Source organism: Cyrtonyx montezumae, unplaced genomic scaffold (assembly GCF_038088225.1).
Source record: "Cyrtonyx montezumae isolate F1298 unplaced genomic scaffold, pur_monq_1.0 scaffold_2, whole genome shotgun sequence".
In the NCBI taxonomy this organism is placed as follows: domain Eukaryota; kingdom Metazoa; phylum Chordata; class Aves; order Galliformes; family Odontophoridae; genus Cyrtonyx; species Cyrtonyx montezumae.
In genome coordinates, this window is record NW_027071936.1 from 51,611,669 (window position 1) to 51,683,757 (window position 72,089).

At 39.8% G+C, this 72,089-nt stretch overlaps 1 protein-coding gene across 1 annotated transcript; it reads left to right on the forward strand.

The window, feature by feature from the left end:
- The first annotated feature begins 4,261 nt into the window (after nt 1-4,261).
- Nucleotides 4,262-43,929, forward strand: DHX15 (DEAH-box helicase 15). Its single transcript, XM_065735723.1, has 14 exons — nt 4,262-4,449; nt 8,412-8,754; nt 12,628-12,821; nt 13,616-13,775; nt 14,174-14,392; nt 22,222-22,389; nt 26,634-26,720; nt 28,110-28,259; nt 28,408-28,516; nt 29,592-29,783; nt 32,696-32,818; nt 35,881-36,071; nt 42,195-42,364; nt 43,363-43,929. The coding sequence occupies exons 1-14, from the start codon at nt 4,385-4,387 to the stop codon at nt 43,478-43,480; spliced, it is 2,289 nt and encodes a 762-aa protein (XP_065591795.1). The 5' UTR covers nt 4,262-4,384; the 3' UTR covers nt 43,481-43,929.
- Nucleotides 43,930-72,089: the final 28,160 nt, after the last annotated feature.

Genomic DNA, 72,089 nt, shown 5'->3' on the forward strand with positions numbered 1-72,089 from the left:
CTGTGATAAGCATTTGCATTTAAGGCTCCAGGGTAATTTGATAAGAACATTATTCATTTATATATATTTTCTTAAAGTAGACTTTTATCATAAATACTTTTTTATTATTTTTATTAAATTAGTTTGCAGGAAATCCTTTAATATTATGTACTGTAGTTTAAAAAAAAAATTGTTAGACTGAAAGAGCTGGGGCTGCTCAGGCTGGAGAAGAGCAGGCACCAAGGTGACCTGATAGCAGACTTTCAAAGTCTGAAGGAGAGCTACAGGAAAGAAGGGTGTTCAGCAGGGTCTGTGGTGACAGGACAAGGGGAAGTGGTTTCAAATGAGAAGAGGGTAAATTTAGGTTAGATATAAGGAAAAGGGTATTTACAGTGAGTGTGGTGAGGCACTGGAACAGGTTGCCTAGAGATGTGGTCGATGCCCTGTCCCTGGAGACTTCCAAGGCAAGGCTGGATCAGGCCCTGGGCAACCTGACCTAGCTGTGGATATCCCTGCTTGTTGCAGGAGAGTTGCACTAGATGACCTTTAATGGTCCCTTCCAACTCTAAGGATTCTGTCATTCTATGATTCTGTGATTTTTAAAAAGCAAACTATAAATAATGGCAAAGTAAGTACGGCCATAGCATTGCAAAGATATAACTAAACACCCTGTTTTAGCTTGAACCATTGAAGAAGGTGTGTTACATCTAAGATGCCAGGCTGGATATATGTCATTTTTCTGCACTTTACAGGCTTGGTAATCTCCAGCTGGGGGGTGGTGGTGAAACAATTAGTTGCACGCAGTAATAAATTGTGACACTGGACTTTTCTGTCAGAATCCTCATTTGTTCCAGGGCATATATTTGAATTGCATCTTGTCCAAGACCCATGCTTAATCTTTTGGGGAAAAGGCAACACAAAATCAGAAAAAAAAGGAAAAAAAAATATAAAAAAATGGAATGTTTCATAGATGTTATTCTTCTCAGCCACTGTTTCAGTTTTAAATGTTAATGCTCCTTTTAACCCAAATAACAGAGGGTATTATGTGTGTATCAAAAACAAAGAATTATTCAATAGAAATTGTCTAAGAGGATTTTGATACCAATGAGCATACTTTTAAAAATTTGGGTAAGAATTTGAGAGAGAGACTCCTACCTCAGTGATCTAAGATTTTCATTTGAATAGATGGTCATAAAAGACTTGGGGGGAACCAAACTCTTATTTAACAAATGTATTTGAAAAGGCAGAAAATATGCTTAAATATGCCCTATCTTGCACATTCCTTTCATCCCTTAGGCTTTTGACATAATACTTACCACTTGGTCATTATGTCAATTTGTGCTTCTCAATCTTTCTTTCTCGTCTTAATTCATATTTGGGTTAGGATCCTGTGAATACTGACCTACACGCTTAATTTTGCTACTTGTAGTAATCTCTTTGAAGTTAAAAGGATTAATTGCATTAGTAAGATAAAGCATGTGTGTGCTTGCAGGATGAAGGCCTTAGATTGACAGTTCTTCAGGATGATGGGACAAAATTGTTCATTATGTAGCCAATAGCTCAAAACACAATTGGGTGGAGGATGCGTTCAGCAGTTTGCACTCTTAATAGCGGGAACTAGAGTGTGGGATATCAGTCTGGGACACAGCACTACAACTCACCCCAAATGACACAGTATTCTTTTTTGCCTTGGCTGGAGAGGTATAGCCACTTTTAAGATCTCCTACCTGCTGAGGTATCTTTTCTTTTTTCTTTTCTTTTCTTTTCTTCTTTTCTTTTCTTTTCTTTTCTTTTCTTTTCTTTTCTTTTCTTTTCTTTTCTTTTCTTTTCTTTTCTTTTCTTTTCTTTTCTTTTTTCTTTTCTTTTCTTTTCTTTTCTTTTCTTTTCTTTTCTTTTCTTTTCTTTTCTTTTCTTTTCTTTTCTTTTCTTTTCTTTTCTTTTCTTTTCTTTTCTTTTCTTTTCTTTTCTTTTCTTTTCTTTTTTTTCCCTCCTCCTAAACCAGGAACTTTTGTGGTGTTGGCCATGTGGTAATCTGGATTAAGAACTCAAGTGTCTTTAAGCTGCTGTGCATAGGGAGGAGCAATCAAGAACTGGAACATACAGCTGCAGAGCCCTCCATGCACCTATTGTTGAACAGCCTCTGTCTTCTGAGAATCACAAAGCAGTAGTTACTCTTTAAAGCTAATGCATGTAACGCTTTTGCATTCTTCCCATTTTCCCACTTTCCAGGGAGATCCAGACTCTCTCTCTATATATAGATAGACAGATATATGGCTCCGCTCTTTGATAAGCTCCATGTCTTCTCTATTTCCATTAATATTTGCTTTTGCTTAATACAGTCATCATTTAAAAAGCCACTTAGGGAGATGCATTGAAAGTTTTCTGTAGCTACCCTCTGGGAATGCAGCTCTCTGTACTCTGCCACTGCCTCGGTGAAAATAAGCTTGATACTTGGCACATAGAGAGAAACCTGTAACGCAACCTCTGGCAAACTCTGACATAGATATTACAGTTTTTTTGTAATATAGCTTGGAAAATTACTTCTAGATTTGAATGAAAAACTCGAAGTCCAGTATTCCTCAAGTATTTATTTCAGTTGATCACTTTAAGCAGAAAAATGGTATTTTTTACTGCAGTAGTGCCTAGAACTTCAGTTGAGCTTAGGGTGCAATTTTGTTGTACTATCTAAAATGAGTGCCAGAAATGCTCTTTACTAAATATACACTGAGGACTGGTCTTCGTGGAATGCTTTAGCAGTTATACTGATGTAACTCCAGAAGAACATGAGGCTGTGGGGCAAACACTGGCTGAGCTGACTGTGCTTGTGGAACAGGTCAGTGTTGCTAGATGATCTTTTCTGTCCATTTTCAGATTTGCTAGCTGAGCTATTTCTGTGAATACTCTGTTGCCCTCAGAGTTACATGAGTTAACACAAAATTCTTATTCAGAACATCTGAACTAACCTAACTGCTTTGACTGAGGAGTGACCACCTAGCAAGTAGCTAGGTGAAGGTTGTGGTAATCTCTGGCAGAAAGGCAGTGAAAAGGGGCATGAAAGATGACTTGGAAAACATGTATTTTTCATCAGGTGTACTTAGATGAAGAGTAGGCTAATATTATGGCAGTACTTCTCATTCCTATCGTACCTGAGATAAACACTACTGCAGCACTGAAAGCATGAAAAAGACTGGGAAAGCAGGGAGGAATGAAGAAAAGAATATCCAACAGTAGATAAGTATCAAGAAATGTCCTTCTTGCCCTTCTAGAAGTTCTCAGAGATCAATTTTTATGAGCTACACTGAATTACCAAGTGACTTTTGGAAAGTAAAGCAGCTGCTAAGACTTAGTGCCAGGCAAGAGAAGAAATGTCTGAAGGAACTAGTTGTGAGAGCACAGGGTATCTGCCTCGGAATAAGGGTGCTCCTAACAGCAGTGAAGCAGTCCACTTTTTATTTATGGCATCTCATTTAGGGACATCTCATTTGCCTGACTTTATTGCCTCCTGCTCAGTCATGAGAATGCCTACAGTTAGAGGACAAACACAGCTTGCATGGATGGTTAACCCAGTTCCTGGAAGGAGCTAGGGGAGGCTGGAGATGAGGAACACAGGTTGGGACCTAGAAACCACCCCAAGGACGGGTCTTCAGGAGCAGGCCTGAGCCATAGGTTTCAGCTGGCAGCTATGCTGGCTGAAGTGTGAAAATGGTGCATTGGCATACAAGCAAAAGCTGCTAACTGTACTGAGGGAACAGCACTTTCTGTGTCTCGTTGCACTTCAGGAATTGTGTTACTAGATGCCAGCATGCATTCACACCTAGAGAACTTCGACGTAATGGTAGCAGGCACATCTGTTGGTGTTAGGATCACCTTCAGCTTCCCTTGTCCTTGCAATCCTTCACAGCCGTGGAAGACAGAGGGGAAAAAATGGTGTTTCTGGGTCTTTGAGAGACGCTGCCTTGAGTACCTCCACTTACATTTGTATAAACAAAGCCTGCACGTGCGTTTAGAGCTTGTAGTTGGTTTTCTCGTTTCTGCTGCTTCAGACCACTTGCGAAACATTGCATTTTTCTACACCCAAGGCTAACGTGCCCATGGACGCCTGCAACGGCGCACCATAACTACGCGCCAGCACCGCGGAAACCCCCGCCCGCCCCGCGGGCCGCAGCCGTTGGGACGCGCGGGGCGGGGCCAAGCGGTGGCCGCGCGCCGACCGACGGCTCCGCCGAGCTCGCTCTCGTGCGCGCGCGCGCGCGCGGCCCCGGCGCTTCCTTCCGGCCGCCATTTTAGTGGCTGCGCCTGGCCTCGCGGCGCCGCTGCCGTTGCTGCTGCTCGACGAGCGGAGAGCGCGTCCCGGCGGAGCCGGCTCCGGTTTACCTAGCGGCACTCCGCCACTCCGGCCGCCGCCATGTCCAAGCGCCACCGCTTAGATCTCGGAGACGACTACAGTTCCAGCAAGAAGCGCTCCGACGGGTGAGGGGCGGCGCGGCATGGGGATCGGCCCAGGCTGGGCCCGGGCTGCTGCTTGCGGGACGGGGCCTCCGCCGGGCGGGGCGGTGGGAAGGGATGGGAGCGGCGAGGCCGGGCGCGACCTAGCGCGGGGCCTAGGCCCGACCTCGGCCTTGCGGAGCGGAGGAGGCGGATGGCGGCAGTGGGGAGGGGAAGGAGGAGCCGCGGGCCGGGCCGGACCGGGTTGGGTTGGGGGTGGTGGGGCGGAGGCGCGCGCTCGCGGGGCTTTGTGTGCGGCACGCCGGCATCTCCCTCTCCTCGCCTCCTTTACGGGGCATTTGTTCCGTTTTCTGTCTTTGGAAACGTGATCCCGGGGGTTAGCGCGAGGTACTGCGTGCTTAGTGCCTGAGCCGGTAGAAACGCTGTTCCTTTGTTAGCTGCCTGCGCTGGGTGCCTGGCGGGGATGGGTCTCCTGTGAGGAAGCAATCCTTGGTGCGGTTGGGGTGGGATGTCACGGAAAGCATAGGTTTCTTTGTTTTGTACAAGTTAGTTTGAAGGTTCGATGCTCCAGCTTTAGCGGACTTTCATCGAGGTTGGTGAAATGATGGGAATGCAGACAACGTTCCGTTCTGTTTTAGTGTGGTCTCTATGTAATAAATGTTTTCCCCCTTGGTTTGGGAGCAGAGGGATTTTGAAGTACTCTGATGGAGTACTGCCTTTATGTGGCCTGCCCATCTTGGGAAGCACAGAACTTGTCCTGAAACAACTCCTTCCTGAAGCTCAGTAGCAATGTTTAAGCAAGAGCATTGACCTGAAAAGAGTGCTTATTGCTGCTCTCAAAACTTTTAAGAGTCTGCCATAACAGTTGGTGTTCATTGACAAACAGACTTGAAGCAAAACTTGCCTTTTTTTCTAAAGATGAGTTTGTGCAACTCCAGTTTATGGCTGCTAGTGTGTTGTGTTTTTTGCTGTTAAACAGAAAAGAAAGCTTTTTAATGACCAGCTGTCCCCTGCATCACCATAATCTTCTTTTATTAAATGAATTGAGCTGTTCATTTCCTTGAATGCGTTTTCCCCTGATTTACTAGAATTTGACATAACTCACAAATACAGAAAAGTGTGTACACTTTGTAATGCGTAGATTTTTGTGTAATTTTGATAATGGCGAAATGGTGCATTATTTGACTTACAACTGATATTTTTTTGTTGTATGAATAAAGAAAGGTCTATTGGAGGCTGATGGGTTTTGTATTTCTGGAAGAGTTTTACTATTTGACATTATTTTTACTGCTGTTCTGAACTCCTACTCTTCCTGTTTTATAAAATTGCACTCAGTGTCCAGCAGTAGTACAACATTTTTATGTAGAGGTCTTTGAACTTCATTGCACCTAAAACCTTCACAGGTGCAGGATTTGTATCCCTTTGTCCTTCCCTCACCTGCCATTAGAAGCTTGAAATGGAGTAGCACCATGAATGAGTTGCTGTGGACTGGTTGAATATTATTTATTTCTAATATTCCTTGAGCTCTTGGTTCACCCAGCACAAGGCATGCTGCTCATCTTACATTGTCCTGGCTTATTTAAGGATTGGTAGGTTTGAGAGCACATGGAGGGCTGAGATGCACAGATTCACGTTACCAACATGTATGTTCTTGTTACGGTCTGCACAGTGTGATTTTATGCAATTTAGTTTATTTTGGAACTGGATTAAGCTGAATTCCCTTTTTGAATAGGGACCACGTTACTTGGAGAACAGCAGTGTACCTTTCCTCCAAGCTGGATCACTGAGCTACAGTGTAAAGTTAAACTGAGTTGTTGTTATGTATTCTTTTTTGACTGAGGCCTGTATCAGAGTGTGTATCCCTACATGGCAGTGATGCCATAGGTTTGCAGCTGTTCTTGCAGCCTTAGTAGCTTGATACCACATCTGTTAACTTCTTGTCTTGAAGTATCCTCTGTAAAGGAAAAAGGTTTTTGGAAAGATGTGAATTGTTTGAGAGGTGTTCTGTTACAGCGCTGCCGTGTAGATTGCATATACACGATTTAAAACCTGACAGACTTTTTTCTACGCATATTTACCTTCATTTGGTGTTGTGTAACATCACAGTTGCTTGTCTTTGTGTTATGTATCATTTTGACTGATTTTATTTTCTTACATAAAGAGCAGAAATGCCAATTTAACTGCTTTTGTTTGCATCAACTGCAGACAGCTCTTGTCATGTCTCTTTAGTAGTGGCAAAAATGTGGGCATCTTTAATGTTAGATTTGTTTAGACTTCTGTTGTGATGAACGGTGGGTTAACTTTATAATTTCCGTTTTCAGTTTTACGTACTTTTATATACCCTAATTCAGTGACTTTTTTTCATCTGTTTGTATTGTGTGTGTGGACATAAGGAGTTCAGGTGGCAAACCAGGTAACCTTGCACAAGATCAAAAATGCAACTAATAACCAAAAAATGCTCAAGGCGATCCACCATCAACACCGAGCTCTTCCTATTTATGAAGATTGCTATGGACCTTGTGCACAAGACAGTCTGATGAAGTTCTGATTGTTTTCCATAGTTGTTTGCCTTTATGGTTGGTCCTTTTAAGTGCAGCGATGAAGAGTGACTTAAGTGTGACATTTTATAAATGAAGAGCTGCTGAGTTGCATTTCTAGAACTTTTAGTGAAAAACATTTGGCAGTGTAACTGTCATTGTAGCTGTCCCTTGTTTGATGCGAGGTGTCTGGCTGTGCCTGCTGGGTCTCAGTGGTAGTGGAAGGCTGAGAGATGTCTTTTAGGAAAACAGTGCTATTGTGAAAAGATTAACGTTAGTGATTAGATCTGAGGACATGATATGTGGTCTGTTTTTTCTGTGCTGATACCCGATTCTCCTCTTTTATATTGCTCTTAAATGTTTTTGAAACAAAGAGAGTCATCTCTCTTGGTTAACCTTTAAGTAGATTTTTTGACTTCTGAAATGTAGGTAGAACTTGATAGGTTCCTTTTCTGGTATGGGTGAACAGCTGGAAGAGTTAATGAGATAACAGTGACTGGGGAGTAACAGTTCGAATTTGGTTCACACTTGCTGTCTGCTTAATCTACTGTAGCTAGAAATTTGCTTTATTACTTTACCAGTTCTAGTTCAAAGGTTTTGCAGATAAAAATGCCAGTAATTTTTTTTACTTCTAGTGGTTTAAAATGTAATTTAACAAAACATAATTTATTGGTGAAGTAGGAATTATATCAAAATGCTAAATCACAGTAAGTTCTGGATTTTTATTGAAAACAGGCAGCTACAGTTCTTGGTAAACCTGAGGATTTCTGGGTGGGCCTATCATCAGTGTTCAGTAGGGGATGTGATATTGTATGTGGAGACTTTGTAATCTGAAACCCTCAGTGAGGGAGGATGTAATTTTGAGCACACAGCTCCAGCAAAAACAATCCTGTTTCATTACACTTGTGAAATAATTATTTCTTAGCCTTAATGGTTGGAAGAAAGCATACTTCATATCCCTGATAAAAGCAGTGGGCAAGTTTAAGGTTTAAAAAATATTTAAAAGTCACAAAGCAATTGTGGTATGTTAGAATCCAGCTGTCAGGGATCATTTATCAGTTCTGCAGCTGGTGTAATTCTCTTATAGACTGGGCAGGAAGAGTATTGAGTGTTGATATTTTTGAGCACTTGCAGGAAGAACTGTGAGAAGTATAGAATATACAGCAGATTGTTAATTGTCATTAAAAGAAGGGGGTTAAGTTGGTGCTCTCTGTGGTCTTACTCGTAACAAGAGGAACTGTGGCAGTAGTTGTGTATGGAGATTGATGCACACTGTTAGAAATGTAAATGGTTGTGCTGTGTTTATCCTCCAGATAATTGTTGAAAGGAGTCCTTATCTTGGTTTATATCAACTTTGTACTAGAGATGTTTAAAATCAATTGGTATTCAGATTTCTTCATAGCATTTAAATATCCAAATATCTAAATTTCTGCTGTTAACTCATTTTAGGAAGGATCGTGACCGAGACAGGGACCGTGATGACCGGAAAGATCGTGACAGGGACCGCGACAGAGATAGAGATCGTGACAGAGAAAGGGAGAAGGAAAAGGAGTTGCGAGCTGCATCTAACTCTACGCTCATTGCTGCTGGGTTACCACCTATGAAACCAGCGATGATTCCGCACAGTATTAACCCTTTCACAAATCTACCACATACACCTCGTTATTATGACATACTGAAGAAACGGCTACAGCTTCCTGTCTGGGAATATAAAGAAAGATTCACGGATATTTTGATTAGGCATCAGTCATTTGTGCTGGTTGGAGAGACCGGGTCTGGTAAAACAACACAGGTGAGTTCTTACAACATTGTGGAGTTCTAAAAGGTTGAGACAGTTGCTGAGTGAGGGTGTCGAAACTTTATTTGGTTTCTTGAAAGTCATTATGCAAAACACCTTTTAAATAACAAGCAAGACTTGATGAACATTTGATTTGCTTAATGAATGCAGTAGTATGTGAGGAGAATCTTCAACCTTCCTTGTTTCAACCCGGTTGTTCTCTGGCCCCACCTCTTATTACATTTTTGGTAAATGAAGGTAATTTTTAACTGTTAGACAGAAGTGTACTGATCCTCTGACATATTGACTCCAAATGTTAAGCTGTTTATGAAGGTGGTTGCTTGAAAGTAGGAAAAATGTTGTGGAAATAAAGTCACATTAGCAGTGAATTTCTCAAAACGCTACAGGTATGAACTTAATGGGAGCTGGCATATCAGATTCTTTGTTCTCAGTGACAAACAGATATGTAGAGCTTCATTAGTCCCTAAGAGCTTTGGGGATTGGGAAAATGGGAAAGATATAGTATAAGAAAAGGCATGCCACGTTGTGTTTATAACAGAACAAACTTGTTTGATGCTTAAACTGTTCTCTGGTGTGCTCTTTAAATAAAATCTTTGTGGAAAAGTGATGTTAAGACCTTTTTTCTATTCTGGTGAATTCCTTTCATCTAAGACTAAGTTAAATACTGAAGGGCATATTCTAATCTTCATAAAACAAATTATAGCTAACTTACTGTAAGTCCTAAAAGAATTTTTCATCATAAAATTTGGTAGTCTGGAAAATGTGAAGGACGTAATGCAGGGAATACCTTTTACATCTGTGTCCAAATGCTGTGATGTTTTGCACTATTTACTGCACATTTTAAGTACCTTCTGGAATAAAAGGTACCTTAGGGCATCTTTTCTGAGGATGTATCAATTGTATTGAATTGTATTACTGCTTTACCTCTAATTTATGGAAAGGACTTAAGGCATCTTTCTGAAAAGCAAGACTTAAGCTATCAAAAGGACATTAAAATATCTTGGAATCTCTTGTGCTTCCTATGAGTTCTGACTTTGTGAGGCAGCAGATTTCCTGAGTGCCTCTATAGGACCATATCACTGAAAATGATCCTGCTGTCAGTTAGGGAAGCTTGTTTTGAATGTGGTAGTAGTGCGTTCTTTTCAGTGCTGTCCTAAACCATTTGACAAGTGGTTGTCTTTCTTCCATCTCCTTATGTTTTCTGATCATAGCAAGACATTCTTCTGTGCCTAAGTGTTCTAACTAAATATGTACAGGAACTACTTATGGTTTCCACCAGGTAAAAGAGAGTTAGCATCTATCTAAATCTCATAGGATTTAGTCTTCCCAAGTGATTAACTTTCATGGCAAAGAGGCTGTAGTAGTTGCCAGATGGCAGCTCGCTTAGATTTGCAAGTCCCTTCCCTCCTTCTGAAATCCCATTTTTTGCTTCAGTGTTGATAAGTCCCAGGTTTGAGAAAGTCTCTGGCAATGGAAATAATAGGAGATATGAATTTTCTGTGAAAACCTTGTTCTACAAACTTATTTTGAATAAAAAGAAAACCTGACTTTCCATTAAACTGAAATATGCTTTATGTGGGTTACTAATTTTCATCACCAGTATTTGCCATGGCTTGCTTTGTAATTTAATCTTAAGCTTCTAAATTGTTTATTTTAAACATTCTCAGACTAAGTTCAGTGTTGTAATTATGAAGTGGATGAGTTGAATCTCATTTAGAAAGAAATATGCTGTTTGCAATGTACCCTCTGTTTTAAATGTGAGATTATTTGTGATACTGCTATAATAATGGCAATGTATTCTTTAGATCATATAGTAGAGTAGCATCTGCTTTTGCTGAGAGCTTTAACTGTAAGGAATAGGATGTTTGACGTAGGAAGGAATGCCACTTTCCAGCAAGTTTAGAGGAAACAATTCTGTGTGGCTTTATCTCCTGCTGTCCTCGTAGCCTGCAAGAGAGCTGACATGAGTGAAAGTTGCTCTGCACTGTTAACCAATGAAAATTGCAAATTCTACCATGGCTTTCAACAGGAATTTCATTGGATTGAAGTAAAACAGGCAGAAGAACAGTGCTCTTCCTGCTCCTGTCTTGTATTCCTTAAAAAAAAAAAAAAAAAAAAGCAAAAGAAAGCCATATCTTTAAAATGGACTGCAGCAATTCTCACTGCTTTTATCTTTGATCTCACAGGGTTCTGTGTTTGTCTCTGCCTCCTTTTATTTATTTATTTTGTTGGTGGTTATCTTTGAAAATCTCTGCATTAAAGAAGTTGTTGAGGTTGAGAGGTGCTTATCCTTTGGGTTTTTAAAGAAACTTAGGATTTTTATAGGCAGATTTTTTGCATCAGTGGAGTTAATGGTGATGTTCTGTAAGATTTAGATGGCAGAAGTTGTTTCATATTTCTAAAACTGGGCATCACTCAAGTAGAGAAAGTATATTGTGGTTCCTTGTCTTTTTTAAAGTGGGACATAAGTGTTTTGGTGATCTTCTAAATCAGATTAATGTGTTGAAATCTACTTAGGCTTTGTCTTTCATTTGATGCTGGCATTGTAGGTTTTGTTGTTTCCTGGAAAACTGCCTCTAAATTACTTTTATTTCCCTTTACTGTGTCCTGAGAGAGACCTGCTTTAAAGGATTGGTTCTGTTTAGAGTTAAGAAGCTTCACCTCATTTGGAGTTGAGTTTTTACTAGTGGCTTGAGAACCAGCCTCATTTTTCTATGCTTCACCCTCGGGAAATGTGTATGTGCTACTGGGTGGGATTCCAAATTCATGTCATCAGAATTCATGAGCTGTTGTTATTTTTAGTTTTGAATAGAATTTCTTGAGTTTTTTTGTTCAGAGTTGTTAAACTTTGGTTTATTTTTTGTACTTAGAATGGGGGGGAATGCTCTCCATTTTAAGAAGAAAAACCCAACTTTTCATTAGTCTACGGTTGTCTGTTTTGGATATGTTCAGTTGTTTCCATTTTGCTATAGAAATAGGGTATTTGAGAAGAGAAATCTTCCTAGGTTACTTCGAACTGCACAGCTTTTTCTACTATTTTGTATTGGTTCAGTGAATGAATGGTAACACTTTTTTTCTGTAATCATGAGGTTTTTAGAGTACATTTAAAACCAATTAGTTTGGAGGCATAGATTTTATATGATCTGTAGACTTAGGACTAGCTCTGTCTGGAGATGTCTCTTCATAAAACACGTGGAACACGTTAACAATATTAAATTTTCTTGAAGCTGTAACTAACCCTACAAATTCTTCTGAGTGAATGCTTACCATTCCTACTTTCCCGGAAAGCAAGTGCCTGACAAATAAGAACTGAAACACTGGGATTTCATGTCTGGTTTATAACAATTCCAAAGAACAGGAGTTAACCAAATGAGCATAACTAATCACTTTCTTGTTTGCCGTGATTTCTGGGTAGCCAAGTTTTATATATTAAAAAATATATATTTTGCTTAATCTACATTAATAAGCAGTGTTTCTTAAGAACACAGAGTATATTTTTTTTACTGTGAAACTTGAAATGCCTAACTTCTGTTGATCTCAGTCCTGCACATTAACTTTCATCTTTCACTTTTGAGTGTAATTGCTGCTGCTAACTGTGTTAGCTGCTGAACTAACTGTGCTCAGAGGTACTGTGAACCTATTTATTTTCTTCATAACTTCAGAGATAGTTACATACTTGGTTAACGTGTGTTTTACTTAGTGGTGTTGAGTCTCATTTACTAGTCTGTCTGCTTTCCTATTCCAGATATTGTTGTGCATATGATTGCTACCTCAGTGAAATTATAAATTTATTTGATATAAACACTGCATTACATCTGGCTGTTAAAACGATGTTTGGAACAGAGTTGTTTTTGTTTTTTTTGACAGATCCCTCAGTGGTGTGTTGACTACATGCGCTCATTACCTGGACCAAAGAGGGGAGTAGCATGTACCCAGCCCAGGAGGGTCGCTGCGATGAGTGTGGCGCAGCGTGTTGCTGATGAGATGGATGTAATGCTGGGCCAGGAGGTTGGTTACTCAATTCGATTTGAAGACTGCAGTAGTGCAAAAACTATTCTCAAGTAAGTATGGTGACTGTCCAACAAAAGCATAGCCAGTCTTTTTGAGTGTGGGGGAGTCACAGGGCTGTGAAGGGTGTGGAAAGGAGTAATGAAGTAGTAGTGAGAGGAAAAGAAAAAGGGGCTGTAGTGTCAGATGGGAGAAACATAGCCTGTGGGAGTGGAGTAGACTTGAAAATGAGTTGTTCTTAAAGAAAAGTCAGATTGCTCTGACTTCTGTTAGTGGTAACTTAGTACCCAAGATAATTCTGGTGAAGTTTGGGAGTTTACTCCACTATAGGAGAGGTAACTAGTAAGCTTCAGAACGGATCTGTGCCTAACTGTAGGGCACCTAACTGAAGTTTGAGTATGTTAGTGTTTTATTTGTCACTTGTTCTAGATTCCAGTGCTTTTTAGGTGAAACCAAGCTCAGTACATTCAGAATGGTCAGTTAAAAATGAAACTATTGCAGAAATAGTGTTTCTAGGATTTCAGTTGTATTCTTGTCCTTTCTTTTCCTGTCTTTAGTTGTAGATCTGGGAGTTTGCCAGTAATAGTCTGTAAAATACTCAAAGGTTGCCAAAACTTGAGTCTTTTATTTTTTTATGCTTAGTCTCTACTGCTGGATTTCATTTACATACCCAGTGGTAACTTCTATCTAAAACTGTATAAGGATTTGTTGCTGTGCTGGAAATACTTCACTAATGCTTCTGTTTTAAAAGCAAGGCTTATAAAGGCTTTCTTCAAGCAACCTGGTGAATAGTAAGAAAGAGTATTCTGTATCAGACCTAATAAACAGAAATTGTCTTTGTGCTCAGGTATATGACTGATGGTATGTTACTTCGTGAAGCGATGAACGATCCTTTGCTGGAGCGCTATGGCGTTATAATTCTTGATGAGGCCCATGAGAGAACACTGGCTACTGATATTTTGATGGGAGTTTTGAAAGAGGTTGTGAGACAGAGAGCTGATTTGAAGGTCAGTAATGGCAACATCTCCTTTGTGGTCTTTGTGACTAGTCATGCTAAAGAGTGTGTTTACCACTAGCTAATTATAAAAAATACTAATGTAGATCAACAGGGTTTTTGATCTGTTAGTGGTGAACTGTATTAGAGAAATAATGCTAGTAAAGCCTTAGTGCATTTTGTATTAAAGAAAATACTAGAAAGCTGCAGTTATTTGTACCTTTCTGTATTTAATTAGGGCGGTTTTGTGGACCTTGAAATAAAGGTGCTGTATTCAAGTGATAAAAGCATGCTTAAATGCTTAAAATTACATTGAGTTTAGTTTCCTGCTACTACATTTTGTACGTGTAATATTTCACAGGCCCTTGCCAACCTTTGGGGTAACTGTCTTTTTGTTGTCTAAACCTACAGGTTATAGTTATGAGCGCCACTTTAGATGCTGGCAAGTTTCAGATCTACTTTGATAACTGTCCTCTTCTAACTATTCCGGGTCGCACCCATCCTGTGGAGATATTCTATACTCCAGAACCAGAAAGGGATTACCTTGAGGCTGCCATTCGAACAGTGATCCAGATCCACATGTGTGAAGAAGAGGAAGGAGATCTTCTACTCTTTCTTACTGGGCAAGAGGTATTTTTTTCTTATTTCTATCCGTTATTTCATGCAGAAGCTGATAAAAATGCCTTGTATAGGCTGAAATGTTTAGTTTGTTTTATCGTTCAGAATATGGTGTGAGGAACTCCGTTTACCATGCACAGTGGTTAAGCGCTTGAAACAAGTTTGCAATATGTATGTAGTTTGACATCTCAAAAGTGAAAGTTTTTATCTTAGTCTTGTATTTCTGAAGTATAGCATGTGAAACCCAGGTTTGTACTGAGATGAGCTTGGAATATCCTTGGAATATCTGAGTATCTGGTAGCACGATAGGGTTGATTGAAAATGTAGTTTTGTCCACTTCTGGTTACATATAGTACAACTTAATGGAAGACTTAACATTTTGCTTCTGGCACTGAGCTCTCAGAAGTAGTTGTAATAAAAATGTCATAATCAAAACAGAGAAGGAAGAAACGTTTTGGTCATTCTGTACCACAAATGATTGGAGCTATATCTCAGTAGCGTACTTGGTGGCTTGTGAAAGATGATTTTACAAAAATGCTTAAGTTAAACTGAAGAAGTAACTTTGAAGAAATCTTTTTGTTTTGGGTAAACTGTGTATTTTTACTAATCTATTTTACATTGTTTTAAACATCTAGTAGACTGTGATGGAGGAATACAAAAAAAAAAGTTTGGGCCTTGTGAGAAATTGTCAGTTTCTCTAAAATCCCTATTTCTTATGGCTGCATCTTTTTTTTTCTCCCTAGCAAAACTATTTTTGTTTTTTTTTCCTCTTTTTACTTTTCTCGGGCAGTGGAGATACTGCTAATGGGAATTCTCAGGTGATATTTTTAAGTGCGCCTGGTCTTTTCATTTCAACAGATGCTCCACTCAGCATTTTTCTTTACCTGTAGCCACTCTGTTTTGTCCTTGTCTCTAGTCTTCCCCAACACACCTTCCTCTGACTCATTGTTCTTGCAGGTGCTTGTCTTGAAGTGATCCTTCAGATGGTTTGAAACAGCTGCGTCTTTTTGCAGTCTGAATGAACAGCCTTAACTGTGCTGGAGGTGAAAGACACTGCATGAATAATCAGTGTTGCTAAGAGTGCATGGATCTCTTGAGTAGATCTGGTCACACAGATTCATCTGTGTTGTCTGTTAGCTCGATTTTAAGATATTCCATTGAAAAGTCTTCTTGTAGATAGTGTCTTCCAGTAGAGAATCAAAATAAAATATTTTCCTGAAAAGGGACAGTCACAGGCTTTTACATTTGTCCTCTGTAGCTCAGAGTATTGCAGCTGCAGTGGAACTGGTGGTGATAAAATTAAACAGTGCTGTGGGCTGTTTAGCAGGTTTTGGTGTCTTTAATGAGAATGCTTGATCAAGCTGATCTTTCTCCTTTCAAGAGGAACAAAGAGTTATCCTTTAAATTTTTGGTTGATGTCTTTACTACATCAGCTGCTGTATGTTGATCTTAATCACATGATGTAACAACTTTGGATGTTCTTGCAGGGAAAATCTTCAGATGTTATTGACTGTATTGGCACAGCTCTACTTTCATGTTTGAAAAATGGCTCTGAACAACTTATTCTTTAGTACTCAGCCGTACTTGATAGGGACTCTATAGCATGAATAAATCCTTTGAGTTCTGCAGTTAATTTGCAGAATGGTGTGTTATACACAAAAGCTTTACAAAACCGTATCTATGATATGCATAGAGACAATTATGCATAAGTGTGTCTAATAATATCCCTGCATTGTCTTGCTGAATTGCTTAAATTGCATTTGTAAGCCACTGTCCTCTGTTTTTTATGTGGAGAGAGCTCCAGTCCATGTATCCTTGAATGGTACTGACAGTGGAGCAGCTCTGCCTGGTGATACTGTGAATTTAGCTAATTAGGGTGAAGTTGAAGTCTGGTTTTAGCATCTGTGGAGAAGGTTTGAAATACTCTGTCTTCATCCACGATGTTTTGAGGTTCTTTTTGGGGTCCATCTGTGAGTACCATAATGAAGTCCAGGGTTATACTACTACTTTGTCTGCAGTGATGTAATCTGTTGGAGTTTGTAGGACTGGGAATTGTTTTGTAGTTACTGCTATTTGATGCAGATGCAGTAGGCTCAGTGACTCCAGTCTTGCAGTTGTGCTTGGCTTTTTTTCTTTTTTCCCCTAGCTAGGAATGTTCTGTAGTTTTCAGCTATGGTGAAGTGTTGACTTTATCCTTGTAGAACTGTTCCTTCCCTGTTCCCTGTTTTCCTTGTATTTTACAAAGTTTTATTTCTCTGAAACTGTGAGCCTCTCCTGGAATGGTGCATTTCAAAAGACCAGTCGTTTTAACTGTTGCTTCATTCTGATCTTAGTATATACCAGCTTGTATTCATTCCTGCAGAAAGGAAGAGAAATTCATGAAGTTTCAGGCACCCTTGAGTAAAAAGACAAACTTTCTTTGTCATTAAGGCTAGATGTGGCTGGCTGTACCCTGTCTGTGACATTTTTCCTCTTTTACAAATTCCTAAGGTGTCTGCAAAAATTTCTGATTTGTGGAGCCTTTCTGGTTTATTAATTCATTCCACCCCTACTATATTATGAAATAAAATTGACTTGAACCTTTTTTTGACATTTGTTTGATCATGTTTACAAAGTAGTTAGGTTTTTTTGCACGTCAAGCTCTCAAATGGTTACACTAAACGTTCTGAAAATGACAGCATTAGCTGCAGTCTTTTTGTAGAATTAATTTTTGAAAGCTAATGGTGCACAGTTTCAATCTTAAGATAGAGTGGAGCTTTACCAGCAAGTTGAGTGGCTGTTCATGTGTTAGTTTAGCAATTGAGCCAAGATATTTGCTGGCACTTGGAGTGTGTCTGTGGCTCAGGAGGGCTTTGGCCATTTGTTAGAGCTGCTGTTGAGTTGCAGTGCAAGTTAAAGCCTCAGCCATGGTATTGTGGATGAGTACTGAACACAAACAAAGGAAATGGAATCCATATTATTGAATAGGATTGTTAGCTTAGAGGGAGCAGTTTGAACTCATTGGGTTAATTGCACCTAGTCTTCCCAGGATTCCTTTCTTTTTTTTTTTGACCACCATTTCAGCAGAACTGCTTGTTCAGCACAAAGTTGCTGCTCATGGTGTGATGTTCTAACTCAGTAACATATGCTCCTTTAACCTTTCAGTAGGTGTGCCTCATTCTGTGGTGCCTGAATACCATTAGGGAAAAAAATAGATTTGACTTTCTAGTGATCATTCAGTTTAAACAACATAATAAAGACTATTTTCAACAGTAGGTAAAGGGGAGGGGGGGAAATAACTGTCTGCATGATAAGAAGCAAAATTGGTCCCTTCTGTGGTTAATTTTATACAGCTCCTTTTAGGTGAACTGGTAATTATACATTCAAATTTTTCTTGATGCAGAGCTAGGGAATATTAAATATTGGAGTAGTGAGGTGATACGCTTAACAGTACATATTTAGTACTGGAAGAATTTGGGGAGCTGAGGATGTATTTACACTTCACTTATCCCTAACTCTTTTTCTTAACTACATTCTGATGGGGATCCTGAGGAACCAGAATGTTTCTAAATTAAATAGACACAGATATTTTCATAAGTCATATCCAGATGATTGTTTTCTGTGATTAGGCTTTTAAAAGTAAGGTCTTTGAGGAAACAAAACGGACCATCCTCTGCCATGAACAACAGCAGCAAAACCAGTAGTAGTATTAAGCTTTGTGTTTTCCATCTTGCTTTTCCTCTAGTATGTACTAATAGGCATCAAAGCTGTGAGGTTCCCATGAAGTGGGAATTCATCACTCATTAAGCCCTCTAGTGAGTCATAGGTTAAGCCACATCAGTTAGAACCCTTGCAGTTTGAAATACTGACAGCTCTTTGTTGTCTTCTCAAATCACCTCTGTTGAGCTGAAGAAACGTTTTTGGGGGAGATTTACCTTTTTTTCCTTGTCCCCTTGCCTTCTTTTAAGGAATATGAAGGGTTTTATTTTTCTTTTGGATGGGCTGGGGAAGAGATTTAGTTCCTTAAATAAAGGATAGGAATTTAATTCTACCATCCTAATATGCCTTGTTGTACGGTAAGTAGTTTTTCTTTGTTTTGAAAGCAGAAAGTAGTGATGGATGTAATCCTTTGGGATAAGGGATGCAAGCAGTACTGAGCAGTATGAAATGGAAGACCAAAAAAGTTGTCTTGAGCATTAAGTTAACTAACCTGCAGCTGGTGCTTTCTCTGGATAGTTACTACTAACTTTGTATGTGTGTTTGTGATATGTTGTGAGAGAGGAGGAACAAAGTATTGTGCTCTCAATTTGTTGACAGCTTGCCATGAGTAGCAGTTGTTGCTATTCCCAAAATGTAATATGAAGTAGCAGTTCTGGCTTTCTGAGAGTCTGGACTTTCTGCGTCAACAGGCGTTGAACTCGGATTTTTGTTATTGTCTGGTGACTCTTTGCATTTGTAGCTGCACAGAAGCACAGCTTCAGTGAGAAGGATAAAAATTAATGCAACTGAAAGTGTTGTTCTTTGTTGTTTCTTTTTGCTCAGGAGCTAGTCACAGCCTGGCTTCTCTTTGGGAAAGTGGGTTAAGATGGAGCAGAAATCTTGTCAGGTTGAGGAAGCATAAGTAACCTACTTAGTGTTTGTGGAAAATACAGATGGCTGTGCTACTGCTTCTGATAAATTAAAGAAAATTGAGCACTGTGTTTTGTGGTGTTTTTTTTATAAAACAAAGCAAAAGTATTGCTTCCCATATGGACATGAGTCTTATCAAAAACTTGCTGACAAAGCTGGGAATCCGTCCCTTGGCGGGGAGACTGTAGCTTGCCAACCTACACAGCTCTAAGAAGGAATCAAACAGTGAAAAATGTGACAATGTCGTGTGAGTCTGTAGGAGTGGCACACCCAGTACCACCTTGAGTCACAAGTATAGAGTTGGAAATATCTAAAAGCCAGCAGTCTTGTGATTGAAAGTAATGCTCCTTTAGTTATAATAAACTTCTTAATTAGACATTCTAAATTTAAAGTAGGGTTAATTTTACCACTACTTATTGTTAATCCATTTTGGTCAAGCTAGGGGCTTTTGTAAAGTTTCATGTAGACAGCCTGGTTGGGACAGTTCTGAGAACTGTTTCTCAGATAGCACTCAAGAAGTCCAGTCTTGTGAGGAACTAGGGTCAGGTTCTCTTAAACTTAGCATTGCCTGAGCCTCGCACTCGTGATGTGATGACATGCTTTGATTACTTCTGAAGCAGATCTTTTTGCTAATGCTCTAAGCATTCATGGTTCTGACTGGCTTCTCTTGTCATACATGTTCCTTCAGCCAGTATACTAATGTCCTTAGGTAGTTGGTGCAGTTGTCAGAGCTCTTTGAGGAGCTTTTTAGACATAGTGTATGGCTAGTTTGCTCTACTTTCCCTTTTTCCCTCCAAGAAGAAAAATTTTGCATTTGTTGATGGAATAATTCCTTTTCAAGGGATTTTGTAATGGACTTGATGTGCAAACATTAAAATTCTTTAAAAAAAAATAATTGTCATATTTGTATGTAAAGACTGCTGAATGAGACTTGCTGAGCCCTCTGAGGATTAATGCTGAGATTGTGTTCAACTGTACCTGTCATATTGCTAGAGTTAATTTCATGCAGAAGAAACAAATCTGACACTTAAGTGAATCCTCAATACTTTCAGATTGTTCTAACTATGTATGTCCTTAAGATTGTGTGGTTTGGGAAAGCTTTTTGGAAAGCTTTCTATCAGAAGTAGTAGTTGTACTCTGCTGGAATTGGGGAGTGCTTGTGGGTACAGCTAAAGGAGATTATATATATATGCATATATATACATATATGGAAGGATGTAGCAGCAGCTTGTTTTTACCTTATGAAACAGTCAGTACTGCAGGGTTCTCTTTTTGTCTATAGGTAGGTGACAGTGGCTCTTGGTGACTTGTGTTCTTTAAGTCAGTTCTGCTTAGAAGTCCGTGGTGTCCAGCATCTGTATTTCCAATTTAGTGCCTTGTTCAAATTCCATGAAGCAGTTTCCTGATCTTCAGATCTGGATTCAGTGCTGGATTTAGTGTTTAACTTCTGTGAGGCAATCTAGTGTTTAACTTTTGTGAGGCAGTTTGATTACGTTTCTAATGGATGTGCAGGTAGGAACTTGTGGAGACTTGAAGCAAGGTGCAGATTTGAGAGAATGTGGCTGCTTATTTAGTCAACTGCTTACTTTGACATGTAGAATTTTGTCGTAAGGATAGTTACATGAAATGATTAATTTGCTGAACCATTGTGTAGGATGTGTCAACTGCATTAAGTTTTGCTGAGAGGCTGTTAGTGAATTTTCTGGAAGAATTTGTCAGCAGAACTTCATGGATTGACTTCAGTGTAAATAAATGCACTCTTGGTTAATAAACCAGTAGGGGGCATGCCATCTCAGTTTCTTGTATGCCTCTTACATTGTGAAAGGTATGTTGGATTTGTTGGCAAAATGCGAGTTTGTTTGGAAGGGTTTATTTTGTTGTTTAAATGTGTAGCTCATTCAGATAGGCAATATAATGCCAGAAGGCATTAGGCTTACTATTAAGGAACACTTTGACATCAAAGAGGTAGGCCTTGCAACTGTTACTTTGTGCTTCTGTTAATTACATGTGCTGGTCAGTACAGAACATGAGTATTGTACTATGTGTGCTTATTTAAAACATACTCAGTGCATTTATGCTGAAAACTGAAGTGTCTCTGAACAAATAAAGATAACCTCTAAATCTTGTCAGGTTTGTTCTGCGATTTTATGGTTTCTATGAAAGAAGCTGCTTTTGTTTTCACAGGTATAATTTAAAGCAGTGATCTTTACAGAGGCTTTGTGTTAACTGATGTTTTATGTGTTCTTGAAGTGTTGTAAGCCTAACTTGAACTCCAGGCTGGGAATTAATTGTGGTAAGGGAAGTCTGGCCTCTGTTCTTGGATTCTTCACATTGTAGACGTGTCTTTGCTTAGTGTTTTTCTTGTCACAGTGATTTTATCCTCCCATCAGTGGTTCACTAGAAATATCAGTAGTTGATTAGAATGCCTCTTAATTATACTAAGTAGTTGAAGTTAATAAAATGTACTATTTTTTGGCCTAATTTTCATTACATTTTTGTCATAACTGTAGGCTACATAGCTGACTTGCATCTCTCGTTTTAAACTGAAACTTAATTGGAAATGGGCTGCGGTGAACTCTGGTGTAAGAAACACTAGCAAGTACAGTACTTTACTGCGGTCAAAAATGCATGAAAGTATGTGTACAGTCTGCAGTGTATGTCACTGTTTGTTCTACTGTTTAAAATTAAGTGAAATTCCATTTACTTTAAAATCTGAAGCACTGGATTAAGAGGTTTGGTTCTGAGCATCCATGTTTATACTGTAAAGGTGTTTGTTCTCATTAGGTACAATGAAGCAAACCTTCCATATAATTGCATTAGTGATACGTGACATTGAAGCTTAATTGGCTTATTTTAAATATCTTGCACATCAATTTCTTTTAGATTGTGAAAATTGAAAAGGTCATGAGTGCAGTTTAATATTCCAGGGTGAGAGATTTCAATTTTAGTACAATTTGTAGAGAATTAATTAGGAAACATGACTAAAAGAAAAGGATGTTGCATGCAAATGAGGCTCTTCATTAGAGTGTGGAAGAAGCTGAGGCATCTTGGAGCTTTGTGAAAATTTGTCTGAAAATTCAGCAAGTACCTGGGGTTGTTTTTTTTTATTTTTTAAGTGAAGTTATTGTAGCTGTTTTTTGGGGTATAGACTTTACAGTTGTCATTAGTCGTTCCAACGTAGAATGGAATTGCTTTCCCATGGAGTTCTTTTAACCACTGTTTTTGTTTTGCAGGAGATTGATGAAGCCTGCAAGAGGATAAAACGTGAAATTGATGACTTAGGTCCTGAAGTGGGTGACATCAAAATCATTCCGTTGTATTCTACCCTTCCTCCTCAGCAGCAACAGAGGATTTTTGAACCTCCCCCACCAAAAAAACAAAACGGAGCAATAGGAAGAAAGGTAAATAGTATGCTGTTTTAATATGCTCTTCACAGTTGGTTGAACAGTTAAGTCAGGTATTCCAAGTGTATAGCAATGAGCAGAAAGCTTTAATGAAGCCTTAATCTTTATTTATTGAACTTTTAGGTAATTCTAATTTCACTTCTTTGTGCACTTCAGAATTTTGGCTTCTATATGTGATGCCAGACTTAGGTTTGATTTAACTGAATGGAACTGGCATTCATACAGATTCCTTTGGAAGAAAAGGAGTTGGACCAAATACTGAATTTGACAACCATTTGATATATTTAATGTGTTATTACCTTGATTAATTATTGAGACACATTCTTTCTGGAAATGAAACTGCCTGGTATTGCCCTATGAAGGAGTTTTTCATGTTCTGTTTGTTTTTTGAGGCTTATGAGAAGGTATAAACTAAATTTTCAAGTTAGGGTCATTCTAACTAAGAAATTGGGGTTCTTTTCATTCATCAGGCAAAAAGGATTGAGAAATTTAAATCTTGAGAAATGGTATTAGTGAATGTTCTTCACAAAATTACAATGGTTCAGTTCGTAAATGAGTATATAAATGGCATGAGGAACTGTATGGATATTCGTCTACAGCTGAACATTTGAAGGAGTGAGGTAGGGCTTCTTGAGGCTGAACTAATGCTATATGAAACCATAGCATTCATGAAGTCAGATTTTTAAGGTTGAAGTTGAATCATACCATCTGCAGGGCTTATTCCTTGATTATTTGTGTTCTTGGAAGGTACAGTATATGTAGAGCAGTAGTGATAACTTCTTAATGTTCTGTAAGAATAAATCAGTAAGTAAGTGAAATTTTCTTATTTTACCTACTATTTTTTCTGCTAGTGTTGATTTGTGATTGTATGCTTTCTACAATCACAAAACAAACACTGCAAGTAGATTGTACTAGTAAATACCTCGAATGAAATGAATTTTCAGAGCTAACTGTATTTCATTTATATTTGTTCGTATCAAACTGTGGTCTTCAAAATCATTTGTTACACTTGGTAAGAGGATAACAGCTGCACCATGGACTTCTCATTATGTTGAACTGTCAAGAAGTGTATCAGTGTATGAGACACTTTGTGGTGACTATTTTACTACAAAAAGAATTGACAGGACTGGGAAGTTTCAGCTGTGCAGTGCACAGCTATAGTAAGCAGCAGATTCAAGCCTGTGAAGTCATTATGTTGACATTTTTTTCCTTTTTGCTGTGCTTCAGATAGTAAGTTTGACTGAAGTGTTCAGGCTCTCGTAAAGAATTTCACTTTATGATAAATCTAGGTATGAAAAATGTATCCATGTCCTAAAGTTACTATTCTCGCTTCCCTTAGTGATCAAAGTAGGACCATCCTGAGCCTCTATGTTACAAAATGTTTGTTTCCACAGTCTCCTGTAGATGTTCAGCCTGCTTTTCAGAACTGCTGAGGGAGGACAGCTCAGAAGAGAACTGAATCCTTTGAAAGGTTGTGATGGTTGTAAAAATAAATAAAGGGCATGAAGTATCTGATTACTTATTTCCTGAGATTTAGTTTCTGTGAGTTATCAGCTTCTAAGAAGGTGATTGTGAGAGTCTTACATGGAAGCTGATGCAAGTAACTTAGTCAGCTGTGACCAATTCAGTGCTTCACTTGAAAGAAGCAGTGTTTTATGCATTAATCTTTGTTTCAAAAATTAATAAACTGCCTGTAAATTTTAGTTGTTGAAATCAAGCTATGGTTAGTGTTTTAAGCATTTCAGTATTGCACATGAGAGCAATTAGCTGTAGTGACCATATTCTTTCTAGAGGAAAACTGAAGTTCAGATCAGATTTATTCATTTTCAGCGCTTTTCAGTGGTATTTTCCCTATAAATCATAGAACAAGGAGGCTTTTCTGCTTTATTCTCTTTTATGGTTAACATGTACCATTTAAAATTGGGAGGAGGAAAGAAGGTGCATGGAGACTGCTCTTTTCTGTGATCCAGTCGAAATTCATGCAAGATAACACACACAACTTGAGTTTTACCTTGTAGGTCTAATCTTAGTGTAAATTGGTGCTTAGTTTTGCCCATTACTTTCTATAAACAAGTTTCTGATAGCAGAATGAAATTTCCAGACCTGTTTTGTTTTTCGTTCCAGGAAACTTAAATCTCCAAGCATTAACTAGTAACTATCAATATCTTAATATTTAGGTTATATGTGACTTTTTAGTATTCCAAGTAAGCTGGTTTAATCTCTGAAAGTCTTTTGGGGTATCAAAGCGTTAATGTGGTATTTAGAAATCTTTTTGCCATAACTATTTCTTTAATTGCAATAAAGTTGGAACTGCAGAACAGCAGTTACAGGTAATTAGATACAATTTATTATTTTACATAATTTAGCACTAATTTCCTTCATCTGATTTTCAAGTAAATTTATTTCTGATTTAGACTTCAGGTGTCGTGGAACTCAAGTGAAGTTTTTCTTAGATAACTTACAGTATTACATTTCTTCTTTTTTTTTCCAAATAATGTTACATTAAGTGAAATATGTATGTACAAGGAGATTGACTGTTATAACTACTTATTTCCTCTACGTTTTGTAAGTCCTGCATAATTCTGAGTCCAAGACCTGTAAATTCAAGTGAAATTGATGGGCCTTTGTGGACTAGTCACGCCAACAGTAGAGTTATCAGCACTGAAATGTTCTGATAGAAATTGGTGATCAAAAACAGGACAGAAACTTTCCAGTGCTGCTCAGTAATTAATTTTGAAGCTTCTGGGGAGGAACACTTTGTGCTTTAGTAGGTCCTGAAGAAGTTCATTCTTTGGATAAAATACTGTCTGCAACAGCAAGTTGAATATGGATCGACCAGCCTTCTAACACGGGAATGCTAGTTTAATTTGCATATTTAATGACTTGCAAAATTCTCCTGACAATGCAATTGTGCTTCTATGTCACCACTTAATTGCATTGATTTTTTTTTTTTTTTCTGTAGGTTATTCCTCAATGAGAGGTGTATAGTTTTTTAAGAATTTCTAAATAGCATGTCATTTCAGGATGGGGCACCATATTGATTCCAAATTGCTTTTTTTTTTCCCCCACCTAAATTTTGTGTTCATTATTTAGCAGCTTCTAGGCAAGCTTAGGCACTTAATTCTACTTGAGATTCAGTGAGTTAAGAATAATGAGTGTTGGAGTGATTGGCCAGGAGGAAATCATTAGGATTATCAATCTATTCCAGCCACTGGCTTCATTGTAATTCTGAAGAAATTTTTAGGCTAATTGCTAAACTGAAAATTGTGATGATGGTTTTCTAAAATTAAGAAATGAAAAGCAAGTAGTCTAACTGGCATCCTAAACTCCTTTTGAATCTTTTTATTTTAAGCAGTGGATTAAATATTCTTTTGATGTATGTTATGTGATGGAATATGATCAGTGTTGGGATGAGAACTGACAGTATCTTTGGGTCAGTATACCAAACATAAATGTCTAAATGGCAATGAACCAACCCTCAGAACTCAGATATGCCTTTGCTGTAGTTTCATTTGAGAGATGGTCCGCAGAAATTCTATAGAAACTCCAAAACATAACCTTGAAAATATGTGAATATATTTAACTATCCAGTAATTCTAAAAGGTAGAGTTGAAATTAAACAGTTGGTGAATTTTCATTGAAATGTGTCAGTAACTGCTTGATTCTAAACCAAGTGAAAAAATGTACTGTGCTTCAATGTGTATAAAATAAGAAGCATATGCCTGTTTTTGGCTGTTAATATCTGGAATGTATAACAGAGAAGGCTTTCCTCAGTCCTCAACTGGAGGGGGGAGCATCTGTGGATAGATTTGGCTCATTGAAATACAGTTACACAGTCCTTGATATAATTAACCAGCTTGCCATCTTTGTGCTTCAGAAAGATTTTAGAAGGCAACAGAAGGTATTAGGGAACCAGTGTGGTTTCTTCTCTTGTACTGGAGCTAAGCAAGACTTTGAACAGAAATTTTTCATGTGAATATCTGCTCTTGTTATTTTCTTAGCTCTAACTTTTCAACATTGTTAATGGAGACATAGAAAGGAAATATGGTGGACAAATTGGACTGACTTCAATACAAGTTCATCTGGTTGACATCAGATCCAGCACATGTTTTGGAACAGAGCTCTGCTAATTATTGAGGTGTAGGGAAGTTTGCTAACAATTCTTTTGTCAGGGGCAGATTGAGGGCTCTGTGGGTATTTTTGTGAGCAAGTAGTTATTAACTGTTTTATTTTTTTAACAGGTTGTTGTGTCCACTAACATTGCTGAGACATCATTAACAATAGATGGTGTTGTGTTTGTGATCGATCCTGGCTTTGCAAAACAAAAGGTAAATACTGTATCAGTTGATCTGGTTTGGGCAATTCTTTGTAAACATTTTGACAGATCTCTCAATTGAAGTCTTGATGCTGAATTTTTTGCCTTTTTATACTTAGCTATAACAGTGTAAAATTGCTTAGTAGAAAAAGAACTTTTGCCTTAAAAGTTGAAATGAGAGGACTTCTAAGTGTGGAGTGTGAATTTTGTAGATACTTGATATACTGAAAGTAAATGAGACAGGTGCTGGAAGTCACCTGTTTAAGTCATGTTAGCATGGGAAACTAGTGCTAAAATGAGAAGTGATGAATATGTAGGCTGCTGTTGTTTCTTGTCAGTTTTTATTGGGTGCTCTTGCTGCTCTGGAAATTGTGTATCATGAAGTGTTTCTTGGAACATGAAAGCAGGTTCAGAGGAACTGAAGTAGGTTGCCTGCAGTCCAACCAGAAAATAAATGAAGAATAAACTGAAGTCTCTTAAACTTCCTTCCAACCCCTACAATTCTGTGATTCATTGAAGTCTTTCACCAGTCTTCATAACTTGGCTTCTTAAGGTTTTTCCTTCAACACTCATGCACATTGTCAGCCTTTCTCACCTCTGCAGAATATGAGATACAGTGGAATTCAAGTACAGGCAGTACAGCTTAATATGCAAGTTGCAATCATCATTTAGGTCTGTTTCTGTGAGTAATTCTTCTGTCAGGATACTGTCTGCAGTAAGAGCTAAAGGTTTTGAGTACAGTTTGTACCTGTTCATAGCAGGAGGGTGTTAGAACATGGACCAAAGGAGAGGTTTTCATCAGAAGTTGATTTTTCCTAAATCTTCTGTTTCATGAACCCTGTGGGCAGGCTGCTGTTTATGTGTAACTGCAATGAAAATAACTGCAGTATATCCTGGAGTATTTTGTGTGTGAAAATCAACATGTGGCCTTTAAGTATTATCAGTGATAATCAGCTTTATCATCAGTGATTTTAAAGTTGCATTAAGGCCTTAATGTTATATTTTTCTGACCTCTAGAACTTGTTTTTGCTTGTAATTACTTGGGTTTCTAGGGCTTATTTAGCACTCTATAGAACAAATTAGACACGTTAGTTCTCCATGAAAATCTTATCTAAAAATACACATGCATTTAAGGAGGACGGGAAGCCTGGCAGGAGATGATGATAATAAAAGAATAAAAAGTAACTGCTGGTTTCTAGGCAGTTGTATTTGAAGCTTTTTGTCAACCGATTCAGAGGATTACGTAGCCAAAATTCTTTTCTCCTTTCAGATATCTGCGGCTTGTGATTTCCTAGTCCAGAGTTGCATTTGAAAATAAATTCAAAGCTGTCTTTATTTTTGAGATAAGTCTTACCACGAGTGATGTTCATTCTTTTCCTGCTCCTATTCCACTTTGAAATAGGTATATAATCCTCGAATCAGAGTGGAGTCTCTCTTGGTGACTGCAATTAGTAAAGCTTCTGCTCAGCAGCGAGCTGGCCGTGCTGGTCGTACTAGACCAGGCAAGTGCTTCAGGCTGTACACAGAGAAGGCTTACAAAACTGAAATGCAGGTAAGATTACTCTTTTTGAGTATGCCTGTAAGAGCACTTGATCCAAGAAGCCAGTTGCTGTGCTGCCAAGCAAAATCAGAATTTGGATGCTTGTTCCTTCAAGCACCAAAATATACAGTACTGTAAATTTTCCTTTTCCTTCCCCTAGGATAACACGTACCCTGAGATTTTGAGGTCTAACTTAGGATCTGTAGTGTTGCAGCTCAAGAAGCTTGGTATAGATGATTTGGTGCACTTTGATTTTATGGATCCTCCAGGTATTTGTTTCATTATTTCTTGTCTGCTACAGGCATAGACAGCTTCTGCGATCTTTAATTTTGCTGAGTATTTTATACAATGGCATGAAATATTTTCCCCTCTTTTTGTAATCCATAAGGACGGTCTTTGTTTATTTAGTGCTGTCTTAGAAAAACAAGTATCTTAACAGCAGTTTGCCTAAGAGCTTCCAGGAGAACCAGGAAATCTGAGACCCCTTACCTGCAAGGGTATGACAAAACTGTATGCGTTTGAAAGTCTATTGCTGAGTGAGTGTTTAACTCATCAACTTGATTGCACTTTCTAATTGCACATCAGTTAACTGCACATAAATCAAATTGACTATCATTTTTAAAGCTGAATTTTTAAAGCTTTTTGGCTTAGTCTGTAAAGCTAGTGTGAATCTCTTTTAAGTATTAAATGTTCAGAAATACCTTAAAAATAGCAGGGCTATGTTGCAAATTGAACTCGCAGATCAGCTTTCTATAAATACATGAAAAGTGGTTGAGTTCTTTCCACCCAAAATAAAAATGTAATGTCTATAAGCATTTAAGCAATTTTACTGAACTGCTTTGTTTGAACAGTGCTAGTGTGTCTGCTAGCTTAGCAGGCATCTGGATTCTTCCTTTGTGGGACTTTATAATATACACTTGCTGTAAGGAATGCAGTCTGAAGAGAAATTTCTTAAAGGTTCAGATTGTGAAAGAACATGGATATCTAAAGCACATGGTTGAAATTCTAGGACTGTACCCAATTTGTTTTCTCTCAAACATGAAAGATGTCTGTGCACTGGGAGAAAAATGATATTACTAAGTGAATATTTCAGAATGCCTCTGCTGTTTGAATCTTGGAAAGTAGCACTCCTCAAATATTCAAAGACTTTGAACCAGTTACTATCTGTTCTAAACTGATTTTTATCAACTAGTTCTTTTCATATCTGGGTGTGTATAATTGAATTTGGTGACAATTCTGTTTGGAAGCCAAATGAATGGAGAGTGAAGAACAAAGTAATTTGTGCATTCTTCTTGCTTATTAATAGCACTTTGATTAATGCAACTACCTAAATATTTCTTTCAGCTCCTGAAACTCTGATGAGAGCCTTAGAGCTCTTAAATTATCTGGCTGCTTTAAATGATGATGGAGACTTGACTGAGTTGGGATCCATGATGGCTGAATTTCCACTGGACCCACAACTGGCTAAAATGGTTATTGCAAGTTGTGACTACAACTGTTCTAATGAGGTCCTATCTATTACTGCCATGTTGTCAGGTAATATTAGGGGAAGAGATACCAAAGTACAAATCTTCAGTTTGGGGGGAATTTGAACTCTACACATCAAAAACATAAGCAATATGAAGTTATTTTTAATAAAAGCAGCGTTGTCAGAGATTTAATCCATTATGGGTTTGTGTGTAGGCCTGCAGCAAATAATCATTAATATTAAGAAGTCCGTATGCATAGATGGTCAAGAAGTTTGATCCTGACTTTTAGTTAAAATGCATTTGAGTTAATAGAAGGCTTCAGTCTAGAGGAACAGAGTTTATTTTTAGCTTCATAATCAGAACTAAAAATGTCAGCTCAACCACTCTGCTTCTAAGGCAGTGAAATCTGTTCTCTATTGTGCATTCTTGTGGACTTCGATACACGCCAGTATTTCCAAAAGTAGAGCACAAGTTATATTGAACTGCAAAACTTGCACATGAATTGATTTTTAGTCATGAATTTTATTGGGAAGCTAAAGAGCATGCATTCCTTTTAAAGGAAAGAAAGCAAGTTCAGGGGAGGGTATATATTTTTAATAGTTAATTTGTCTGCACAGCTGTACTTTGCTGCATGAAGTGAATAGCCTTGTCATAACAGCTGCTTGTCGAGAGAGATCTTGAGAGAAAAATGTTGTCAAGCAAGCCTTGTATCTTGTTCCCCAGTTTACATAGAACTGATTTCATTTTATAGTAGGTCTCTCTAGGACAAGTAGCAAGATTTAGTTCCTAGGAAAGTCAGTATGTTCTGTATTCATAATTATTGCTATGTCTTTAGGCTGTTATTTAACAGGCTTTTTTCACTTGTACTACTGGTTATGTGCTTAACTTGGACAATTAGAAAAAATAATCAGTTTAAAATCTGCTGATTTGTTTAAGTCTTACAGTATATTTATATGCAAGTTGTTTTTAAAAAGCAAGCTGAAATGTTTGTTGCAGAGTTATGATTGTTCAGACTCAGAGCAGATGGGCAGGGCAGAATCTTTAATTTTTTTTCAATTTAACAGTAGGCTTAATTGCGGAGGTGGTGGTAGGTTGGTGCCTGTCTTTCTCTTGCCCCCAACTCTTCCCTGCCCACCCCACAAATAGCTACAAAAGGAAAATCCAAGAAGTGCAGTATTTTTTTGTCAGGTGTAGTCAGTTGATTTGCCTTACTCATTTTTTTTCTATTGACATTTTTTACAACTTTTTTGTTAGGTAATGTTTTTCAATGCTTTTTTTAAACATCTGGCTTGAACCTGGTTACTGTCTAGATAGCAGAACTCTTCATCAAGTCTGAACAGTCTAGTATTTGTGGACTGTTTGACAAATACATTTTTTTTTAAACCAGTGACCCAGCAGCTGGTAGTTACTATACTTAATAATGTCTTAAGTATGTACAGAGATTGGATAGGAATCCAAGTGTTACTATTTTGGACTAAAAATAAAAACTAGATACCAGAAAAGAGCAGAGAATAGTATAGAATAAATCAGCAGATTAAGAAGTTGTAGCTCATTTAGAAGTTACTTTGGACTTCTGTTGTCTTGCCATGGGGTTTCACGTGCCTAACTTCTCTGTAGAGCAAGTGCTATTAATCAAAACAGTTATTCCAACTTACTCTATTACTGATTTTTTTACTTGTATTAATGTTTAAAACTACGTTATTTTTGCTTTCAAATAGAAGACATAAATTACAGGGTATTAATTTTGCACCTGCATTTCAGTTTTATTTACAGCATTAGAATTTCTGATTGTTACCATGTGATTCACTGTTGCAGTTTGCATTTCTCTGAAATTCCATCCAGTATTAATTCAGTAGACTTCTGAAATGTAGTAATTCTTGGGATTTTATGGGATTTTAAAATGAACGCACAAACACTGTCATCTGTTGGGGACAGATGACATTGGATTGAAGTTAGAAGGAAAAGCTGAATCATTTGTATTGTCAGCTATGAAATTAATGCTTCATCAGCATTAATTTTACTGAAATTTAAACTCTTAAATTACATCTTTAGTATGACCTCCTTAAATGATTTTTTTTCTCCTGTTTATCTCTATAAAGTAAGATCTATAACTGTTTTGAATGTATTGTGAATTTGTATTGAAATTGCAGGCCTGTAGAAATGTTGATAGACCACAAATATTATTTTGGCAAGCTTAGTTCATGGTCTTTATGGGTCTGTACTTGGAAAGGGAATGTTAAAACCCTTTTTTTTTTTTAAATCAAGTCAGGATAAGACTGAATCAGGCTTCAGAGAGTATAACAACAGGCAGAGTTCATCGCATCATGATTTTATTTCAAGTAGTGTCAAAGGACGGTTTAACCTTCCACCACTACCGCTACCATCACAACTTTTAGTCTTGGTATCTTCATTCACATATGCTTCTGTATACCAGTGCTGATAACAATACCGTATCAGGAAGATAACTACTGGTGTGTTCTGTCTAGTAGCAGACTTGTAATAAAGCTAATGCTTGTTTATACTGTGCTAATGTGGTGTAGTCACAAAATTACCTTCTGCTCTTATCCGCTGCAGAGGATAGAGGCTTTCTGAGAAAGCAAGCTTGCATTTAAAGTATTGTTATACAACAGTAGTTCCTGGTAGAGCTATCAGCACTGGGCCTTGAACCAAGATCTGTTGAGAATTCCAGTATATAGAGGTAACATTGATGGCCTTCAGAATAGAGATTTTGATGCCTACGTATAATTCTATTAAAATAATCAGGTACTCTGTAGCTTTGAAACCCTCTTGTCTTACAGATGTGGTTAGGTGTTGATGTACCAAATCAAGGTAGTAAACACAGTCCAAGATGCAGTTGGAGGCCATCCTGCCCTGCCCTATGCTCTGTGAACTGACCTAGCTAGGCCTTGTTCCTCTATCTGTGAATGCGTGACTCATCGATATGGGCGTTTGTGTTGGGCCCATACCAACCTTGTTTAGTCCCACAGTGTTTTGTTCGTCCCACGGAAGCAAAGAAAGCAGCAGATGAAGCCAAGATGAGGTTTGCCCACATTGATGGAGATCATTTGACGTTGCTGAATGTCTACCATGCTTTCAAACAGAGTAAGTGTGTACCTGTTTTAGCAAAATAACTTGAAATTCTTTGTGATCAGCTTTTGTTCCCACGTTCCCTGGGCAGTTGAGGAACTAGGGCCTTCTTATACTATTGTACTATAATTTTTTAATATTTGCTTTTAAGTATGTGAAAGAACTACTTAAGTGCTACTTTCTTCAGGAGAGAATGAGAACCTAGTGAAGAGATCATGTTTAAATAAAGTCTGGAGTCTGGCCAGGGTTTTAAATCAGTGTTGGTAACTTTGAACAGAAGGAAGCAGGCTTTCCCATAATTAAGAAATATTGGAAATTTGTTATCTGATGCCAATAATAGAGAAGTCAGCATAATTGTTCCCTAACTTTTTAGGGTGAGCAGCACAGAATGTACAATTTACCCTTGTTATAAATCTAAAGATGGCTTAATGTGGTTGGTAGTGAAAAGTTTTATGATGTAGCTGCATTTCTCGTGAACAGATGAAAAAAGCAACAATGTTATATCCTGAGTAAAAACTTAGTGCTCCTTTCTGTTGCTGTTTTGATATTGGAATTCTCTGTCGAATCATTTTGAACATTGTTTATCTGGTAATACAAAATCAAGGATGTCTTCAAGTTAAACATACAAACAAATGTATTCAAAGCTGTCTTAAAAAAAAAAAACAAAAAACTAAGAAACTTGTAATCAAAACTTGCAACTTGGAGATTTCTATTGATTAATTCTGTTAGCTGTTTAGATAACAGGATCCAGTTGTCTTCAAGATGTCTTGTACGTATGTTCCTGAGCCTTTCCTGCTCAGGTTACTTTCTTTCTTAATAAAACCAGCCTTAGATTATTCATCAAAGGAAAATGACTGTTTGATGTCCTTGGCAGTAACTTAATATGTGATGAGGTCAGCCCCTAAATCTCTCAGGGCTACCTGCTGGAGTTGTTCTGTTTCTAAAAATACATGGAACCAAAATGCAGAGAACTTAAACTGAAAAGTCAAGACCTTCACTTGGGATACAGGAAATGTGTTTGTCTGCTCCATGTACTGTGGGCTAGAAAACACACAGAAAACATGAAACACCATTGTCTACTTTAAAATGCGGTTTGAACTTAGGTTTCACATGATGTAGAGTAGAAAATTGGCTTTTTTGCCTTTTTTGTAGTTAAAATGTATCCAAATAGAGTAAATTTGTTTGGCACGTTTTGCTTTTAATCTGCTGGGTACATAATTTTTTTTAGACTTTTTTAGGACAGTAGAACAATAGCTACTTTTTAATCATTACAATATTCTGTATTAAAGTTCTTAACTGTATTGCATAAATTTTGTGTAGAAATACCTTCTGCGCTTAATTGGGTACATTTTGTCAGTGATGTCAGTGGTTTTTAAAAGTTGGACCACATTTGTAGGCTGCTTAAAGATCTCTTTCCCAGTGCCCGAGTCCAAGTCACGTCCTCGTTAGGATTTAGCTAATGCAGCAGTGTTGATATTGTCTTGCAGAGTAAATTCCTGTTGACATCTTTGTGTAAAGTTCTGTCTGCAAACAGAAAATGAGTATTAGTGAAGATTGGGTGGTGTCAGTTTTCAAGGAATCCATTCATTAGTCTGTCCCTTTTTTCTGACTGATGTTTTTACAAAGTCTTTCTGTAAATATTTCACAAAATCATGTATTTTGTATTACAAACTTGCTGTGTGTATATAATATTTTACATATATATGACTGCACATTTTCAAATGTACTGAATTTAGTTATCAGTAACGGTTTTTTAATCAGAAATTGAGGAGCTTTTAAAACAATTAAATGGGATGAGCTGTTTCATTTCTGGAAGAGCCTATGCACTTCAGCTTTTTTTTTTTTAAAAAGTCTGTACTGCTTGGCTTTAGAGGTCTGTGGTTTTCTGTCTTTAAAGATGGAATTACTTGGGAAACAGTTTTGTTTATGTTTCACTGTGGAATAGTATTTTGTCAAATACAGAGTCAGAAGGAAAAACATGGATATTGTTTGTACCTTGAATGATATGAAACAGTTCTAGATCATCTTAAAGCACACAGCTCAAATGTCATAGAAAGCAATGTTTCTATGGTACTTAACAAATTTCACTTTTACTGTGTAGTGTACCAAAGAGGTTCAGCATTTGTTTGATTTTCATTCTATCCCGTAAGATAAAGTAACCTTTCCTCCAATTATGTAGCCCTCTCATTTACATAATGCCCGTTGTGTGAAGTTTATAATTTGACTGCATTTTTACAACTGCTGGTTCAAGAGCATTTAAATAGTTAGCACAGTTTTTGTTGGGTTATTCAGCTTGGAAATAACAGAAGAGCATTACTTGAAGACTAATACGAGTGGTAGGGAGAACTAGGTTTCTCAGTGTGAAATGTGCATTTCTTATAAGTCAGTTTGTGATTGCTGGCTTAGAAGATCTCCTACTAGAGCTGCCAGTAGTAGATAGTGACCTTAAGCATGGGAAGTACAGAGTTGTGTTACTGATGCTGTATTTTACCAAAACTTAGTCTTACTTAAACTACTGAGGTGCATTACACTTAGCATTGTATTGGTAAGGTTATGTACCTCTTCAACAGTCAGTGGCTTTGTTTAAGGGTTTGGTTTCTCACCTATAGTTATGTACAGTCTTCTTGTGTATTTGTTGCGTGCTACAGTTGAAAAGAAATATTACAGCATTCTTTTATGTTGAGTTTTGATTTACATTGCAGGTGTTGAAGGTTTTTCTAGTTGTAATACAGGTGAAATGAGCAAATTCATTGCTGTGGTATTTCAGCAAAACATCAGTGGTTATATGTATTCACTGTATTTTGGGGGGGGGGGGGGAAGACTGATTTTTCTTTTGTTTCCTGAATAGAAAATATTATGGGCAAGTAATCCCAAGAAAGAAAATATTATGGGAAAGTAATCCACTGAATAGGTTAAGAACTGTTATCACTTAAAAAAAAAAAACAAAACAAAAAACACAGTTATGGATATCTTTTCTTGGTTCATCTGACTGATCAGTCAGTTGCTTGCTGTTTTATTTACTAATTCTAATTGGATAAAATACTTATTTTTTTTATTCATGTTTTTTAATATTGCAGATCATGAGTCGGTTCAGTGGTGTTATGACAACTTCATTAACTACAGGTCCCTGATGTCTGCAGACAACGTACGCCAGCAGCTGTCACGAATCATGGATAGATTTAATTTGCCTCGTAGAAGCACAGACTTCACCAGCCGAGACTATTACATCAATATAAGAAAGGCATTAGTTACTGGGTATTTCATGCAGGTATGTGTGTTTTTTGTAGGGGAAACAGTTTAGTTTCATATTGCTTTTAGTGTTAGTGTGATTACTATCACTCTTCAAATAACATTCATCAAGTTTTAAGTTGTATATGGCTAACCATGTTACCACAGATTGATTGGTTGTTATTCAAAGTAAGTTGTGTAGTCGAATTTTATTTGATGCGGAAGTTGTAGGCAATCCTGCAAGTTCGAAAATACTATTTCTGGCCTGACCAGTCAGGAATTGATGGTGTGAGTCCTTTACCAGCATTACGAGATCAGTAGTGTAATACCAGCCTTGGTAATATTGGTGCTAGCTGTATTAGTTTACCATACAACTTCTGAGGGTGAATCGTCATTATCCAATTGAGTAGGAATTAAATTCCTGAATAGCCAGACCGCTTAATCCAATACTCAGATTAATTGAATCTCTGATACCGTGGTAGAGACGTCACTTTCCTGATGAGCCCGCCATTTGACTTGTTGTTCTACCTATAATGTCTCAGTAGAGGCAAGAATGAATGATAAAGAAGAAAATGATAGCAGAGCCTCCCTCTCTAGGATCTTTTTCTCCATAAGTGGCCTTGTAAGCCTATCCTGGAATCTTGTTGTCTTTGACCTCGTTTACCAGATTTAATTGTAAATAGACAGAATCTTAGGGATTAGAAGGGCCCTCTGGATATCATCTAATTCATCCTGCTGTAAACTATATTTTGCCACCTCAAACAAACTGAGCTGCCTGAGGAGATTTCTTGAAAGGTTTTATAGCGTGTATTTTACTCCCCTCACTCAAAATTATTGGGCTGAATCAAGGAGATACCTTCAACAGATCTACCACAGCTATTTGAAGTCGAAGTCATTTCAGCAGTTCTACTCTTTAATCTCGATGACAGTGTGATACCTGACCTCAGCTCTGAACCTTTTCTCATGAATTCTGTGTTGCTGTGTGTAATGTTCAGTAGAAAAATTGTTTATAATGCCTGAAACAGGAGATGTTGTTTATCAGCAGCTGAAGGACTTGAAACTTTTAAGTCTGTGTGCATGTTGTGTCTTCTGTTTGCAGAGGTTCTCTGGCATTTTGGGGGCTCTTGTTAAGACCTGAGTAATGAAATGCACACTTTGGTCTTTATCTGCTTAGTACACAGTGTGCATTGAACACGAAGTGTGAGCGTTTGCAGAGTGTGTTCATGTACAGTGGGAAGTGCAAGCCAGGTCATTAGGTCTGTGGGCACATGCTAGTTAGCTTGATTCTTCAAGCTCCTGAGTTTAACAATACAGTATGAAGTGAGAAAAGCAGTAGCAGCCATTGTTGGGATATAGTTCTTGGCTACAATCTTTTCTAATGTTCCCTGCTACCCCAAAAACAGCCATCAGGTTCCATCTATGTCTGTACTACAGGAATATCTGTGTTAGTTGAAGTCTGTGGCTGATGCCTGGCAGTATGTGCCTTCAGGATACTCTTAACTATTAGAACAGAAGCAATCACAGCCGTCCTGTTAATTATATAAACTTGCCTGCCTTCAGTTGTCTTAGTCACTGACAGATACGGAGTTTCTGTTGGTTACTGACCATCTTTTTACTCTTCATATTTAAATACAGCTCTGTGTAGAGAAGCTTCTGGAATGACAGATGCTGTCAACAAGTGAAGTGTATTGTAAAGCTTTTGTGCTAGGTCTCTAGTTTCACCACAGTTTTTTAGAAGGGAAAAATGTGGGATATACTCAAAATGGAACAAGAGTGCTTGAAAAACCTCAAAGATGCTGCCCATTAAAAAGAAAATGCATTAGAAAATAAATATAACACAAATGAAGCTTTGATACTTATACTGTGTTTTGCTTAAAAATGTATTTAATCATAGGTATTAGTCATGAAAGAAATTATGCAATTTTTTGTGACTGGCTTTATGAAAGGACGCCTTGTATCTTGGTATGGTTGTCTTTTAAGAGCAGGAAGTGCCAGAGTTGTCTAACACAATTTAGTAAATGCATCGGAAAGAGTATCTTCACATACTTCAGCTCAGACATATATGAGAGAACTTTGGTTTTCTGAGGGGTATTTCAGACCCTGAAGTTATTCAAACATTGGAAAGATGGAGACAAAAAAGAAAAACAAACATTTTTTTTGCTCTCAGCACTGTTCTGCTTGTCTTCAGGTTGAGCTTGGAATGTTTTTGGAAAACATAGCTTAATTAAACACAAAGTTATATCGGATCATTACAGGAGACAAAAGTCAGTCACCTGTGCTGTACCACAAGTTAGGTGTTGGGAGTGCTTATTAAAATCCCATTCTTGCTGCTACTGAGGTTTTGGTACTATTTGTGTATGTTAAAGTCTGGGTAATCAGACTCCTGCAGTAATAGGTATTAAAATAAAGCTACAACGTCAGGGTGGTCACCAGTGCATTTAATGGTATTCATTTCTCTCAAGGAATGCGGAATAAAATTTTTAATAGCTTTGGAAACACGGTTGCATGACGTAAGAGCAGAGATTTCAGAAATTGAAGCAGCAGCTCTTGGGTCTTCAGTACATACTGCCATTCATCCTTTCAAGAAGAAATATGAGAAACAATCGATTCAGTAAACTGTTGAGACCAACCTGCCAAAATTAGTAGCCTTTGTTATTCTAAGTGCATTCAACTTGGACGGTGTTTGATACGTTACCTCAAGATACGTGGTTGGGCTGAGTTCTGTAATATGATGGATAATAACATGACCACATGTATAACTTTATGAGTGGAATGGCAGCTCAATTCTTAATAGAATTGTGAACATCTTGAAAGCAGTGCTGGGGAACTTGGAACTAGAGTAATGTTTTTAAGGTAGCATGCACTGTGGCTTCTTTTTGAATTTGTTGTCCTGTAGCTTGTGTTGTGTAGTCAGTAGTGTTTAACTTCTGGCTCCTATTTCCAGCCTCATTTGCAAATGTTTCGTATTAATAACTGGCAAGTTCTTTGGGAAACTCTGGATTCAGGTGTGGTCCCTGGTACCTTGCTTAGCATTTTCTGTCACTGAGAAATGAACCTGTGTGATAAGTGTGCTTGGTGTAGTACTGTGGCTTCAGTGGTAGCCTGTTTTTTTTATTTTTATTTTTGGACTGAAAGAGCGTCATTGAATCATGAGTTGAGGTTGAAGATGATTTGGCCCAACTGACTTCTGGGAAAATGAAATTGGAAGAGTGTCTCATTTCAGAGCTTATTTGTTATATTCTCCCCCATACCCATGTCCTGGCATCCATGAGCAAGAGTACTTTTGCGGTCGGTTGCTGAGCCTTCCTAGGCAGTCTGCCATTTGAAGCCTGGGCACAGTGGAAGTTCATCTTTTCTTTCAGAACTTCTCTTAACCATTTTGCAGAGGTGTACTTGGTTTTTGGGTTCCTAATCTGTAGGAACTTTGGTTGTGCTTTTTTTTTTTCATTGTTCACAAAGATGAAATTTTATTTCCTGTAGTAAGTCAAGAGCATGTGTGAGCATGACTTTGCCCAGTGCTTTGCACCTTTCTCCTCTGCTCCCTGTATTCACAGAAGGTGCAGAATTACCAATGACTTGTTTTTTCCATCCCTCCAACAGTAAGCACCTGGGCTTGTCTTGTCATCCTTTCCATGAGACCTCCATCAGTTGATTTAACTTAACTGATTAAAGTAGCAGGAAATAGTTAATATTCTCTGCCAGATCAACATGTTACACTGACTTGTTGAAGGGTAAAACAAGCAATGGAGCCTTACATAAAGGAGGGCTTGGATCATACACTTATATCATGATATCTAGATATATTGATGTATCTACAAGCAAGAAAAGGAGGAAAGAGTGTGTCCCTTTTCCTGGTATTACGGATCCACTAAGCTGCATTTTACAGGCACTGGAGCTGGTTGTCAGCCAGGGGTGCAGAGACGCATAAGTTTATACACTGTTGCTGTGTGTGCTTGTTTCTCACTTTTGTTAGCTTTGGTGCTTTCCGGAGCCTGTTCTAAGTTCATTCAGCAGGGTAATCCTGCAGGATGCTTGCACCTGCAGGGAAGAGCAGAATTTACCTTTGTCATCACTGCTCTGAAACAGCTCTGTACAGGAGTGAGCAGGAAGATGTAGTAGCAGATAGCTGGATCATCACTGCCTGCTGTGGAGCCATAGTTTCACTGTGCATGTTTCATTATAGTTAATTTCAGGTTCAGTAATGGCAGCGCTGTCTTTCTGTCTGCTAACGAATATTCAGGAGAAACATCTAAATGGGGCAAATCCTGTGGGCTTGTTACTATGTCAGAATTGTAATAAATTGTAGTAGTATATAACCTCTTAAAGGTGACTTAACGCTGATATCAGGGTTCTAAGACAGTTTTTTTTCTAACTGGAGTTATGCTGGTCTTTCCTACTTGAGAAGCTTAGAGCTAGCTATGCTTTTCTTTTGCATTTTTATGAATATTCTTAATTAGTTACCATTCTTTTTTACTTCAGAATGGCACAAAATAAATAGAATGCTTCACTATAAATTACGTAGAGAAGGAAATGGGTCAGATGCATTTGAGGAAAAGTGAACGCTTTATCACTTTACTGTTTAATATATCAGAGTGATTGAGGTGGTAAAGATAAACTGTATTGAGTTTAAATTCAGCAGAACATGTTTTAGCTTTTTTCTACAAAAACCGATTGTAGTGTCCTATAGGAAGAACAGCAACAGCTATAACACTTACATACATTTGTAAGCATACTCACTTCTGGAAAAAATGGAATAGATTTAGAAAAACACAATAAAGAGCATAATTCAGCACTCACATGCATGTTGTGCCATGTCTGAAGCAGAAGAGTTACCAGTCTGCTCTGGTTTGCAACTGTACTGCTATTTAATTCTGCAGATTTTGAATTGAGCTGAATGAAATTAAGCCTGAGATGTTATGGACAGAGCACCGTTAATTTCCTTTTAAAAGAGCTTGTGTTGGCTCTTCAGACTTGAAAATAAAGTAGCTGTGTAATGTCTGTAGTCTGGGGTGAGAACAGCTGATGATTATGGAAGAGAATGTCCTAGGTAGGAATGTCATAAAATATGAGAGGCACATTTAAAAGTAAATAGCTTGTTACAGAGCTTATGTCCTGATGTGCAATTTGAGGTAACTATTGGATTAGAAGTCCTGTGATTTTAATCTAATAGATGAGATTTATCTTTGAGAAGGACAAAAAGAAGTGAAATAAATGCAGGAATTAAAACAATTGAAAAACATTGAAGCACACAAAAGGAGGAAAACAGTTAATGATTGAAAATACATCATTTGCACATCTGTTTAGCCGTTCTGTTCTGCTTAATCTTTTTGTTACTTTTGCAAGTATGTGTGATGGAAGGTCATCTTGAGTTTCCACTATCGGAAGGTTAATTTTAGTTACCTGTACTTCTAGATTAACTGTTCTTACAGAGAACATCCTTCTAGGGATAACTGATTGCTTTACCAAGTCTTAATGAGGTAGGTATCAGACCATCTTGGTGAGGCAGACATTCTACCCTTTCACAGAGCGAGAAGCTTGGTCAGGGAGGTTAATTGATTTTTACCAAGGTCGCAGCAGAAGTATGCTGCTGAACCTACATTTTTCAGCTGTGAAGCTTGTGCTGTAACAAGACTTCTTACTTTCAGACATGTTAAATTTCCCATTCTGACTGGACTGACACTCTTTTTTTCAGGCTCATGTTGAGGGAGTTTGTAAAATAATACATGCATCACTAAAATTAATGCTGAAACAGTGCTGTAATGAAAGCTGGAAATGATAATGTGGCTACTGGAGGACATGTAAGCAGCAGCTGCAAACAGTGTGCTCAAAGGAGTTGCCTGTGCTCGACCACAGTTGGTTGTGATGTTAACAAACCTGCCTGATAAATATTTCCTTCAGTACTGCTTGCATTGCTGCTGTACTAATAATTCTTGGTGACAACTATTTTTGTATGTTGCTTGAATTGTGTATTAGTGTACACACTTAAGGCAATTAGCAGGAACATCTGGCGTCTTGATTGTGCGTATATGGAAAAGCTGAATACTTCAAGTGGTCAAGTAATGTGCTGAATTTAGACAAGGTTTTGAAGATGTATTTTGGATGCAGCACTACTAGAAGTCACTTAAACTATCCTGTGCTGATGAATTATTCTCTTTTTCCTTAGGTGGCACACTTGGAACGAACAGGGCATTACTTAACAGTGAAAGATAACCAGGTGGTACAGTTGCATCCTTCCACTGTTCTCGATCATAAACCAGAATGGGTGCTTTATAATGAGTTTGTCCTTACAACAAAGAACTACATCCGGACATGTACAGACATCAAACCCGAATGGTAAGCAGAAAGTCATAAAGCAGTTGTTCACCACTGAAAAGTGGTTTGATTTTCTTTTTTTCTTCCATTGTAGATGGTCTCTTCAATTTTCATGAATCTGATGTTATCAAAACAGTTTGGGGAATGGCAATTGTATGGACAAGTGAACTTGACTAAAGGCTTTCTTTTTGGATAGCAGTTTTTGGGAGTTGTGCATGAAATTCAGATGCAGTGTGTGGATAGACCTTTGACTTCAGAGCTTAAGTCAGTTCTGGAGGAGCTGCGTAGAGATGCTACGTTTGGGAGTGTGTCCCAGCACTCCCTTGTGTGCCAAAGAGGTGCTAGTAGATGCCTCAAGATCTAGAACTTCTCATGTCTCATTTTTTGTAAGGATCTGAACAGGATTCAGTGCCTTCTTCAAAATAGGAAGGGAAAACTGGTGGGAATATTGGTAGAATATTGGTATTACTTGTTATAATATTAGTAGTCAGTAAGTTTGTATCAGGGAACTGAGAGGCCTGGTACTTGGTCGACTGGAGATCTGAATCTTCTCCCCTGTCTTTCAAGTTATACCTGATCTGTGAAGTTGTAAGCCTGGGGAAATATGGGAGATTTTTCAGCTGTTGAAATAGTATGTTGCATAGAAAGATTTTAAAGATGTGTAAGTCAAATAGCATAGGGTATAGGACAATTTGATTTGTATTTTAGTGCATAATACAGTTTCAGATCCTTCAGCAGAAATCTTTCTGAACAAGAGCTAAGAAATATACTATTTTTCTTGACTGGGTTTTTAAGCTTAAAATGGCTGAGTGAACTGCTGCTCTTGTGGGCGTAATTGTGTGTGTTTATTTTGGACTTGGGCACAGGATTGAAATTTAAATGTATACTCTTTCATTAACCTCGGAAATGCAAGATAGGAAAAAGTAACAGGGTAGTATTTGTTTCGGTCAGCTGTAGAAGTTGTATAGGATGCATCTTAAGGCTGGAGTATTAGTAATCGATTTTTCCTTTTTTGACAGGCTGGTGAAAATTGCCCCTCAATATTATGACATGAGCAATTTTCCACAGTGTGAAGCAAAGAGACAGTTGGATCGCATCATTGCCAAACTTCAGTCCAAGGAATACTCGCAGTACTGAATTTATGCTTTGAACTGAAGTTATTCAGAGGACAGCTTTAAAAGATGAATGGATTCAAAGTTCAAGTTGTGCTCTTCACTTTGGTTCAATAATGGCCTTTTATTTGAAAGCTTTTTAATTTTTCTTTACAGTAAATATTCCATTCTGATTTCATAAATTAAACATTTATGCCTCCCTTTTGTGTTGACACTGTAGCTCATACTGGAAAAGCTGATCAATGTTTTGCAGTTTATTGAAAGTAGTTCTATATATAACAATGTTATAAGCATTTCTTTAGAAATGGTTGAAAATGCTTCTAAAAATGTGATTATCGACCATGGTATGCATGATCGTTGTAATTGTTGACATTCCTTTTAGAAGTTGTGAAATGTTACAACTTGTGCTTATGTAGACACAACCTTCAGCTTCAGTACAGAGGTACTGACTTCAATAAAGTCTATTTATACTAATTTTGTGCCCACGGTATGTCAGTATTTCAGTTGTTTTGGTGGAAATGTGAGAAAGCATTTAGGCTCTCATTAAACTGTTGTCTTATTGACATGGTGGCAGTATAATAAAAAGCACAGATGCTTGAGCAGCAGAATGGTGGTGGCATCAGCTACACAAAGTGTTAACCCTGTGCAAACTTAAGCTATGTAGGCAATTATTTTAAAAGTGAATATTTTGCATGCATGCAGATTTCTTTGGAGTTCCCTTTCTTGAAGCATTCCCAGATGTTTCCAGGGCACAGCTATAGTCATGTGTCCTATGAAGGGCAGCATCTGTGGCTAGTTGGAGCTTACCTGAACACTGCCTGGTTGGGTACCATTCCAGATTAACACAAATAATACTGTAAGCTGCACTGTAGTCAAATTCCATTTCAATATTGTCATTTTTGTACTGATATTTAGTGAAATAAACTTAGTGTTTTCAAGATAGGAAGGTAATTTCATGGGGAGTTTTGCTCACTAAGACTTAATACTTGATAGGATTTTGAAGTGGCTTTTTTCCTTCCCTGGAATAATACCTTTGAGATTCAATTCTTCTGGCAAAGAGAAGCTGGAGCAGCTCTTGACACAACAGGTTCTCTTAGAGTGGGAGTTGTCGTCACTTCCAGCATGAGTTTTCGTCATGCTTTAAGGCATGTTTTGCTTGGTGGTTTGGCAGCCAGTCTCAGTTATGCTGCTGGGCTGATCTTAAGCCACAGGTGTGTCCTGGGTACATCACAGCTTCAAAGCTTGGCTATTAGATTACATGAAATCAAGTAATTTCAGGATTGACCATTTGGAAAATGTTGAACTCAAAATTGTGTTCTCCACAGTTAGGAGTTCTTAAATTAAAGACAGGTGGTGTGAACAGCTAATGCTTTGATTTCAAAACTGCACTCGTGGGTATATTACATTACAAAGTTCTGCTCTAGAGTTAATTCTTAAGTTCAGTACTTGGTGTTTCATGTTTCCCTTGTCCTTCTTCAGGGGGAGGGAAATGCAGGATGCTGAGAAGTGGCTGCCCTCAGGTAAGAACTTCTCTAGTATTTCTGTGCAGCCTTCAGCTAAATGGTGTAGAACCATCTTTTGTGACACTTCCTGGCTGCGGCAGAGGGCCACAAGCAGAAGCACTTCTCAGCATTGAAATCCCTTGAGGAGCCCAGAACCAGCTGGCTCCAGTGGCAGTAGATCTGGTACCTGAACTGGGGAGCAGATGGGGATGGCTGTGATTGGAACTTGACACTGGAGAAAGTTGGAGTTTTTTCCTTTTTAAATTATCATACCCACAAACACAGCTTGTTTGTGAGTATGACAGTCAACCTGGGATCTTTCATTCCTGTGCATCCTTGCTATCAGGAATGCAAATGCTACTGGCCAGATTAATGTCCTCTGACAGCTGTACAGCCTTGCCTCCTTCCAATTAAGTCAGTGACACCTGTGCAATACACCTGAAGGCTCTGGGGTGCACCAGTGTCATTGGCTTAATTGGAAGGCTGTTGGGTTTCACAGCTGTCACTGGGGACAGAAGAGGCCAAATTCTCCCTTTGCTCTTGCAGTCGGAATGCATGCGGTGGGAGTCAGCTGTTGAGACCTCATGGAGTCTGTGGGCTAGAGGTTTGAGAAGATGCTGAAGCTCAGGCATCTTGGGAATCTGGTGAACTTGATATGTATGTGACATTTGTGTATGTCATTGATTCCTTGGAAACACTTTTCTCAGTGAACAACTGCCATTCTGATCATTGGTGATACTTGAGTTTAGGGCTGAGGTGTTTTCTCACGTAGGATTCCATGGGTTAACAAGGACTGTGGAGGGATGGGATGGTGGTAGGGTTGGAGTAGGAAAGCTCAGTGTCCTCCTTTTGCTGCACAGTACTGATGTGTGTTTTTTTCCAAGCAGCGAAGTGTTGGAGCATTTAGGGCAGCGACAGGTGGACGTGCTTAAATCATGTGGGTGCGAGTTACTGCACACCTCATTTAGAAGTAGTTTTAGAGCTGTGTTGTGTATGGGAAGGGGACAGCTAATAAGTAGCCTTCTGTGAAAGAGTAATGAAAGCTACAATGTGACTTGCCAGACGTTATCTAGGTCCTAATGGATCCCGGATTCTCTTAGCTGCAGTTATCTTAGGGATTCAGTGGTTACATGCAGAATAACTTGGTTTTGAGTATGGTCTTTTTTCTTAAGCTTTTTGAAAACTAGAACTTTATTCATTAGATGTGGACATGCTGGAGGGCTGGGCAGAAAGGAATTGGATGAGGTTTAGCAAGAGCAAGTGTAGAGTCTTGCACCTGTGGAGGAACAACTACGCACCGGCACGGGCTGGGGGATGAGATCTGAGGAGAGGGACCTGTGTCCTGGTGGATGACAGGATGGACATGAGCCAGCAAGTGTGCCCTGGTGGCCAAGAAGGCCAATGGCATCCTGGGGTGCATTAGAAAGAACATCAGCAGGTCAAGGGAGGTGATCCTCCTCCCTCACTACTATGCCCTGCTGAGGCCTCATCTGGGGTACTATGTCCAGTTCTGGGCTCCCCTGTACAAAACAGATGGGGATCTCCTTGAAAGAGTCCAGCCCAGGGCCCACCTCTCTATAAGGAGAGGCTGAGAGAGCTGGGTCTGTTCAGACTTGAGAAAAGAAGACTCAGAGGGGATCTGATCCACTTCTATAAATTTCTCAGGAGTGGGAGGCAAAGGGACGAGGCTGGACTCTTCTCTGCAGTGTGTGGTGATAGTATGAGGGGAAATGGCCACAAACTGAAGCATAGGAAGTTGCACACAAATGTGCATGGGAACTCCTTCACAGTGCAGTGACGGAGCAGTGGCACAGCTGCACAGAGAGGTGGTGGAGTCTCCTTCTGTGGAGACGTTCCAGACCCACCTGGATGCCTACCTGTGCAACCTGGGCTAGGGAGCTGCTTTGGCAGGGGATTAGGCTCTGATCTCTGGAGGTCCCTTCCAACCCCTACAGTTCTGTGATGCCCTTTCTTTTCCTGACAGAGAAGCTGTCACTAACAGGCCTGGGGAGAAAAAAAGAGACTAAAGGGAGAGAGCTGCTGATTGGTCTGCTTTATCTACAAGTATATGAAAGTCACTGTGTGCTTCATGGAGTAGTTGAAATAAATTGCAGTTGGTGCTCATTGTTACAGTGATTTTTGGCTGCTTAGGTTACAGTAAATAAGAAAAAAAAGTTGGAATTAACAAAATACTTTCTTAAGCGGCAGCAGCAGCACTCAGGAACGTTTGCTTTCTTTTTTGGAGGGCAGGTCTGTGCACGGACGTATCAGTGAATGACAGTGAAAGCACTCTGTGCTGCGGCTCTTTCTGCTGCCTGATGGAGTGAGGGATTCTGAGTAAAGTGTGTTCCAGTTCCAGGTGCACCGGACCAACCTCAGCCATCTGCTGTGTCCCTGCCTTAGTAACGTCTTGTAGATTACTTCAGAGTGTTCAGGATATGAGCTGGGCCGTCGGTGTGTTTCAGCACACTGCAGCCTACCGTAGGGCAGCAAATAGAGCTGGGGCTGGACTGGGGGATCCCCAGAGGCCTCTTCCAACCCCTGCTGTTCTGTGATGCCGTGAAGAATTGCTCTGTTTTGGAACAGTCTGAAAGGAAAAGCAATGCTTGTGTTATTTACACTAATTTTTTTTTTTTTTTTTTTTTTTTTTTACCAGAGGAATTGTGGTGGTGGGTTTATTTTTATTTTTTTGTTTGCTTGTTTTGTTTTTTCATATTTTTTTTTCTGGAAATGCATGATTTGTATAAAAAGAGCTATTTGTACTGCAGGACTTTAGTTTTTATGTGTTAGATAGCACAACAGTACTAAATCTAAGTATATTTTTTAAAGAGGAGAGTCTTCCATCATAATAGTGTTTCTGTATGATACCTCAAAGCAGTGAAGGGCTAACAGTGATGTGAGGTGATTCTAGGTTTGTTAGAGGTAGTTACTGGTGGCTGAGTACATAGAGCTGTGTGTAGGTACGTCTCTCTTATCATTATGGGCACTGTGTTTAGATCTCTAGGGATTCTGTAGCATTTAGATTTCTTCCGTCAGAGATGGGAATAAACAGTGAGATCGTGCTTCGCTGCCTTTGTATAAAAAGAAACAACAAACCCAACCTTTGGAGAGAGGGATCTGTAAAACATCTGCACTGCGGTCCTATTTGCAGTACTACAGGTGTATGGATGGTTGTAGGTGCGCTCACTCGTTGAAGTGCTGTTGGTACAGGCGGGTTGGTGGTGGTGTGCCCTCTCCTGGTGCAGTCAGCTTTGCACGGCGGTAGCACCACAGTCTCTGATGGCTTCCTCACTTCCAAGATGAAGGCTTGTGACACCAGCCCGGCAATGGTTTGTGATTTGTTGTTGTGATTTGTTGCTTTCTGATTGCACTGCCTGCTGCACGGTGCTCGCTGGAAACTGCTCGGTCTTTGTCCTACAAAAAGCAGGCTAAACCAAATGTGGTGTAGTATGAGCATGTCATTTACAGAGATACTTCAACAAGAGTTAAAGGGCACGTAGTTTTCCTTCCATCCGGTCAAGCTGTAATTACTATCTCATAATCAGATTTCAGAAAATGGAGGAAATTATAGCAAGTTTAGCAATAAAAAGCCATGCCATACCATGATATTAGGAAGCATAGAGATAAATGCATGCATTTATTCACTTAACTGTATTTTATTAGAAATAGTTGTTTATTTTACGTTTAGAGTAGCTGAAGGCTTAATAATAGACATCTTTTACTATTGTATGATCTATATCAGTACTTGGACCTTTTAGAATCACTTAATTTGGAGGCTATATGTGACATTTGAAGCAAAGAAGGAAAATGATCTACTTGGTCAACCTGGTTCATTTTCTACTAATATATCTTACACAGGTAGCTTTCTTTTTTTTTGGTACATGTCCTGGAACTGTTCTGATATAAAACTGGGCATTGGTGTCTTGTAGCACAAACTTCAAATATTTTTTATCTTGAACCGAGCAGCTTTGAAATGGGATTAAACCATCATAGGAGAGCACAAACGACAAGCTCAGCCTGCCTCTAATTTTCACTGATGCATTTGAGATAAATGTCGGACGTCACGGAGATGCCAACTTCCGCTATCAAGGGATTAAACTAAGTATGGTAACAGCAGTAAAGTAACATTCCTGTAGCTTAGTTCTGATGGCTGACTTGAGGTGTTCTAATTTTGCAGTCTCAACTAGAATATGGCAGTTTCTCAAAAACGCTGAATGTGTGTCGGACGGATGATAAAGCAATTCTCTTTTGTATACATCTTGGCTCTGAGTGATTCTTAAAGCTTTTTCCGGCTCTGAAAGCTATGCAGTCATTATGTTGTATAGAAAAATAAAACACAGCACAAATTACTGTTGATAATAAATATTTTCTGTGGTTCTAAATATGTATTATTTTGGGCTGGTCTTATTCTTTTAGCTCAAGCAGGCGTTTGCCTTCTTTTTGATGTCGGTGTTTATTTTGTAAGCTTTCCACGTTAGTGTTCCCAGCCTCTCTGCTTCCAGCAGCACAAACAACACTTAATGCATGGAGCACATAGCAGGCTGTGCAGAGCAGAGTGTTGCTGGTGGACCTACATCCTGACCGCTTTCTCCCTCTCCATATTAAGCTGTGTGATGAATGCTATCCTCAAAAATATCAGTGTTCTGAGCTTCACGAAGGTGCTACTTTGTACCGTCAACCATTTGTGTGTGATTTGAAAGAGTAACAAACTAAACTTGTCTTTTCAAACCTTGGAGTGGTGTATTTGAGGAGGTTTCATTTTGTGCGTTTTTTTGAGTAATGGGTAACTGATAAACCTTTTCTTTCTGACAGGGGTGGCAGAGCCCTTCAAAGTGAAAAAAATAAAACAAAAAAACACCTGAGTGCACTGTGAACCTTCGGGGTCTTCAGGGAAAGGCATACAGTCCAGTTGGAGCTGTGGCAGGAGGCTGGAAGCAGTGAGATGCTCAGGATGTTTCTAGGAGCAGCTATCTGTCCAGGAGGATATTGAAAGCTTTGTTCCAATAGCTGTTGGTTGTGCAATATAATGCAAGCAGACTTAAATTACTGCTATTATAAGATACTTGAAAAAAATCATTTAAGAGCAGGTAATAATTGGCAGGGATTTGAGACTCCAACCATGCTGCTGGAATTGTTTGTCCTGTTTGCTGAAAAGAGTAACTTCACTAAATTTATGGACAGTAAACAGCTTCTCACTATGCAAGCTGCTATGTTTGAAGGAAAGTCCATGAGGGGAATGGAAAGAAGAACAGTAGGAAATGCTTACCGTTATGGATGTTAGGTCAGGGCGACGAGGCGGTGTTACAAGGCTCCCCGTTGGACTCACTGCTTTGTAAAGCCAAGTGCTCCACTCAAACGTCAGCTCTGTGCGTTCTCAGGCACTGTCAAATCCAAGGTTAGTGGGAATGCAGCAGTAGAGCTGTGATTTTCTGCAGCCTGGAGAAATAGTTACGTGAAATAAAGGCCTAGTTCATAAACCTTTTCATAGTGGTAGCCTACCGTACTGTTACTTACACTGCAATTTCCTGCAGCTTTTTTTTTTTCTCTTGGCAAATAAGAGTCCAACAGCTTGTAGTCTGCTGGCTCCTTCAGAGGCTAACAATTAGATTTCATTAGGCACAGTGAGACTGTGTAAACTCAAATGCCTTTTTTAGCAATTTCTTGATAAAATAATTGGATTATTTATATATATGACTGTATCAGTGTAGGGCTGGCTGGACTCAGAACGCAACTTCCTTAATTAACAACAAAGTTAGCAGAACATCTTCTTTCTTGCTGCTTCTAAAACTTTGTCTGAAAAAAAAAAAGCAGAGAAATTCTAATTGCCTTCCACTGCATTCACTTTAGTCTGCTTTAAGAAACATGATTACTCTTTCCTTTGATTTTGGATGAAGTGTAACAGAAAGGATGAGCTGAAATACAATGCCTGCTACAAAATGCCTACTTGGCTTAGGATAAGTTTTCTTCTACTGAGGTTTGTTTTTATTAATTGGGTCAAATAGAATGATGTCACTAATGAAATCCAAAGTTAATGATCTGTCAAATCCCTTTGAAATATCAATTATTTCTGAGGGTTTGCTGCCTCTTTGTGGTATTTCTTGTGTAAAAAATGGAATTCTGTATTGATCAAAGCTTTTCTTGGGATTGTACAAAAGACAGTTAAATGAAATTTCACTGCATTTCAGTGTGCGGTTGGGATTCTGCTGTCTCCTCTCCTCTGCATTCTTCACCACACAGCATACAGTGCCAAACAGTCAAATGTTTTTTCAATGTCTGTGACGTACTCTGTGATGATGAGGTGCTGCTTTATCAATAAGCGTTGAATAAAGGACAACGGAGTCCCTTACCTTCTTTACTGAGTGAGTGATGATGAAATCTCATCACATCTTTCAATACTTTCATTCTTAGATGGCATCTTTACTGTGATTGATCAAATAGTGGTGATTCCACTCAGTTTAAATCACTCGCCCAGTAATTCACTAGTGACCAGGATGTATCCAGGAGCAGGAAGAATATCTGTGGGCTTTTCCTTATATTGATTTGTTACTTCATGTAGTTGCTATATAGCATTTGTTACTTCATGGAGTAACTAATCACAGAAATGTTGTTTGGGGGGGGGGGGGGGTTATAATCATATAGGGCTTCAGTAATTTCTTTGCCTTGCTGACTGGTGGTGAGACTCTTGAAAGTTATGAACTGCCTCATACATTCATGCCTGCTTACATTTGAATGACACACATTCACTTGGTTGTTATTTATAATTTTGGGGGTATTGAACTGTTGAAGATTACTCATGTCGAAAAGCTGCTGGAAGGCCTTAACTAGGAATTAAATTATCATAGTGGCTTCATTTTATAACAGTCTCATTGAAAATATCTTGCTTGCAGGACAATCAAACTCATCAGTGTTCTGCTCTTCCACTTCAGTAGACAAAGTTTTAATCAGTGGTGCACTTGATCTTGCAGAAATCAAGGAAAATAATTTCCTGCACTTCTGAGTAGAGCAAAAAATCATGTAATCTAGCTTGTAGACTTGTGGCAGATTTATTTATTTTTATTATTTTTATTTCTTTTTTGACTTATCAGTTTCACTTTATTCAGCTGCCTATTTCCTGTAACTTCAATTATCAAGATGACCCAATGGTTGGATGGGATCAGCTCATGGGTAAAAAGCAGGCAACTATAGCTAAACTCAAGCAAGGCAGATAATAGACTGCTAGAGGGGGAGAACATTTTGGAAGATGCACAGTTTTTTCTGTAGTTGCTTATTTGCAGTTGGTCATGATGTTCAGGTGACTTGCCATGTGAAGGTGAAAAAGAGTCTTGTGATTTTAGCTAGAATACTGATAGAAGCCAATGGAAGAGTACACCACACTGAAGGGATATTGAAGAAGTGACCGTGGTTGCTGTGTTCTCATCCACCATTGGTTTCAGTCACAGTTGTGCCTAATTTTGTTGTGCTAAAGACAGCAGTTATCTTGATGCTAAATAGAAACCTAAAGGTTCTGGAAACTGCACTTATTTCTGCTGCAAGTCGGTTTTTGCTCCTCTGGGGCTAATTGCTTTTATAAACATTGTCTAACCACATTGCTTGACTTTTCCAAGGGTCCAGACCTTAAACTGTTGATCTCCTCAAACATTAAAAGGATGTAACGCCTAGCTCCAGAAGTGTTCATAAAGCAAAATGAAATAATTTGATGGAAGGTGCTAAGGAAGCTTTAAAGTATAAGCCCCTAATTGAAAACCTATCAGTGCACTTTTAAAGCCTTCCCTCTTCAATTTTTATGGACTGTCTTAATTGACTTTAAAAGGCTTTTATTGCATTTATGAACAGACTAAGTAGAAATATTCTTTTATTCATCTGCAAATAAGACACAGGACAGCTGCTAACTTTATTTTAGAATGCCTGGTATCATTAAGCATTTGCCCTACAAGAAGAGATTTTCAACTAATGAAATCTAGTGAAGTCAGAGAAGGAAGTTTTATGTGTCTGCCAGTGGGGGGAGGGAGGGGGGGGGGAAGTGAGGGTGGTGAATAAAAGAATGGTACCCATAAATCATTTTTAAGTGTTTGCAATTACGAGCTTTAAAAATACAGTGGGAACCACAGCACTCAGTTTAGAAACACTGCACTGATTACTGGAGGGTCACTAAACTAACTACACACATGCAGCTGTGGGGAATCACTTGTGCTGTGGGACCTTCGTTTAGAGGCTGCAACTGTGTCGAATCCTCATCTCCTTGGGACTGCTCTGCTACAGATCTGTCTGTTTATATGGAACGTGGAAGCTGAAGATGGGTGTCTTTTCTATCTCAAGTCTACTATATGCTTCTCAAACCGAAGACCTCCAGGTGTCTTTCTTCTCAGGGAATTTCTCAAGAGATCACTGCATGCAGAAAAGAAACATGCATTCATGATGGCTTTTGCCTGCAGCAGTGTGGTACGCTTAATCTTCAAAGGGTCTCTCCCCAAACCTGGCACGTGGCAGTGCCAGATGGGTGGCTCAGGCAGCAGACCCTGGCCTTGGGGTCGTCTCTGTACTGAGCATCAGGGCCAGCCTCGCTGCCAGAGTTTCCTCCCATTCACCTCATTCCTATAACAGACTTCGCAGGGAAACAAACAACCGGCTTTTTAGATTATTTAATGCACTTTGGAAGAACTTCGAGTTTAAAGCTGAAAGCACAAAGTGGAAGGAAAAAGCAATCAAGATGAAATTTTGTACTGAACAGCTGTACTTAGCAAGAAGTCTTTCTCGCTGCTTTGATCTCTACCTAGAAGTGCTCCAGCACATCTTAACTGCGGGTTTCACAGTGCTAACGCTGTGCGTGTCTCTGGAAAGACTGGGCTAATTTTCTGTTTCACCTGAGCCAGCCTCTTTCTTTTAACACAGGTGGGGTATTACTGGCTATCCCGAGAGCTTTGTTATTCAAACATTTCCTGGACTTAGTGTCTCCTCTGCCTGTCATCAGCCCACTTGCTACAGTTCCTCAAAACAGTTTGCTCTATTTTATCTCCACTTTCCTGCTCGCAGGACCTCAGCACCTTCTGAACGGAGCTGCTAATGTACTGGGACATTGGGCTCTGCCTTTCTGCACGATCAATTTAAATTCAGTGCCCCACTTACCGAGTTTTGTTACACCTCAGTCATTTCACAACCAAGTGCAGCTTTTCTTTTGTGGTCTTTGTATTTTAACGTTTGTCCTCTTTAACTGTGACTAAAAATTCTAAGTTAAAATGTTAAATATTGTGTTCGCTGCTCTTAAAGAGACTCATTTTTCTGACTGTTGTCCAGATGGAAAGTGATTGCACTCGTGCTGTTTTCAGCATCTTCTGATGGAGGCGGAGGAAAATGAGGCAGTAGGCAATGTTGGAAGAGATGTCCCAGATCCAATGCTGTAGTGCAGTACTGCTCTTATGGGTTCTGTTATTTCAGCTCTGTTTTGCTCACTTGTTGAAGCACGTGTCCATCTCTCTATCTGAATAAAACTTTGGCTTACAGGAAAAAGACACTGAAGAGAAAACATGTTGAATAGCTTTCTACTGTGTGTCAATCACAGAATCACAGAACTGTAGAGGCTGGAAGGGACCTCCAGAGATCAGAGTCCAACCCCCTGCCAAAGCAGCTCCCTAGCCCAGGTTGCACAGGTAGGTGTCCAGGTGGGTCTTGAATGTCTCCAGGGAAGGAGACTCCACCACCTCTCTGTGCAGCTGTGCCACTGCTCCGTCACTGCACTGGGAAGAAGTTCCCACACACATTTGTGCAGAACTTCCTATGCTTCAGTTTATGGCCATTTCCCCTTGTGCTATCACCACACACTGCAGAGAAGAGCCCAGCCTCGTCCCTCTGCCTTCCACTCTTTAGATACTTATCAACATTTTCAGGATATTTTCAAGGAGTTCTTATAAACTTTTTGTTGTAGTTTGAAAGATAACTAAAATATGTATTAATCTGGGGAAATATTTTTGTTTGTACAGAGGTTTTGAACCTCGCTACAGTTACCTTCTTTCTGACCATTATTCCAGCTATTGGAAAGAATGGAAATTACATTTGGTTACACAGTGATAGCAATAGCATAAGTATTTTTGCTTCATCACCAACATATCAGCAACACTGATGATAGCATACTAAATCATGCAGTAGAGACTATTGGCTACTTCAGTAATGTCTGACTAAAAACATCTACAAACAGTCTGTAGGAGCAAAATGCAATGCTATAAATAAGTTTTCCTATCTTGCTTTGCTTCCAGCAGCAACATGCTCTAGAGAACTCGGAATAGGGTTCTGAGCAGTCTGCAGTTAGCAGAGCCAAAGGCTACAGGGCTACGGGGAGATCACCGATCTATTAGATCACCAGGGAATTAAACTAATCCTGCTCCTGCAGGGACAACTCTGATGAACTTCAAATGAAGAATTTTGTGCCAGAGCACGTGGTTAACAGCGGGCTGAGGAGCAATGCTGGAAGGAAAAGGACAGGAAAGCCACCAAACACTGAAGAAATCATAATCTTTTTTTGAGGCTTTGAATGAACACTGTTGGAGAGAGTATGATGTTGGAGGGAGTAAATGCTGCCTATTGAAGTGGATGAGAAGATCAGGTATTAGCAAAATAAAAAAAGAAACCCCAAACCAGCAACAGAGGAACAGTGACAAAAGAAAAGCTTTCCCAATGTGCTTCAGATTATGGAATTCTACAGTGCAGGTACAGGTGGGAATGCACTAAGACTGAAAGTGAAGATGAAATACTTGACGTGAAGTCCCTTGCAGTTTAGAATCCAGATTTCTTGAATGCTGACCCCTCTGAGGAAAGAGAGGGAAAGAGCTCAAGAAGGATGGAGGAAGCCTTAATTGCTGCTGTCTGTGTGGAAGGCTGAAATACATTGTTAAACCACGAGAAGCTTTGCAGGCTGGTGATGAGCAGCCTTGGCAGACTGAAGTCTCTCAAGGAAAATACAGAAGTGTTTTGAGAAACACATTGCTGTGGATATGGTGAATGCCTTGTCTCATCCTCTGCTGCTGGATTTGGGGTGGATTAAAAGGCTCTGTGACCTGCTATGGAGCAGAGCTGCCTGTCACAAAGGTTTTTCTGGTTGATAACTCAGGTGTTACTGGCTAGCCACCATCAAAACTTGTCTCACATCGTAGTGCTGAGTTTCCATTATGTTCTGCTATGCCTCATAGTATTCCATGTTCATGACTCACATGGAGACTGACGTGAAAAAAACAAGGTTTCCTCAGCAATCAGATGGGTCCAGGGATCCTATGGCCGCTTCCGTGTGGCGGTTATCATCCCTAAGACTCCATGTGGGAGGAGGACAAGTGGCAGAATCCTGCCCTGCCCTTCCCTTCCCCATTGCTGGCTGAGGGCTTCTGGGTGCTGCCCAGCAAACTGCCGGCCTGCTGTGGAATTACGGCTGGAAAGCAATAACATGGAGAGGAAGGGTGAGGAGGAGCTTAGAAATGTCTGAAGTGTTGGAGTCCAGGGTTTGGGGCTTGTCTAGGTGACGCCCAGTGACAAAACGAGGGGCAATGGGCACAAACACAGAGTTCCATACGACACGAGGGAAAACTTCTTTCCTGTGGGGGTGACAGAGCACTGGACCAGGATGCCTGGAGCGGCTGTCGAGTCTCCTTCTGTGGAGGTGTTAAAAGCACGCCTGGACACTTCCTTGTGCGACTTACTGCAGGGAATCTGCTTCAGCAGGGGCTCGGACTGGGGGATCTCCAGAGGTCCCTTCCAATCCCCGTGATATTGTGATTCCGTAACTCTTCTTTATTTTTTTTACGGCAGCGTTATCGCCGCATGAAAGACGCGACTTATCCTGCGAACAACTACAACGACTCTCTCTCTTTCCCCCCCACCCGCAGCACCGGCAGCGACGCGAACGTCCCAGCCGCCTCAACAGCGCGCGGCGCGGGAACCGCCGCGGGGATGCCCCGGGGCGGCGCGAGGCGTGGGCCGGGCCGCGGGGCCCCAACTTTTCGGGGGCGGGGCGGAGGGGGCGGGGCGGGGCGGAGGGGGCGGGCCGGGCCGCGCTGCGCGGCGCGGGGGAGGCGCGGCGCCACTTGCCCGCCGCGCTGCGGCCGCGGGTCCCCCCGGCGCCCCTCGCTGCCGGCGCCGCCGCGGAGGGCGGGCGGAGGGGATGGCGGAGCTGCGCGGCGCGGTGCCGGCGGCCGTAGCGCAGCCCGCGCCCGGCGGCGGCGGCGGCGGCGGCAGCGGAGCGAGCGCGCACACGTGACGCGGCGCTTGGTGCCTCTATACCGCCGCGCGCACATACACACACACACACACATTACACGCACGCACACCCGGCGCTGCCCTCAGCTCCTCCGGCCGCGTTCGCCGCCTCCCGCTCCCGTCCGCACGCTCCCCGCGGCCGCCGGCAGGGCGAAGCGCTCTCCGCCGCGGCAGCACCGGCACCGGCGACCGCGTAAGAGGCTGCGAGAGTTCGCGTGCTCCGGCTGCCGCGTGCCCGCCCGGCGAGTGGTGCGCCCGGAGGATGGCCGGCTGCGGGCTGTCGGAAGACGCCTTCTTCTCCTCCTTCTTTTACAACTACACCGCCTCCTGGGAGACCTCCTACAACCAGGTGAGCCGGGGCGGTCGGGAGCAGCCCTGTATGTGTCACGCGTGCTTCGGCAGCCCCCGGCCCCGCGGGGAGCTCGGCGCCGAGCCGCGGAGAGAGCGGACCCGTTCCCCTCCGCCGCGGACCGCGGGTGCCCTCCCGGGGCTGTTCTGGGGCCGGAGGAAGGAGTTGGGCGCTGCCGCCCCGTACCCGCGCACCGAACTTTGATGACTGTGCAGCGTGGGGCAGACACAGGGCCGGGCCCTCCCGCGGGGCTGCCGGGCTCAGGGTCGGGGGGTGGGTGGGGTGGGCACCGCGCCCGAGGGTCAGCGAGCCGTGCCGGCAGCCTTCGGAGCGGCGTTAATTAAATAAGCGCTGTAGTGTGCTGCCCCCGCTGCTCGCTCGGCGCAAGTCTACAGCGCCGCGCCGCGCGGAGAGGGGTCCTGGCCGCTACGGGTAGTGGGGGGGGTGGAAAAGTTGAGTGGAAGGAGCGGCGGCGAAAGAGGGGCCGGGGCTCCGCTTCCCTCCGCCGGGCTCGGGGCGGCCCCGCTCTCCGGGAAGCGCCGTGCTGCCGCTCTGCTTCTCCCGCCCGTGCCGGGAGCCGGCGGGGCTCCTCGAGCCGCGGAGGGGCTTCTGGTGCGGGCAGCGGGCACGCGGGCGCCTGGTGGCAACGGAGCGCGGCGGCTCCCGGCCCGCCGAGCACCGCCAAGTTTGCCCCGGAGCCGCCGGGTGCCCGCGCTGCCCGCACGGAGCCGGGAGTTGTTGGGCTGTGCCGGGCGGGCGCATCCCGCACTCAGCCCCGTGCTCCGCTAGCGCGGTCGTGAGGGCGGCGGGGATGGGAGGGCTGTGCCGCTCCAGAAGGCGGCGGCGCAAAGAGCTCCTTTGGAGCCACCGGAGGAGGGAAATGGTTGGGAACGCGGACGGTAAAATCAGGTTTCAACCAGTTCCTTCATCTAAAGTTAGTTTCGTTCCGAAGCGAAACGCGGTGCCGCGGGAGCGTGGCTCTGTTAAGTGGCTCCCGTGGTCCTTTAGAAGAGCGAGCCCGTGGCACGGTGTAAGGCACAGCGGTACCGGCAGACCCAGAGCGGGTTTATCCTGAATACCGGCGCCGAGCTGTGTCCGAGGGGAAGGCAGGGAGCCGCTCTGGGATGCGCAGGGTCTATTTATAGAAGGGCTGTATACACCGTAGGATATGTACGCAAAGTTGAATTAAATATGCATGATTAGGAGAAGAGTTTAGAAGGAGGAGGTGTGATCCTTACGTGGCGTTAAACGGGAGCAGGGGAGCTTGCACGACTTTCGGGATGAAGATGAGAAGGATTTTTAAGATACGTATTCTTCCTGGTGCTCGAGGCTCCTTTCTATTTTCATCCTTCCCATATTACGCTTGCATTTACATCAGTCAGGCTCACCAGCTGAGGATTAGCAGCACATGTTAGTCTGAATATGAAATCAAAATGAATGTGAGATTTTGCTGCAAATAGATTTCCTTACAAGTTTTAACACTTATGAAGGCAGGCTTAGCTTAAAGCTGACAGTCAGCCATGTTCACGTTTGTTTGTTTTACCTGAACTGCATCCAGAAAGAAAAAAGCTTGCAAACCATTTCTTCTTGCTAAATATAGCAATGTTGCCAGAGTAGAATTTGTTTTGTATACTCCTTTTGAAGCAAAACAGCAAACGGAGAAACTTTAAAACAAAGTGCTGAGATGAGAAGATGGGTTGACTACTGGAAAAATAGGTTTTATTCCTAGATCAATATGATGCACTCTCAACATCTAGCGCAAGGTAAAAGGATCCTTTGTGCAACAGCAGTTCGGCTGCAGCTTTACAGGGTCTTTTCCGGGCGTCTCAGAGTGTGCTTTAAAGAAAGGACAAGAAATCAGAACGAGGCTTCATAACGGAGCCCGTTAGGTTGGAGGGAACAGTGATTTCTTCCAGAAACATCATACGACATCCGACGGCTCTGGGAGCAGTGTTTGCTTTATAATTCAGCAAGGCTGAGCCATGAGTTCCAACTTGTGTGATCTTGATGCCGTATTGCAGCTCATTTTTAAGCACAACATTATAGGAGTGATTTGTCGGTAATGTTCTTGGGAGGAACTTTTCCCATTTGCATATTAAATTCAGAAGTGCATCACTGAGAAGCTTGCATGAAAAGAATTGTGTCTAGGAACTTGATGAGGTCTGTTTTGAATCAGTTTCTGAGGTAGTCTTCTGGAAAATAAGGCTCTCTAATAGTTATGAATATGACTTCTTTGCATTTCTGAAGAAAATTCCAAAGTGCTCACTGTTCTCCTGAAATGTGGTATATATATATATATATTTTTTTTTACGACTATCTTGGTAGAGATACTTAACCAACATGATAAATTCTGGACTAGGCAAACTCATAGGTGTAAATCCCGACAACTGAATTGTGATGGCGCAGCCTTATCTGTGTTGTCTTGCCAACGTGTGTAAACCTGAGCCGAAGGAACATCCAGCACATTTCCGATTGAATCATCCTGTGATCTGCTGTTCAGGCTGTCAATAAAGATGCTACTTCTTGCTCTTTGTTTTGTGTTTGTTCACCAAAAACTTCCTGAGTCTGGCTTATGCCTCACTGAAAATCTCTCCCTGTCTGTCTCTTCATTAGTGGTCATAGGAACATATATATCTAAGCACTGTAGAGGGGGGTGTTTGGCCTCGCAAGAGCAGTAGTTATATTCTTGGGCACGACCTATCTTTCCTTGCTGAACTGACAGCATATTTGTATTAATTATTTTTCACTCTCCAGTCCAGAACTGTCTATGCTGTTGTTTCACTGAATCTATATGGTTGGGAAGTGCTTGAGAATCATTTGAAATGTAATTGTTGAGGAATGAAATTGTATGACTAAGGCATAAATCTGGATGCTTATTTGAATTCGGCCTCAAGAAAATCCCTGCAGTACAGAAGTAAAATGAGAGTGTGCTATGGAATTACTGCCAGTATTTCAGAGAGCTTTCCTTACAGCGTGTACTGGGGGTTTGTTACCTGGCACCATCACTTTGTGCTGTGCCCTCAATAGAGGCTGTGCCTTACATGATATGTATTTTGTGGATGAAGGTAGGCTGGTGACAGGTGAATCTAAGAGCTGGCTTTGTGGCTTATCTTTTTGTCTTTCCATAATTGGAAACAGAAGTACCCCAATGGGATTAGAGCGTTCATCCACTATTTTTGGGGATGCTTTTTAAGTGTACATTGCTCGTATGCATTTTCATCTTCTAATTGGAGTGAGTCAGGTGGCTCCATGTCAGTTTTGGTCCATGACCAATGAGACTTTTTGACGTATTTTTCTTTACAGTTTCTAGATTATTCTTCTTTGTTTGAATGACAGAACTGTGAGTTTGTGCAGGTTTGGAAAAGTATGAAATGAGTTTGTGTCAGTGCACTGCACTTGTATAACGTACAGCGTGCATATATGTATGTATGTTGAATGAGAGATACTTTATTGGACAGCTGACTTTGATTTTTATAGTCCTTAAATGGGAGAAGTCTAACCCAATTGCTGTATATTGCGTGGCTCTGAAAACCAGTGGAATAAAACAGTCATTCAATTTCAGTTACATTTTAGTGAAACCCATAATGTTTCTGCAAATTAAAAAGGCACAGAACTAAGTTAGTTAAGGAAGAGCAGCAATCCTGATTCAGTATTCACAGAACAGACTTAGTAATTAAGAAGTAAGTTATTCCTGGATTTGAAATTTTCCCTGACTTTATATTGAGGAGGCGATGTGTGCTGGTGCACAAAGGTGAGAAAGTGGGACACAGTAAAACGAAGTGAAACTGAAGGGACCTGAGCACCCCAACAGAAGATTAACCTTGGGATACTGAGAAAGAAGCTAGTTTTGGCTTCAATAATTCTGGTATCAATAACAAAAGAAGAAAAACAAAAACACCCAAAAAACAGAATAACAACAACAACAACAAGACAAATTAAAGCTTATTTCTTTCAGGGAGTAATGCATTAATCTGTCATTGAGTACATGAATTCTAAAAGGTTTCAATCATCAGTGATGAATGGTACCATGTATTTGCAAAGGTTGTGATCACTGTTCTGTAGCTTTTTAGGGAGCACGTCCTCTGTCCGATTCCTGTGTTATTGTTCTGCTTGTTGCTTAATAAAACCATCCGCAGCCTGGATGTACAAACACTGTATATTGATGGCAGTCATACCAGGCAGAAAAGCACAGTTTAAACTGGCTGCAAGTAGCTCTCTGTTGCCCGAGAGCAAAACAGGTAAATAGTGGTAGAGTAGAGCAGAATAGCATGCAACATACGGGCAAAATGATTTTTTCTTTTTTGGATCTCGGTTTAGAAGAAAACCTCAGGTGCACATTTTAAGGTACAGTTATGTCTATGATGAATGAACACATTTAAGTGCTTTATGCATAAGGCAGGATTCTGAAAAATAGTTACATGGAGGAGAAAATGTCAGTAGTTCTAGCAATGGATTCTGTAGGAAGAGGGCAGGGAGTTCTGAGCTGGTCAGATGTTCATGTGGTCTAAGCAGAAATGTAAAAGTGCAGGGTTTGCATTGGAATGAGAACGGGGTCATCCACCCTTTGTACTCATCATCAGGGAAGCAGAACCTTCTTCCAGAGAGACCATAGGAAATCAATGAGTACACTTTGCTAGTGTAGAGATAAATGTGTACTGCAGAAGGGTATTAAATATAAAAGGGCAACAGTAAAATGATTTACTATGTGAAGCAGTGGAACTTCCTTTTGGTCACCTAAAAGGCAATTTTCTTTTTTTCTTTTTTTGGTAACATAATTGTATTTCTTAATACTCATGTCTGAAGAAAAGCTGGCAAGCAAACTATTTTGCATGGCTTTGAGCTGTATAATATGTGCTGGGAAAGACTTGTTGACAAATGGCAGCTTATTTAAAAACATACGTATGTTTTTGAACCTATTATCTGGCATTTATCATTTAGATTATAATCATCTGACCTGACTTACCAAAAGTTAATGGCTTTTTTTAGTGTTTTTTTTTTTTCCCGAGGCAATGTGAATGCTTGCAATCCAGTTTGTCTCGCTATGACCAGAAGGTATCACTGAGGGATACCAGCACAACGGATGCACAGAGGAGGGAACTTGACGTACGTTTAGGTGTAGAGATTTAATGAAATGTGGAAGAGCAGGTGCACAGTCCTAATGTGCTAGTGGTTTTTTATTTCCTCTGATGTGTCTGTTTGCTGTGTGAGCAAATCTTCTCGTACATTTGAAACCTATAGGATTGTAAAATTGCTAAAAAGGAAGGAAAGCCAACACTTCTACAACATTTTTTTTTTGCCTTAGGCTCTGTGTTCTCTACAAATGGCAGTTACTGTGTCTAGTCCAAAGGTAAAATTCAGCTGAAGAGAGATTAATAACAGAGTAGCTCATGGTCTGGATATGGCATTTGTGATGCGGTGGTCCTCATCTGGGAGGAGAAATAGAATGAGCTCTGGGGGATATGCGGTGTGAGAGGTGTGTGGATGCTGGCCCTTCACTTAGGAGCAGGAGTGTGCTGCGAGTCCCTGCATATTTTGAGTTGCTGTGCTTTGGGTTACGTCTGTTAGTAAGCGGATGAGTGGAATTTCTTTTGGATAGAGCTGAACTGGGAGTTGCACTCCAGGGAGCACCCCTAATGCCGTTTGACATACAAATCAATGTTAAACTGGTGAGATGAGGCAAGAGCTAGGATGAGCAAACCTCACCCTCAGACGTGTGATGCGAAGTGTAGTGTCCACGTTGCACCCTCTGTGGCGGCTGTTGGGCTGCTCACGATTCTGCATTGCTTGCTGGTGTAGGCAGTCCCAGTGCATGGTGCAGCTTACCTTGCAGGGAGCACACGAAGGTCTGTGTTTTGGGAAGCTAGTTGGGAGGCTCAGGGCTGGGATGGGTGCCTGACATGCATCCTTACGTCGCAATCACAAGGCCATTATTCTTTCCCTCAAAAAAGGGTAGTTTGTGTTGGCATGGAGAGAAAAGGTTCATTTGATTGCTTGTAATATAACACATGAGCGAGTAAGTGGCACTGGTACTTTGGCTCACAGAAGCCCTCCACATTTTTAACCCATTTTATTATTTGCAAGAGCAATTTAGTTCCTAATGTTAACAATGAGTGATTATGATTCTGTACTTCCGTTTACAGCATAAATTAGCATTTTGTTTTCCATTACAGCTTTTGAATGAGGAATTATAATGTATAATTTGCTGCAAATAGATGTTATCATCTCTTTGGATGTGAGCAACCACATAAACTTGAGCAAATGATAAAAATGGAATCAATTACTTCTCAAATGGAAGTAGTTTACAAACCTTCAGATACAAAATGGCAATAGTAGCTGGTTATTGTAACAAATAATTAGGTTTTTTTAAAACAACATTTATTGAATTCCATTGACAATTTAGTAATTGTTTATAGAGGGTTTAAGTGTACCCCTCGCAAAATACATGCTACATAGTATCTACACTTTCAAAACTTCAGTCTTTGTATCTAGCTTCCATCGTGGATGTTCAGTTGCACGAACATTCCAGAAGAGGAACACTGGGCCTCAGATGACACTCGTGATGCAGAGAGAGCTTTACAGCATTCTGAGATTAAAAGATTGAGATTCAATCTGTAGAAGAGAGAAAGGAAGAGTATGTGTTTGAAGTGGCATCCAAAGCCTACTGAAGGTGATGTGAGTTTTAATACTGCTTGGGAACCAATGGTCTTGGTCCTGGCTGTGGAAAGGAATAAGAGGAGCTGGAGGAGACATTACAGCAGTCAAACAAGCAGATCATATTTCTACCTGGTTTTGCCAGGATTTTTTCCAAAGTGTTTACTGGTAATACCATATTGTAGGCAAGATACTCCCTGGTTGATCATTCTAAATTATTTTTTTTTCCTCATCCTACTCCTCACCTTGCAACTACTTACAATACATATGATTCAAAATCCATATTTTGCTGTGTTTAGTCCTTTAGGTTTTGACTCCCTGTTGATCCTTTTTAAGGCCTTCAGGTAATTTAGCATTTCCACGTTTGCTATGCTATAACGACTCTTTCTGTTCACAAATGATGCTAGATTTCATGCTTGTCTGGGTCGATTCTCAGCAGCACTGGTTTTTTTTCTTTTTTTTTCTTTTTGCCATCCCCACGCTTCGCCCTTTTACTGAAAGATCACGAGCTAGTAGAGAAGATTTAAGCTTTCCTCTACCTGGCCTTCTGATGGCCATTGTTATCTAATCATTAAAAATGAGTAGATTTATTTTGTGCGTGGACAGCTATAGAACAAGCTGAGGAAAAACCAGTCATCACTCTGACTGCTGCATTCTTTAGTCTGTAGACCAGATAAACAATAGCTTTTTATTCTTTTAATAATTAAAAAAAAAAAGACTAATGAGGTCTTTTTCTTCACTCTAGAGCATTGTAGGTAAAGTAATTATGGGGGGGAAAAAGACTGATAAAATTGAACTAGTGTAACTTGCGGTTCAGGGTACTGTGTTCAGCATTAGAGCCTTTTCTTGAGACCACAGAGCTGATGGTAAGTTTTCACCAAAACTTTTTTTTTTCTCCCCCCTCCCCCAAACACTCTCTTGGACTGGGGAAGGATGGGAATGTTATGACCCTGTGTATTTGCCGTGTGGCTTTTAGGCTTGTCGAAGCTTGGAATGGGCACCTATTGTAGCAGTCATTCCTGAAGTGCTGCTGGTATTTGGTTTTAGAAACGTGTGCATGGCTCCATAAAATATACTCTGTTGTCATGGGCCTCCTGGACTGAATAGTTTACAATCTCAGAGGTGTATTTGGACTGTAAAAACTCACTCCAACTATACAGCCCATTTCAACCATTTCTTTCTTAATTTTTTTTTCTTATTAAGAGTCAGATTGCATGCGACTTGAAGTACCTGCTGAACAGTGATTTTTTATTCACAAAGCTTCTCATTATATTTGCCAGCTACCGTCCTATGCTCATAGTTTACTTAGACCTTGATCCAGCAGACCACTTGATTTCTCAACTGTAAATGCTTGAAGTCAAGAGAGCCACTTAAAGTGTGTGTGGTGTGCTGGACTGGGGCTTAGACAGCTATATCTTCAGGTCAAAGAATCGTGCTTCCTTCTTGTTTTTTAAGCACTTGCAGTACATTAGAAGTATTGATGGTAATTATAGCAGTGGGAACAAGAAAGCAATGAAGAGATGAAGGAAACCCAGCAAGCAATGTTTACAGTACTGTTTACTGCCAGTTCAGTTTCTTTCTTTATTAAATGTATTTGCAAATAAAAGAGGATTCCTTTTCCTAAGAAAAAGATGTTGTAATGGAATGAGCAGGTAGTGCATTAAAATGCAAAATTTTGTACAGTGACAGAAAGCTATGCATGAAAGATACTTAAGGACAGGGAACTCCTTCTGGAGTGTAAGCAAGATTAAAAAAAAAAAGTTGAAAACATGCAAAGGTATTTAAAATAAATAAAAAAGAGTATGTAGGACACACACATGCGCTTTAATGTTGAAATAGTTTACAGCAGTGAGTAAATGAACTGACCAAGCAAATGAGGAAAACAAAAGTAGGGTTGCACTTGTAGCCTTCTTTATTTTCATCCAAAAGACTGTTAATTGCTGGAGGATTAAAATAATTCATATTCAAGGGTAGGAATTGATAACAGTAGGCAGAGGCTTGGATGCTCCAGCTATACAAGGAACAGTGAAAGGAGTACTTTTTTCTTTGTGTGATGTCAAAGCCAGAAGAAGGAGAAGGGGGGAGAAAAAAGGGAGAGGCTTGTGGCTCTTTGATGTCACTTTCAGAATAAAAATAATACTGTAAAAGAACTGTCATAATCTTTTTCTATTTATCTAAATCCTATTTTTCTAAAGAGTTAGGGCAGCATTGTTAATTGATTTTTTTTTTTCTGTCACTCACAATAACAGTTGAATTAAAAATTATTTACAAAGGAGTTTTTTTTTTTTTTTGTTCAGAAGCTTGAGCCTTGTGGAATCTGTTGTAGGAAAGTGAGTAGAGAGTGGATTATTGTACATCACTGTTCTCAGAGAACCATAATCTTCTTGATGGGTAACGTGCGTGTTGCGCTCTTGTGTTGTCCGTTTTCAGCCAGTGAGATCTTTCTGGCAAGATGTGCTGTTCTAGTAGCAGTAGCATCAGGATATCTTGTGCCCTCTCAGTATAAATAAAGGTTGTCCTAACAGCTGCTCATATTGTGCTGGCATAGTATTTGTCTTTGCTGGACTGCCAGTTTCTGGCTAGAGTATTTTAACATGCTGAAGCTTTTCTTTGGTTACCAATGGTTGAATTATTTCCAGCTGTGAAAACAGATGTGCAGCTTTTTGAGGGAAGAAAAGTTATTAGGGGAGGTTTATGAATTGCTTCTTTTTTAATTTAATTTTTTTGTTTTATTTGCGGTATGAAGATGCATTTAGAAAGAAGTTTTTTATTAGCACCAAGTACATCATTGTAAAGAAAATTTTTGGTCATACGATGGCAAAAGGAGCATGTTGGTTGCCTCATTACATCTTAAAACGTGTTAGAAATGACAATAGGAGGCACTTGGTAGATAAACGAGTAGTTGTTGAAGTTAATATAGAATTGGCAAATAAAAATGAGTAGATTATCTTAGTGTATACTGTATATTAGTGTGGTTAAGACAGTTTATGAGGCAACTTGCAGTCTTTCCAGATCTTTATGGGCAAACACTTTTCATGTCTCGTTCAGCTTTTTATTAATTTGGCTTTTTTAAAAGGAATTATGTAGGTGAAAACTTCTCTGAAAAATGCTAGCCATGTTTCAGACAATCTTGTCCCTTTTGTGTTTAACATGGTGGTTTGTACCTTTATCTCTGAAGTCTATTTTTCCATCTGTTGGTGGGCACAGCCCAGTTGGTATAGAAAAGGGAAGTTCCTGTATGAGGCAACTTAGCTTTTTGATTTCTTTTGAACTCTTGATTGTTACATGAAACAAATGGTGAAGGTTGAAACTAGAACTGGCAGCGACTCTATTTTTATTACTTCTGTGAGAAATATCTTACAAAATGGAGAGCTATTTGTTGAAGAGCAACCATGTGCATATACTAGGGCTGCGTGGTGCATTACACAGCAAAGACATGGACGTATGGAACTGTCTCTAGAATAGTCAGTAAGCCTCCAGTGAGCTATAAACATCTTGAGCAGCATTCAGCTTCTTTAGGATGACAATAGCTGTAAGCTTGCAATACAGACAGATAAGCCAAAAGATTGTTTATATATTTAATGACTTTTTTTTTCATGGAAAAATTGTATGTTTGGAGAGAGCATGGAGTGTTATGTTATAAAGCATAAAATGCTTGTGGAGGTCGCAAATGTATGTGTCTGTGACACCACTGAATCCTTATTCTGCTGTGAGTACCTTGTCCTGTGGTTCACAGGTTATTTCATACTTGGTGCTTCAGATGCATTCCCTCTGAGAGGGTCTTGGAGGAAGGCATTTCGTGTTCAGAAGAGTGCTGTGTGCTTGGGTTTTGAGGTAACAAGGAAATCGTGTACTTCTCTTCCAAAAACACAGTAAGTTGAGCAGTGATTTCAGATGTTTCTGAAAGCAGGCTTTTACCTGCTATGGAACCAGGATGCCTATGGACTAGCAGTTGCTCAGAATGAAGAACTGATGTGGCAGTGTTACTTGCAGTGCAAGTTTCTAAGACCTTACCATATTATATTCTTATTTTTGAATATATTTTTTTCCAGACCTTATCTGCATGGACTGTATTTGTTCCAGTAGTTGTCGGTCTCAAGCTACAATGTTTGTTTCTAATGGATAAATAAGTATATGTAATTTTTTTTTACTGTCTTCAGGATTATTATTAGATTAAAAAATAAAAAAATAAAAAAAAAAACAACACCCAAACTGAAATTTCATACTATGATATTTAATTAGACCTTGTCACCAGGGAAACTTTTTTTTTTTTAAGGATTCTTTTTAGTAGAAGGTTTTTTTTTGTTGCTGAAGGTTATGGGGTAAAAGGCAAAAAGCAAGAGAATGAAGACAATAGCTTATTGAGGAAACTTTTTTAATAGGAATATTTATTCCTTTGTGGTTCAGAAGATGTAAAACAAAAATCAGGTCTGTATTTGATTAGTAATAAGAAAGTTATTAATAGTGCTGATTACTTCAGCTTAGTTATGTCTGTTCTAGTCTTACTCACTTGGTTGCAACAGTAGTCAAGCTTAATATAAGCCCTTATCTTTGACCAACCAGAAGAAATCATAAAGGGAAATAATTGTTTAGCCAGAAAGACTTTGATAACAGCGTGACTCTTGTGTGGCAGACAAGGAGATAACACTGTCTGAGGAAATGATATAACCAAGGTAGTGAAGGTGATAAATTCTTCAGTTGTCTTATCCTTGGTGGTAAAATACACAGCAAATTAAAGACACCTGTTCAAGAATCATCTTAAGGACTGATACTATTTGTAATTTGTGTGCTTCATATTTGCATGTGTAGAGGAGAGTGAGATTTGATTTTGAGAGTAGTACAGTTTTATAAAGCTGCAGGTTTAGCCTCTGCGATAGACCAGAGATGTAGCCATTACTTATTATCCAGTCATCTCTGTCTTGAATTGAAAGCTGTGGTCAGCGTTCAACATGTTTGCCCAAAACATTTTGCAGACGTTGGGTATTTGGTTGAAGGAAAGCATCAGGATGTGCGTTGGTAGAACCTTTGATGCTTACTGTACTGGTGAATCATTCTCATTATTTGCTTTCTTTACAAAGCTCTGTTTTTCATTGGAGTTGTTCAGAATTCATTTTCTAGGAAGAGGTTCTCTTCATGACTTGATATGATAGGTAGGAAAGTATCTTTTTTTTTTGGTTTATTTTTTTATTCCTCCTTGAAGATTAGTTTTACTTAAAACATTGCTGTGTCATCTTTTTTGCTAAACCAATCAGTGACCTCTTCAAGACCTTTACTGGAGGATGTTGTTTGCAGACCTCGAGTATATTTGTGTAACTTTTCTATTTTCCTTCCAAATTTTTATTTTTAAATTTCCCTTTAGGCAAGTTAGTCATCAGAAAAATGGCAAAATGTTTCTATTCTGCTCTCTTCGATGCTTTCAGCCCTGAAGAACTCACTTAACTTCCTTCTTCACTCTGTTCAAGATTCAGATTACTCAATGAAAGCTCAGTTGAGTCTGAGATCTGCAAACCTTGCCATCTTTGCCACATTATCCTTGTGCAGGGTATGGTCTGTTATGGTGTACATCCAAATACCTCTTCTGCTCTTTACTCTGCAGTTTAGTACTTTGTTTTATGCAAGCGTGTTTTGTTACACCAGCCTTTCTGCACGTGAATGACTTTTTTGGCACTTTGATTTCTGTACACGGATTTTGTCATTAGTGTCTTTAAATCTCCAGTCTGTTGAGTGGTGTGAAGCCTAGCACCAAGCTTTGCTGGAATCCAGGAGAAACATCTCAACCCTATGCTAATTCCTCATTGACAAGTGTTTTATAATATCTCTCTTAGCCCCATTTTAATGCTTTTAATGTACTCTTATATAGCATCTTCTTAATACTTAAATCTCAAAGTCATGCCGTAATAAATCAGCTGCCTTGCAGAAAGCCTTCTGCAGATGTGTAATTATGGAACAAGTAGTCTTATCAAATATTTGAGTTAAAATTAACTGTATATTTTTAGTGATGAGTTGCCAGTCCAGTTAAGTTACTCACGTATGTAACAGCACATTACTTAGTTTCTGCTCCTCCCAGGGAAGTTAGGTTTTCACATTCATTGTGTGTAAATGAGCGTTTTTGATTAACTTTGGATCTTTGAGACTGTACTTGGCTTTTCACATGCTCACAGTGCCCAGACCAAAGTGATAGAAGCATTGAGTGGGAGCAAGGCTTTCCGTGTGGTACATGTTATGTATTACGTATGTGCCACTTAGCCAGCTTGTTGCGTGCCCCCTCAGTAGCATTCCAATGCTTACCTCTTTAGTTAGTGCATGTAGAACTAGAAATGTACTCAGCATTGGCTTGGGCTGAGAAAAATAATGCCAGAATAAATCTTTTGGATAGTCTTGGCTCCTGAGACCTTACTAGGCTGGGTTACACAAAGTATTACCAGTTGTCACAAAAACTGATGACTGTAATTGATGTCTCTTTTTAATAGTGTGTTCTACAGATGAAGCTTTGGAGGCCTGCTGATTATATACTTTTTTTTTTTTAAATAGGCTGTGCATGCTCAGTCTGTTACTTAGTTCACAGCACAGGGACTTCATGCAGGCTATGGAGCCTCACTGCCCATGTGTTTCCCTAGAAAATGAAATCTGGTGATGTGAATTTTGCTTGCAGATTTTACAAGCTGGAGCTGAAGGCTGGAACAGGCCTATCCTGGTGTCTGTGTGATAAAACAGCCCGAAATAATCCCCTGTAAACAGTCAGCAGCCACTGAGAGTTCTGATCTGGAAGTGATGACTGTATTTAGAGCTGAGTCCAGAGGGGTTATGGTAACATTTGTCAAAGGTGCTGAGTCTTATTTTCTGAAAGCACATGGGAGTGAGGAGCAAGGTGCCTTTCAGTAAGGCTTTAGGTAAGCTCTCCGGAAATGCGTAGTGCTGTGCAGGAATATTTGAGACGATTTTAAATGAACTAGCTCAGATAACAAAAGCATCAGAGATATGTGCACTTCAGTATGCCTGCAGACTGGTTACTGCAGTAGGCAAGCACATCAGTGTACCATCATTGTCTACTGCTTGGGCAGGGGAAAGGCTGAGTTGGGTGGCCCTATTCAGCATTGCCCTTTGTATACTGTGTACTTGTAAATCTGGGATGTAACAACTGGATGTGAAACGAGGGGAAATTCAGAAGTTATACTGTTAAAAGAAGACATCTCTGTCAAAACAGACTTAAAAGTTGATTCCTGAAGTTCAGGTTGAAAAGTTTAGGACTCTCATTGCCTGAGGTAACAACAACAAACAGTTGTTAGTTTTCTTTTTATTTGTATAAAATATTTGTATAGGTGTGCAACCTGGTCTAGGGAGCTGCTTTGTCAGACGAGTTGGACTCAATGATCTCTAGAGGTCTCTTCCAACCCCTACAATTCTGTGATTCTGTGAATCCATTAACTTAAAACTGAAATATACATTTGTCTGTCTGAAAACTCCAGTTATTTTACTGCCAAGCAGTAAAAATACTGTCTGCGTAACATTTTCTTAAATAAGTTTTTGTATGTGCCTTAATTAAATTACTGCAGGTAAGAAGTAGAGTGGTTGTTTCCGTAGTGAAAATTACAGGTTTTGAATGAGCAAAAAATAATACTCTAAAACAAAAGAGTTACACATACTGAAACATTTAACTCAGCTAAGTTAGTATGGCAAAACATGTTTAAAACTGACATATATAGCCAGTTGTGAGGGAGGACGGAGAGCACAGATAATTCAATTTTTTCAAATGAAATTGTAATTAGAGATATAAGCATCGTCGTGCTGATTCTGTGTTTAATGTTCTCCCTAGCATCTTCCTGTTAGGAATAGCACAATGTGTGGCATTTAGTATGCCTTTAATCTCTTTTGTTTTTAAACAGATCTTCTTCAGCTGG

Bases quoted from the DNA above. Each gene is read 5' to 3' on its own strand.
- DHX15 (XM_065735723.1), top strand. From the start codon at position 4,385: ATGTCCAAGCGCCACCGCTTAGATCTCGGAGACGACTACAGTTCCAGC. The intron at 14,393-22,221 runs GTATTTTTTTCT...TTTGTTTTGCAG, and splicing joins TCTTTCTTACTGGGCAAGAG to GAGATTGATGAAGCCTGCAA. The intron at 28,260-28,407 runs GTAAGATTACTC...TCCTTCCCCTAG, and splicing joins CTTACAAAACTGAAATGCAG to GATAACACGTACCCTGAGAT.